Here is a 72,089-nt window from a genome sequence, read left to right on the forward strand (position 1 = left end):
TCGTCACCTAAAAAGACAAGGCATATAGAAATAAAAATCCCTGGCTTTGAAAAGAATTAAAACTGCCTCAACTAAAGAAGGACAAGGCATATGGAAATCTTACCTTGACAACCGCAGTATTCTTCGTCTGAAGATCAGCATCGGAACTCTCTTCGTCATCTCCATCAACAACATCGAGGGCATATTGGAAATTCATACCCTCAAAATTCAAATGCCAATGACGGAAATTCCCATAACGAGTATGAGGAGCCTCACGTATCTGGATATCTGCGGTAGGACGCCATCCTTGCGGACCTGGAACCACCCCCAAGCCCAGGGACCAACAACCTCAATAATAGTCGCGTGCCACTCATAGTCATGATCACGCTTGATCCGCTCACGAGTAGGAAACACCAATTTTTTAGTAGAATTCTCTGTACCCGGGACGTACTTCACCTTAGCACCACTTACTTCACTCAGAAGACGGATTTCACCACGCGGAGCGGCAATATTACGAAGACTCACACTCCACGGTTTATGATTCTTACTGTTAACATAGTCACCAAAAGACTTGTTAAAATTCTCAGGCGTATACCACTCCCTTTCTTCAGGTTTGGGAACATAAAGGGTCATCATTGTCTCTCCTTTGCTCCGAAGATAACATTCCCTCAGTGCACGAAGATAATTCCCATGAAGTTGGGAAATAGAGCAACAGTGAGTGTTCTTCGAAGAGCCCTCTCGACCAGCCAGCACATCATAATAAAATGAATCCCCAGACTTGTACAAAGGCAATATAAGACCCGCTTCAAAGGCCCCCACCGTGGTCAGCAGATGAAATTCATCAAACTTATACGTCGATATCATCTTATAAGTAATATCATCATCAGCAGCGTAAAAACGAACATCGAATAGCTGAAGACCATGCTTTTCCTTAAAAACCTCCAGATCAATATGTTTGAAGGTCACTTTCTTCTCCCCAACATCGACGCTGCGTATTTCCTGAGAAATATCTTCCTTCTCCACGGGATCAGGCGCAGAATCCTTCGAAGGATTTCTATCGGAAGATTTTCTCTTAGGAGGAACCTTAGATGCCTCAGTCTTCGAAACCACTTATTTCGAATACCTCTCCTTGGGTTGAGACACTGGAGGGGGAGGTAGAGGATGTTGCTGAGACGCGGAAGGAGGCGCCACTAACCGAAGAGGCGGGACATCCCGCGTTTTCTTGGGATCATCACGCGGATTAACAAAGGGACGAGAAATAGCATACCGGGAACCAGGAGCCTCTTTTGGGCGGTCCCCTTTCTGCGTGTTCCCTCTCTGCGACTCGCCCTTCTTAGAAGATGAGTACCTCTGACCAGAAGAAGACGAAACCCTATGAACCCGGGCATCACCTTGGGAAGACTTAGACGAACCTCCACCAGGCGGAGAAACATCAGGATCTCTACTCGGAGGAGATCTACGTGGACTCGGCGGTGGGGTATGATAAGAAACCCGCGGACGATCAGCCATGTCTGCGAAATACATAAACAAGTTTCAGATTTCCGCGGAGACAAAACGAAAATAAAAAAACTCCAGTTCTTCATAATCATGAATCAGATGGAAAATAAGAACAAACCCTAAATAAAAAGGGGAAATAACAAATAGGGGCAAGCATACACGAAGGAAGATATCATTACTGTTTATAATGACGAACAGGAGCAATCATACACACATCTATATATATGTTCTTCATCACAAACACATATAGAAACAACAGAAAACGAATATATTTTTCATCAAAAGATAATCAAACACAGTAGAACCACTTACCTATAAATGAAAAATCAGGGTCATGAAGAAAGCCTCGACGAACAACAGCAGCAGCAGAAAACTTCGAGGAACAACAACAGAAGCAGCAGAAAGCTTTGAGGAACCAGCAGCAGAAAGCTTTGAGGAACAACAACAGCAGCAACAACAAAGACAAAAACAACAGTAGCAGCAGCAACAACAATTAATAACAAGGAAACAAAAGCAGAGAACAAAAAATAAAAGTTCTGAGGAAAGAGAAGGAATGAAATTTATGACTAGAGAATTTTCACATTCCTTCTCATATATATATACAAAGAGAAATAAAACCGCCCCACTACCCAAGAAGAAGTTATTGCAAATAGTGGGGAACGTGCCCCAAAATCTAGGAAAATAATAAAGAGAAGATGAAGAGAGTAACACATTTTTTCTTCCCACTACGACTAACCGCCCAGTAGGATGAAAAGGGGAAAATTTTAGGTACACATTTCATCTTCCGCCACGTGTCCACAAAGACAAACGTGGAGGACATGCGGCTGAGAGAATCAAGATATGATATCACACGTGGACAGCCAAGAAACGCGCCTTGTCAAGATAGCGTCGCCACCCACCAGATCCAACGGTAGAGGATCGAGGAGACAAAAAAACTAGAACACTGCGAAGCACTGGAGGATAACCCAAGAGTCACTTTATCTTATCCCCAGAAAGATCTAAGATCTACGGCTGGGGATAGTCTAACTGACGCAGACAAGACAGGGGCAGAGGACAACTGTCTACCGCGGACAGACATCTCAACTACCCGCATTAAATACCCTCAAACAGCATATGTGTCAGTCAGCCTGTGGAGGAAAAGCAGATAACACTGCATATTCAAACGGAATACGTAGAGAGAACCGAGAACACGAAGACTCTGCGTAAGCGGCACAAGACACAAGAGGATAAGGTTATAACGGGCTTCAGAAGTGGACCCCACGTAACCACCCTATAAATATCCCTCTCTTCCAAGTGAAGAGGGAGATCAGAGAGGAATGAGAGGAGAATAGGAGAGAGACAAAGAGAGATAGAGAAAGTGTAAGTGAAACCCTCCTGCTACGCAGGCCTACGTTGATCTCAAAGTCATTCGACTATTTCTGTAACCATCGTACACATAATGAAAAACCCAAACCTGCAGACAGAGATCTGAGTGCTGAATCATATAAGTTAATCGTTTCATCTATATTCATGCGTTTTGCATATTCGATTCGATACTTATGGTACATCATGTTCGTACGTTTTATACTTCATCCATTATTTATCTTATTATGCGAGTTAAGAAAAATGATTGTAGTTGATGAGACGAGGAAGAATTTTAGGACTCTGAGTCAAGGATTCAACATAACCGATTCATCCCCCTCAAACACAGCCTATTTACTATATTGTCATGAATCTGCGCGCATTATTTGTGAACACACCGATGACAATGATTTTTGTGTTCACATTACCACCAGTATGAACCCACATACATTGAATCATATAAGTATTTCCATTCAATTTTTTACAGTTCAAACCACATTTGAGCTAACAAGTTTTATTTAGGAACGACCAAGTTGAGCCGGTGGTTTGAGTTATCATAAGATAGGTTCACGGGTGCCTCCAGAGAGAAAACATGCTGCATTTTCTATGGAAAGATATATTTCTAAGGCAGGAAACTAAAGATAGCACAAAGAGTGGGATGCAGTGAAAAAAGATGCTACAAAAGATGCACCGATGGTGAATGCGGTTGAAAATGAATCTAGGAGAGTCCAAAATTACGATGGAGGTTGTTCACAAAGTGGAGAATTAGAAAAAACAAAATCAGTAAAACAGAAATGCCAGTGAAGAGTTGGATATTAAAATGATGAATAATCTAACCGCAATGTTAACCGAGCATAATTTAATTATATTCACTGATTACTTTTAACATTATCATTTTTAGTAATTGTGTACTTCTTTTCAGTTTCATGCTTCAAATTTTGAATCCACAAACATGCTTTTCTCTACAAAATATTTAGGCCCGTGCAATGCACGGGCGCAACACCTAGTTTTTATAAATATGTAAGGATGGCAGAGATTTTTCTAAGTTTGTTAAGAATTTAGTGGCCACGTGAGGAATGGATTACGGAAGGTTTGATTTGTTACCACTTACACTTTTTCTTAAGCTAACACGTATTGGGTCGTGGCTTATTAAGTTAAACATGGGATTAAAAATATACAGAGTTATTAAGTAAGGATAATCTATAGTGATAAGACTAATCATAAAGTATTTTTTACTTTACATGGGATGATCACTCATTGTGTCCTAATTTTAAATACTTTAATCCTATGTGCGCTCAAAGTTCAATTTGTGCATCCAATATAGTCGAACCTCGATAAATAAATGTTCTCGGGATCAAAAAAAAATATTCGTTTAACGGAGTTATTTATTTATCGATAAATGAATATTTATTCATTTAGACAATATTTTCTTAATTAAGAAGTTAAATTATATAGGAGAAAATGTACAAGTATACCAGAAAATGGTCAATTAGAAGAATAAATTCAAGGATCAACTGGTGTCATTTCTAATTCACGTTATATAAATGTGATGGACGTCGAACATCTTTTGAACTATCCTAACGAGAATGATGCAGTTATGGAGTCTCTAACAGACAAAGAAATTATTGAGTCAGTAATGAATAATGAGAATGATCCTGAACCAGATGATAATAGTGTCGTACCAAATGTGTCATCTAGAGATGTTTTTCAAGCGATGGTCACTTTGAAAAATTAATTTCTATAACACGAGCAAAATTTTCCAGAAATTGTGCTAACATTGCATAAAATTAAGGATACGGTGCATTTTGGTTGGGTGGAAGAAAAAGATAATCAGATAAATTTTTTTGAGTTCATTCCTACATATATTTTTATGTAAAAATTTATGATTATGTATTGTGGTTTATTTTTATATATTTTTTTATACATAATTCAGTGATTATTCGTTTATATTTCTACACGGCCTTTAAGGATTCAATTTTCTATTATTCATTAATGCATTAAGCGAGGTTATTCATTTATCACCTTGGCCCAAAAAGGGACTGAAGAAAACTATTCATTTGGCGAGGTTATTCATTTATCGAACATTCGTTTATCGAGGTTCGACTGTAATAAGTTTCTTTAAAGGAAAAATAGACATGGTGGGTTCATCAAAGCTTGGACCGGTACCTATAAACCTATGCTGAAGGAGGAATGGTATTAAATACCCTCACCAATTTATATAATGCTCCTATCTAAGCTGGCTAATAGACTTATAACTGAACAAGACTAATTATGGGTTCAACTATTGAAAGCTATATTTTCCAAATACTTACCCTTAGGATTCCTACGGAACTTCCAATTTATCGTGGATTTGGACAAGTATCCAAAAAGGTTTAGAGCTGATTAAGGAAAATTTTGTCTGGCAAATTAAAAATGGAGCATCTGCAAAAATTTGAGAGGACCGATGAATTCCTAATCTTGACACAGTCTCAAAAAAAAACCAATCTTTAAGAACCGACACCACAAACGATATAAGAGCTTATAACGAAATAAAATACATTGGATCAGGAAAAACTGAACAAATTTTTCCATCCAGAGGTTAAGGGAAAAATTCTAGCAATAACCCCAAGGAGACAAGAAGAAGATAAAATTAAATGGAAGCAATCATTCATGAATTTTCTCTGCTAAAAATATTTACAACCTCCTAATATAATAAGATCAAGATAATGATAACTTATTGGATTTTCCTCGGAAAAAAGTCTGGAAAAATACAAGAAATATGGAAACTATTGGAAAAGCCCTACCAACTTCTTTTAGGTATCGACCCTCATTCTCAGACGTGTAATTCTCATGAACAAGAAACATAACAATTCCTTTATAGACACTGTCCTTTTGCCAAAGCTGTTTGGTTCGGTTTTTCTTTAGAATTTATTAACTCGAGGAGTAATACGGACACAACTATTTTTGGGTTAAAGGTTGGCTATCAGATCCAGATTTGACACAACTCGTGGAGAAAATAACCACAACCCTATGGTTCATCTAGAAATGTAAGTGTTTGGTGGTTTTCGAAAAAAAAAAACCCAGACCTGGTAATGCTAATTGACAAGATTAATAGACACCTACAATCTATCCCCCTATAATACGTCAAAAGGGAATTAATCCTCAGAAAGATTGGATAATCTTTCTAGATGATTCTTTTAAGAAAGAAGATCTTTCTATGAGTTTTGCTTTTATTCTTTACGCAGTGGATCATGAGACGTTCATGCACACATCAGCAGGGTCAGATTGAACGTCTTCGACTTTCCATGTGGAAACAAAAGATTTGTTAAAGGCAATTACATGGTTAAATGAAAACATTCTGTCAAGCGTCTCATTCATCACTAATTGCAAAGTCATGGCGGACAATATGAACAAGGTAAACACATAGAGTCCATGGACAACAAAAAAAACAAATTGCAAGAAGTCAAGACTATTTTGGGATATTTACCTCAAGCTCAGGTAAAGTATATTAATAGAAAATATAATAAAGCAGCATACATCATTGCAAAAGAAACAATGATAAAAGGTCTTCATTATATGTCCGCGCAATTACAAAAGAGGATTCAAAAATCTACATTTATCCCAATATTCCTGATAAAGATGAAATTGTAAATTTATTACAATAATTTGCTAGTTAATAGTATAATCTATTATTTCGATCGAAATAAAATTATAGGTTTCTTCCAAGACCCATACGACTTATACAATGGTCCATGGGTGTTTCCAAAAGAAAAAACAGAGGGTACATTATTTATATGTCCCTATTTTTGACACCCAATAAATATATCCTTATATAACAATAAATATGTCCCTACTTTTTAATAACCTCATCCATTAAAAATTAGATTACCTTAATACCCTCACCCATATAATATATTTTTTTATTTCAAAATGAAACAAATTTTTTCCTCTACCACTTCACCACCGCCATTAGCACCGCCACCGCCACCACCAACATACAACTACCATTCCACCACCACCGTTCAACGACCACTACCTACCAACCGCCACCACCACTAATATTCCACCACCGCTCCTTAACCACCACCAGTCCTCCACCACCGGTAGTCCGTCGCCGCCACCATCACTAGTTTGCCGCCGCCACCACCACAGCCGTCGCCGCCGCCACCACTGGTTCAGATATTTTTGTATCAACAATAATAGTTGATCCAGATAAAAATAGAACCAACAGTAGAAGTTGATCTAATTTAGGGGATCAACAATGGTAGTTGATCCAAAAAAAAGGGATCAACAATGACGGTTGATCCATGTAAATGGAGTGAACTTGGCGTGATTCGAACACGCATCATCTGACATGGAGTCAGTCATGCTACCATCACACCACAATTTCAACATTTGAAGAAATTTGCATGTTTTAAACTACAAGCATGATTTAAACTACAAGCATGCTTAAACTAATCCAAGGAAATATTGTCAAAAGTAGGAGTTGAAAGGATCAACAACAATAGTTGATCCCATAAAAAATTGGGTCAACAACAGGAGTTGATCCATAAAATGGATCAACAACAATAGTTGATCCCATAAAAAATTGGGTCAACAACAATAGTTGACCCGTAAAAACATATAAACAAACAACAATTTACATGTAGCTTCAGTCATGCTACCATTGCACCACACCATCAACAAATGCAACCAAAATCATACCCAATCTCCACCACAATCACACTCAAACTCAATCACCAACATCACCACAAACATCCAGAACCACCAATATTTATTAAAAAATACCACCAACCCAAAAAACATCACCAAAACAAACAGATATTGAACTCGATCTCGAATATAGATTCAAACCCCCATTAAAACAGCACCAACAGTTCCCATCACCAACTGTGACCCAAAATCAAATAGAATAATGAATATCCATTAATCATCGATAACAGAATAACTTTTGCAACAGGAGTTCATCCCATAAAGGGATCAACAACCGTAGTTGATCCATAAAAAATTGGGTCAACAACCGTAGTTGATCCCATAAATTGGATCAACAGCAACAATTGATCCCACCTGTAGCTTCACCACCGTTATGTCTCTCTGAAAAGTTCCCAAACCTAGACAAGCACCACCACCGTCTCAAAGGCAACAAAATCACACTTAATCTTCACCGTCACCGCCACCACCACCACCAAAAACAATCAGAACCACCACTATCTCCATCGCCAATTTTATCATCAACACAATCAATCGAAACAATAAAATTTCGTTTCCAGATTGTTCAGATCTAAAATCGATCAATTTATTTTTTGCTTGAATTGATTTACAAGGATAATGATATACTTATCTGCCCAATCGTTTTTGATGATGCTAAAATCAGATCTCGCCATCTCTGAATTTGATTTTGAAAATTAATCTTTAATAGAAGAAGAAAGTTTCATCTTATGTTGATACTTGTGGATCGAATCGCGAACCAGTCAACGACGACGAAGCTCGTGGTAGTTGCAGAGCTAGAGACGATGAAGATGGTGGTGGAGAGTTTGGTTTGATTTTCAATCTCAAATCTCAAATCTATTCTACCTCAAATCTACTCTCTTTCACTTTGAAATTGTGGTGGTGGCGGCGGTGATGGCGTTCCCGGTTGTGGTAGCGGCTATAAAAATGGAGGTGGCAGTGGGAGAGATGAAAATGGTGTTGGAGTTCGACTGATGCTGTATTGGAAGAAGATGAAATAAGAACGAAAAGTTAAATAAAAAAATTTGGTGAAAAAGAATTCTAATGAAAATTTCAATAATGCCACTAGGGATATTTATAAAAAAGATTAGAGATATTTGTGAAGACCCATCAAAAGGAGGGACAATAATTCAATTTCCACAACAAAAAAAGACTAATACAATGGCCCGGGTCGGACCGGAGGATTGTGCGACAAATGCTCGCCCATAGATAGACGTGCCTAGTTACACCTTTTGAGCGTGCAGCTGTTGAAAAATCGTATCCCGTATTTACCCCCTTTCAGTATGTGAGACAGAGAGTGGGAGAGTGTCTGTTAGTCATGGCGATCTGTTAATGGAGCAGAAAACGAGAAACCAGACCAGACCGACCTAGATTCCGTTGCTGCTATCAAAGAATCATATATCTGCCTTCGAACGAACTCAAGGTTAATCCTCTCTCTCGCTCTGTCAAATTAACGCCATCAACTTTCTGTGTAAAGTAGAAATTAAAATTAACGCCATCAACTTTAAAATATCCCATTAAGAAGTTAATATAGGGTTTAAATTCTATTTGCTGATAGCTCCTCCTTATTTATGAATTCCCTGCGACTTCAGTATAGATTTTTCTCGAATATAATCTTTCGTTTCGTTGTTCTTGGGATAGTATCTGAACTAGGTTTTAATTTGAACTCTCCATGTACATATGTTGGTAGATATACGGAACTCTTGCTTGCTTAATTCCAAAGGATTGCTCATTAAGGTGTTTTAATTTTGTTAGTTGATGTATGATAAAGGGCAATGAGCATGTTGATTAACAAAAAGGGGGGCAAAGAGCACTACCCAGATGCCGGAATTGATTGAGTAATTAACCGCCTAATGACTTAGATTATATCTCAATTGTCTTTGTGAATCTACTACTCGATTAAGATGCTGTCTACCACAATTCACAAATGTTAAGGTTGTTATTATAAGTTGATATTTTGTAAATTTGCCAACTGATCTGAATTTCTTTTTGTTCCTTAAAAGAGATAGTACCTGTATTAAACATTTTAGGAATTTTACTTTTGACGGGCACATTATCGATCTGCTTTTTCATTAGAGTTCTTCTGTAAAGAGTTCTTTCGAAGAGGGGCTTGAACACTCTCCAAGTAAAGAGGAACCAATGAAGTTGGAGAAGCAAATTAAACCATAATGCTCAAGTTTCCAAGGCGATTGCTGCCGCTAAGGTCAGCACCTTTTCCTATTATTTGTAACCTTCGCAGTTTCTGTGTTGTTCAACTCTAGGCAGTAGGTACAATAAGACATCTTGTGAAAGAGTGAACTAAAAAAATACCCCATCATTCAGAAATGCCCCTAATGTTAATTCGGCACATCTGTTGATCTGGAAAGGTGTGAATTGAACGATTTTTTGCGCTTTGTTAGTCTATTCAGAACTGTTATAGTGCTAGATGAGAAATCGTAGAACCAACTTCAATATACTGTGTCATTTGTGGTTTCAGAAATAATCAGGTTTGCCTACAAAAATACCCATATATTCCCCTCGGTTTACCTAAAAAAAAAGAAGAAGACTTTCAGAAGTAATCGTTTTCTAGATTATTACGTCTAATATCATTTCTCTACCGACTCTGCATAATATTGTGTCTGCAGTTGATGAGAGAAGGTTGAAGATTGGGAAGTCCGTATCAAGAACTTATGGAATATGAAGCCAACATTGGATAAACAAGATATTCTTCACTGGTCCGTTCTTTTGCTTTATGCAGAAGTTGTTTAGTGGTTTTATTGAAGACGCATAAGTTGTCTAGTGGTTTTATTGAAGATTCTGTGAGATTAACAGGTTCTCGTATCACCTTGAATGATATGATATCCTTTCTTAAGCTGCGTACTTTTTTTCCCCTTTCAAGCAATTAAATGTCATAATTGGTAGTAGTAGGCTAGTAGCATCTAAGTAATTTATGATGTCCTTAGCTTCAATTATGTCTACAGAAAGTTCTCCATTGTTACTGTGGGATAGAGAACATGCTTACACCCGTGAAGCTATTGACTTGATGGATCGTTGAATATTGATTGTTGAACCAATATTCCTTGGTTTGAGCAAATATTTATCATCTGAGAAAGTGTTGCTCATGTGATGAATTGTTGAATATTTGATCGTCTGAGCAAGTGTTGCTCATCTGATGGATTATTGGCAGCGTGACCAAAATATTAATTAAAGTACTGGTTGTTGAACCGAGCATAATTAATAAGATTAATGACCATGAGGTCGTCGTAAAATTATTAAGGTTTTATTGAAGACGCATAAGTTGTCTAGTGGTTTTATTGAAGATTCTGTGAGATTAACACGTTCTCGTATCACCTTGAATGATATGATATCCTTTCTTAAGCTGCGTACTTTTTTTCCCCTTTCAAGCAATTAAATGTCATAATTGGTAGTAGTAGGCTAGTAGCATCTAAGTAATTTATGATGTCCTTAGCTTCAATTATGTCTACAGAAAGTTCTCCATTGTTACTGTGGGATAGAGAACATGCTTACACCCGTGAAGCTATTGACTTGTATCATGAGGTAGGCCAATTCTGAATGCATTTCTTTTGGTGTAGTGTGTAAAGTTAAGATCCACCATTACTTCATGAATGTGTTGGATGTATTTTCAATGGGCATTTTGCATTCCAAATGTTTGTTAACCATTGAATCATCAGGTTGATTTTGGATTTCCCTTACCAAAGATGGAATATCTTCGGCATCTCTAGAAGGCAGTGCCGTTCTCTTGCCGAAAGCATCATTGAAGACGAGAAAGATGCAAGTGCGAGTTTAACTGATAGCGCTTCAGCAGGTATTGTACATCTTGTCTTTTGTCTGCTGTCTGTGGGAAGACGACATATTCATACTTTTCCTAAACATTCTTCTAGGAGGAATGGAGGAAAATAAAGTTGAATTCTTAGACGGCTACACCTCTATGTTGAAAGTTCCACTGAGCTATGTAGGACGGATAGCCAATATTCCTCTCACATATTTCACATAATTATTACATTATGTTTATAGAAGCGAAATTTATGTCTATGGACTCTGGGTGATAATTATAAAGTACGAAAAATATTTCTTAGTTTGGGTGATGGTTATTGTTGGTCCATTATGGTCCATCAGGATGATCATGAACTTATTTATGTCCTCTTACCCTTAAAAGTAAGTTTATCATGAAACATGATGCCAAAGTAATCTATGGACGTGCTATAGTTTCCAATATCCGGGTTCGTTGTCGCATCATATAGCAAACTTTTGCAAAATATATTCTCGCACTTGCAGCTAATCTAGGTCACTTGCAGAAAGCTAACTTCACTATTTTTATTTCCTGGGTAAATGAAAAGAAAAAGAAAACGCTTCATGATGTTCTGAGGCAGCCGGACTTTGTCGTTCCTGAAATCCCTGGTGGGCTTTCTCTCCTAGAAATTCATCTGCCAGTTAACTTCAGTACAAATCTTCATTTTCCCCGCTTCTATTAACTTCTCTTTCCTTTTTGTTTCCGCCTGAAGTTTCTATGTTGTGTCTAAATGCTCCAGCTTCTATGAAAAGTTCAAAGACGGCAAATGGGCTCCACCATAATAAATTTTCATTACAATGAGAAGAAATATATCATAAATATGTTTTAGTTATGATCAGGTTTAATCACTGCTAGCTCCATAAGTATTCGAGTAATTAATATTGTTGTATATGGGACGTGGATGTTTGTTGATTACTGGGTATGCTGAAGTCTGCTGATTACATTTGCCTCTTTGAAGTACCAAGAGATTTGCATATCCAATAATTCAAGCTTTGTCAATAACCAGAACATGCTAAATTCTAAATATATAGCGTAAACATGAATTATTTATTTTTGCAGGAATACTATTTGACATTTCAGTGATTATTCTGACCTTTTGATCAGTGACGTTTATGGACTCGGTAGTTTGTCAGTTTTTTATGGAGAAGAACAGTTTGATATTATTGGATATGTGCTCTCAATCATTGAGGCTTTAGATGAGTACTAATCTTTATTTTTTTAATTCTATTATTATGATATAGTTCATTTCAGATCCAACTGCAGGAGGCTCTCAAAGTTGTTGTCACCATTAAAGGAGACCAATATCTTAATATCAGGTATGGTTTTTCTTCTTCTGATTTCTTCAGTGATTCGCATTTTTGTCTCTCCATAATATGCTGATGTAATTGAATTGGACAAAACAAAAGGAAGAAGACAGATTGATTGATTGTCATGATTTGTTGTTCTATCAGATGACCATTGTTTAGCAAGTTGAATATCTATGTTCTTTAGAAAGTGAACTGACCTTAGAAGAGTTTATGCGGCCAATAGTCACTTTCTTACTTTACCCTAGCTAGAATATGAAATAAATTAAGATTAGGAAAAAGATATAAATGGTTTATCATGAAAGTAGTTTGTTTTTAAATGGGCATTAATATTTTAATTGTTCTTCTGTCAATTCACATATGTAATACGCGTGCGAGTAGCCTCATCTATGAGTATGAACCATCTGTAATACAGTAATACTCAATTGTTAGTGCGCGCATGATTTTGCTTATAGATAACTGTGTCACTTGCTTAATTGATTTAGATATGAAGTTACAAAGAACAACTTTGATTATGTCATCACTTTGCCCAGTATAATTTTGTGTGTAAATGCATTTTCATAGGTAAGAAATGCCTAACGATAAGCACAAAGTTGATCCGCGGCCTCCTTAGTTTTCTTTTCTTCTTTTAATAACCGGATAACCTCTGCCTTAAGCCACTGGCTACTGTTTAACTGTTAATCAGATTCAGATCGTGTTTTTTTTTAAATGCATTTTCCTTAAGCCACTGGTCAAATATGTAGAAAAATGAACTATCTATGTTATGTCAACAATTAGCTAGGAAACTTCATTACAGAACTTCTATTGACTTTGATGGTTTGTCTTCGTTTTGCCAATATTTTCAAATGGGAGTTAAAAGAATATAATCCTGGACAGGAAAATATTAAGAACTATTTTTTGGGTTTTTTTTTTCTTTCATTCTTTTAGAAACTTCTATTAATTTGCTTGTGATCTTATTGTCGATTCAAACTGTGCTTTCCCCTGGAAACAGGTTTTGAGAATTTGCCGAATTTTCCATTCCAGGTTGCATTGAAAATTTAACTATCTATGCCACAGCTATTACAGCGCGTGCCAGGTGTTCTAGTTAGGCATAATTGTCAACTATTGTTTCTGAACTTGTAAATAAGTTATTGAAGTAATCAAGCTGGAACCAATTTTAATAATTTTTTAGGTATTCAACTACGCGGCCAAACTGCAGCCTTAGAAAGCTTGTGTGAGTCGTTTGATTCTAGTGGTAAATAGTTACCAATCAAACTCATGCCATAACGTGGTCCTTCCGTTTCAATGTTCATGACTAGATTCCCGAATCCTCCTTGATCAGTACGTTTGCATGTAAGTAATCAGTGGCCTCATATGTAAGGCAAGAAGATGCCTAGTCAGCATAATCTTGTAGCCGGAGGAGTTGATCGCCTTGCAAGGTCCCAATCGATCGTCACCCGTTTAGGCATTATTTATCAGCCTGTCATTTGGCATTGGTTACCATATTAAATTTTGATAGTGAGCTGCTATATTCGTCACGATTCACTCCTCCAGAATCTGGAACTACTCGACTCTGACTCCGAAAACGTGGATTGATTCCTGAAACAACAAAATTTTCGAAATTTTAGAGACGGGAAGACAAATTACCAGATCCTCAACGATTCTTCCCACGGGAGTAGTACTACCTACTCTACTTTTGATTTCGAAAATGTGCCAACGGTAACTTTTACTACAATATTTAATTTCGAAACGTGTTTACACTTTCCTTGTTTCCAAGGATTTTTCATAAATTCCTTTTACGGAAAAAAACAGAAAATATCTCGGATTACCAAATACCTCCACATGTATGCCAAAACGGTGAATTTTTTAATTTCGTAAACGTGTTTACAGTCTACTTTTCCTTGTTTTCAAGGGTTGATTCTTCGTAGCATCTCCAATAGAAGGTCAAAGATATTTTACATGGAGTTCATTTTTAGACTTCTGTTTGATGGAGTTTCAATATATACGTCTAGATAAGGGGTTTTTTTTTTTTTAATTCCAGAAACCCATCTCCAACACTGATTTAGAAATCTAAGGATTTAGATAAATAATATATCAGATCCTAAAAGTACAAAAAAATAATTCCTTTTAACATGATTTTGCATTAAATATTAATTTCTTTAAATCAAAAAGATGGCTTGAGATTAGGTAGGATTGTTTGAAAGATGTAGCTAAGACATTTTTTAACACCTTCATATTTAGTATTTTGTCTCACCTAATTTATAGAACTTAACAATTCGAGATACATTTATAAAATGTCATTCAGAAGAAAAAAAAAAAAAAAATCCATCCTTTATCGGAGATCATTAACTCATTTGGACGGAAAAAGCAGAAAGTATCTCGGATTACCCAATACCTCCGATCCGAATTCAGTATCAAAATCAAAATTTTATATTTCCCATTACATCATCCCATAACAAACAACCAACATCCAACGGCCACAAGTCCAGATTTTTTAGGATTCCGTATCCATCCCGAGTCCAGATTCTCTAAAAAGTCAAATACATTATTTATCCTATAAAAAAGGAGATCGAAATGAAATTTCCTCACCCAAAATTCTCAGAGAAAATCTGTCTCTGCTCCTTTCTTCTTGTTCTCTGCAACCTCTTCACAGGAAGTAACCATGGAGTTATGTTCAGCAACAGATTTAGCACCACTATTAGGTGGGCTAACGAACTCAACAGCAGCAGCAGAATATCTCTGTGGTTCATTCGGTACAGTAACAAACAAATTCACAGACGTAGGATTCGCAATCGACACAACATATCTATTATTCTCAGCCTACTTAGTCTTCGCTATGCAATTAGGATTTGCTATGTTGTGTGCAGGTTCGGTAAGAGCTAAAAACACCATGAACATAATGCTTACAAACGTCTTAGATGCAGCTGCCGGTGGTTTGTTTTATTATCTTTTCGGTTTTGCTTTTGCTTTTGGTACACCTTCTAATGGATTCATCGGGAAACATTTTTTTGGTCTTAAAGAGATTCCTGCTGCTGGTGGTTTTGATTACGGGTATTTTCTTTATCAATGGGCTTTTGCTATTGCTGCTGCTGGGATTACCAGCGGTTCGATTGCGGAACGAACTCAGTTCGTCGCCTATTTGATTTACTCAGCTTTCCTCACTGGTTTCGTGTACCCAGTTGTTTCCCATTGGTTTTGGTCTGTGGATGGCTGGGCTAGTCCGTCCAGAACTGATGGGAATTTGTTGTTCGGTTCTGGAGTTATCGATTTCGCTGGTTCCGGTGTTGTTCATATGGTCGGAGGTATTGCTGGTTTATGGGGTGCGTTAATCGAAGGACCCAGAATCTGCCGATTCGATCATACAGGGAGGGCCGTCGCCCTTAAAGGTCATAGCGCTTCGTTAGTTGTTTTGGGTACTTTCTTGTTGTGGTTTGGATGGTACGGGTTTAACCCTGGTTCTTTCGTTACCATCTTGAAGACGTATGGCGAAAGTGGAAGTTATTATGGGCAATGGAGTGCTATTGGCAGAACTGCTGTTACTACTACTTTAGCTGGTTGTACAGCCGCGCTGACGACTTTGTTCGGGAAAAGATTATTAGTCGGGCACTGGAATGTTACTGATGTTTGTAATGGTTTGTTGGGTGGTTTCGCTGCAATTACCGCCGGTTGTTCTGTCGTCGAACCGTGGGCAGCTATTATCTGCGGATTTGTTGCGTCCGGGGTGTTGATTGGATGTAATAAACTGGCAGAGAAATTCAAGTACGATGATCCATTAGAAGCAGCTCAATTGCACGGTGGTTGTGGTACTTGGGGTATAATTTTTACAGCTTTATTTGCCAAGAAAGAGTATGTTGCTCAGATATATAACGGCGGAGTTCTTGGTAGACCTTATGGTTTGTTTATGGGTGGTGGCGGAAAATTGTTAGCGGCACATATCGTTCAGATTTTGGTTATTGCTGGCTGGGTTAGTGCAACAATGGGTCCATTGTTTTTGATACTAAACAAGTTGAAGCTATTGAGGATTTCATCTGAAGATGAAATGCAAGGAATGGATGTCACTAGACATGGTGGTTTTGCATATGTTTATCATGATGACGATGATTCGTTACCCAAACATTTCCAGTCGAGGAAAGTTGAACCTAGCGGCACTCCAAATTCTAATTCTGCTACACCAGTCGTTTAATTTAATTTTATTTTGGTTATGAAATGAAAATCAAAATGTGGTTTGATTTGATTGTGATTTTTCTGTTGGTGGTTGTAGCTAGCCAAATGGAAGTGATTTGGTCTTTACTCTGCTTATCTGTATATTTTGTCTTGTTTCTCTTATTATATGGTTATATCTCTGCAAATATATTTATTGTTGTCCAAGAATTTTTACTTGTCAAGAGTTTTGTTTTTTTTGTGGGTGTGAATTCTAGTACTTTATGAGGTTCACATGATCATGTGAATTGCAAACTTGTGATGCTTATTTGATTCGACGAATGTAGAAAATGCAGAGATGGTGAAAGATTGGGCAACCATTTTTTTCTTCTTGAAAAACCTTATCTTCATATTCGGGTATTCAATTCCTAAAGAACCCAAATCTTACTTGTCAACTGTTATAAAAAAGCTCAACTTGGTAGGAGGAATACATTCCATACCGTACTGAAGTGCCACGAAAATAGCATCTCCAACGGTGGGTGTTTCTAATTCTATGTGGAGTTTTTATTTAAATCCTTATTCGAGGGGTTATATACATGTAGCAAAAAGAGTAATGTTTTTTTCATGAACCATCTACAATAATGTGGGGTGTTAGTTTTAGAATTTGGTTTTTGGATAAACATAAAAATGATTTCTTTTTTTCCTAATTGATTTAAAAAGAATTAGTTAATAATCATAATTATAAAAATAGTCAAAAAGATGACATGGAGGTCATTCCCAAGGTCTAAATAAGATTTTCTATAAGACCTTCATATTTATTTTAACACCCTTCCAACTTTATAGGACTTACTGAGACTCTCATCCTTTGTTGGAGATGCTCTAACAAACTTCTGGTTAAATGAGTGTCCAAATTTTGCCAAATTTTCCATACCAAGTTAGCACCCCTTAATCTTAATACCCGCCTAGAAAAACTTAGGCCAAACAAGACCTAAGGCCGGTGCAAATCGTTGGCATTGTTTCTGCGGCTAGTCCTGCCAACATTGTTGTTACAATACATCGCAATATTAAGAGTATCTAGATTTTGAAGTCTATTAAAAATTTTAAGACTAGTTAAAACAAAAGCAACTGGATTAATTCTGGTGACATTGTCTTCTTCTTCACTGTCTAAAGTTTCATGATAGCTCAGGTTGAATCTTCCCTTGACACCTTTGTGATAAAGTAGCTTAAAACGGACCAGGATTTCCATATATTCAGCTTGTATCTCTATATTGGTGTGTTGCATATCCTTTACCCATTCAAAAGTTAAATCTGCTCTTCCTGTTACTCTCCACGCTCCAGAGCGGCCTGGGTGTCCTCTGATATCAATAGGATTTCCCGCAAAATCCATAATAGTTAAGTGCAGAAAAATATATCAAGCTTTCATGATCTTGTAACGTGCAAATCTTTATGATTAATCCATAATCCATTACAGTTAGTGCAGAAAAAAAAAATCTTAGTACCCGACTTCGAACAATCATGAAAAATCCTAGTGGAGTTTGCTGCTGTTCATCGAGGGACAATCAAATCGCATAAAGGAATACCGGATAAACTTTTTTTAGTAAGTGGTAATTTTAATGCATAAGATTGGATCAATTTACTTTGTTTACGATTTAAAATTCAAGGATTAATCATGCACACAGTACATACTCTGCCACCAGAAACAAATTTCAAGAACCCCATTATTGACTAGTCCAAGTCAATAATGTACACTGAAAAGCATGAATAAAGTTGGTGTTGGTGAGCATTTATTTTCCGAAAAGGTTTAGCTTTTGGGTTCTCAACAGCATTCAAAGTCCCAGAGGTAGCTACAGCAAGTCTCTTAATGACCAAATTGAAAGTCTGAAAGCGAGTGGCACCAACTTTTTAAGTTTTCAGGAAAGTCAATGCTACGGATCTGCGGAGGGTCAGTCATCTGCTTTCAAGGAGCTTGGCATTGACTTTCGAAATTCAGAAAGTATCGTTGTATTATCCTCGTTCAGGCTCCAACTCTAAAATTATGATGACAGGGGCTGGTCCGGATTTAGGACAATACGTGACACAATCTAAATGATGGATAAGAGAATGATTCTAGCATTGGGATTGATAGTGAGATAGAGAGGAAGTGATTAATGATCTGGATTGATTGTCGCAATTTTGGTCATGGTAGTCGTCCTAGCTTTAGAGTTTTCTTTTTTATAGTCAGGGTGTTAGTAAATCTGCCGGCACCACATAGACACAACCAGAAAAAGAGTCCACTCTTAGATGTATTCATCAACAGTAAAAGCACCTTATAATTATTTCTTAAAGGATACGATTAAACGAAAAACCTCGCGCATTTCATATGATATTGCAAAAACAAAAAGTTGATAAATTTTTATTTTTTTGATCAGTAAAAAGAATTATATTGCCACGAGAAAAAAGAAGTACAAAGAGCAGGTTAGAGAGACAAAGCTCCCCCACCCCCACAAACAGATAACAACTTACACTGTAAGCCCCAAACTAGAAAAACAGACCCTAAAAAAAACAACTCAAGCAACATACAAGAGTCCCAAACAGAAAGAAAAAAAAAAACCCTAATGAGGTTCAAAGAAAATGTTCTCCCAATTAACAACAACATCTTGAGGATGGATACTCTCGAAACCAGGTTTCGAAGAAGCCCAATAGAAAGATTGAATTTGATATCAAAAATAAGAGAAGACCACTGCCGAGCTTTGCCGTTAAACGTCTTGTTATTCCTTTCGAGCCAAAGGAATGCTCTCGAAAAGTTGATAATGCCTGCACACAACACTGTGTCATTTTGGTGGAAAGCTCTTTTTATTAATCCTTAAACTACAAAAATATAGGGTGTAGACACGGTTTGGCTTTGAGACGGTAGAGCCCTTAGTGAGATTTAGTATTTATTTAGCCATACCCTAAGTGGTTAAGAAAAATTTAGGTTTTTGGCCTTTCCCCCGAAGACTTTATCGTGTTATAAAGAAAATTTTTAACCTAAGAAAACAAGAAGGAAAAGGGGAGGCAACATGATATCAAACCATTAATTAGATTTGCGAGAGAAAATAAAAATGATTTATCAAGTAATAGTTCGAAGAGGTAAGGGTTAAACTGTTTGAACTGTTCGATTGAGTACGTAATCCAGTTCCAGCTATTAATAAGATTTGTTCCTTTGTTTTTATTTCCTATAGGGTAGGATCAGAGAAAGCAACATTTGTGTGCAAGTGGAGAAAACTTGAGTGCTACTGGTTTGAGGCAAGTTTTCTAGATCTCTTAGTCCCGGATATGTAAGAGTAGGAACTAAATATCTTGTGAACTGAATTTATGCTTAAGTTTCGTATCTCATTGTTTTTCTTATTCTTAATCAAACCGTTTTAGTTTTGCTAGTTGTTTGTGAAGTGAGCTTTTAGCTATTGGATGTAGGAGATGGTGAACATGGCATGATAGCTAAATAGTCAAACTAATGGTATTATATGTAAATTCGTTTTATGCTTAGTGATTTGTGTGTTGTGTTTAAAATATAGTTGAAGCTTTATGATATATTTGGCTATGTTTCACGTCTTTATGGGTAGTCATTGGATTAGTCATTTAAAACTCGTGATAAGGTTACTAGCCAGATTTATAGTCAATAGTAAATTGATTTCTTGAGAGAATTATTTGTTCGGAAATGCTATTCACAGCTCCACTTATAGCTCTATTCACAGTTCAAACGCTAGGTGTTGCAAGAGTATTGGTTCATGACTTTCATCCAGGACCCACCGCTGGATAAAAAGGTTCACCATTTTAGAGATGTGGGGTTTAGATGTCCTGAACTGTGAGTAGTGTGGTGTTTTTGTGCTGTGAATAGCACCACCGTTATTTGTTTCTTAGGATATATTGGAAGTGGCGTTAATGGTAGCACTATTGGCAGTAGGGGATTTAGTACAGTGCCTTTGTGCATATTGTTAGGTAATGACTGAATCCTATGTATTTTGATGTTAACACTAAATTTCAAACAAAGTTTCGGGGAGTACTATGTATTGTCAGGATAGTATGTAGAAATTTAAATTGTATTGAGGAAGGATTACTATTACTTAATTGTAGAGATAGATTATAATGAATTTAACCTATTAGCTACAGTAATAGCGGGATATTAATGTTTTTGGCGTACTAGGTGCAACTCTATGAGGTCTTACTGCAAGGGAGAGCACTAGTTTTGATTGTTAGGCTGTTAGCTAGTGGATATTTGGTACTGACGATATATAAGGACTTTGTATAATGTGTTCACTTTCGTCACCATTTTGCTGGTATCCTGAAATGTTGATGGGATTATAAGTGGGGATTGCAATTGTGTAGTTTTTAGAGTATTGCTCGGTCGAACTCGCATGCGTTACTATCTCAAGCATGTTTGTTAATGTTAGTGATCAAAACTATAAGTCTTGATTTCTATCATATATAGCTAAAGGTCTCGGACTAGGATAGAAAATGTAGTTGAGATCAAGACTCCATGGCAATCATCATACAAGTCAAAGGGCTACTCAAGGAACTGGTGTATCTTCATCGACTAAAAGGTATGTGGAGACTTGAACTTATCTGTCACTTAAAAGTCTATCTACTCTATCTCCTATTATATTGAGACAAAAGTCGTTTTGATATATAGACTTTCATTATACACATTTGCTATTTCGAGCCGAGTGTAACTCGCCTATCTATTTCTCGAAATATGTGTTGGTAAGATTTCGCTTTATCCAAATTCATCTTTACCTAGTGACGAATGTCATGTTATGTTTCAATCACTTTGGAAATTTCTCTGACGAAAAATGGTCTGTGAATAACGGATATATAACGTCCTATGAGAATGTTTCAATGATTGAAATGAGAGTTTAGATTACATAACCATTGGTAGGATATAAGCATTGTTGTGGAAACACATATATGTATAAGTCCTTATTCCTTGAACCAAAGTTTGCGAATTTTGTTGATCAAGAGAAACGGAATGTGGCGTGAGCCAAGTCCGCAAAATGGCGGAAGTTCTCGACCCGAGAATTTCTGCTGGAGTTTGTGAACTCCTTCCGTGAGCTTAAGTCCGCGAACTTGATCAGGTTATATCTAAAATTGGTTGTTCTTGAACTCATGTTTATATAAACTAAGGAATGCTTTTGCAAACCGTGGCTATAAAGTTCATGAACCAATTCGAGTGAATCAAACCGTTTTTGCTTTGATTGTGTCTTGTGCAGTTACATAAGATCTAAGCAATTGAACAACTCTCTAACTAGTTCATTTTGAGTCATTTGAACTAGTTATGGTGAAGAAGAATATGGTGGATATGAAAGTAATCATATGGCTAACCATTTGGTTAACTATTGTTGAACCAACAAATGTTAATGTTTGGGAACGACTACATAAACCCAAAATTGTGTAACAAGCTAAGTTTTCGATCCAACGGTTGAGAAATATTAGATTGAATCTAATCAGGTTTTCATGTAACGGTGAATATTGAATTCTTTGTTACCAAGCTAACATTGATTGCAAATCCTGATTTGAAAGACTATATAAAGGAGAACTCTAGCAACTTGGAAACCTAATCCCCACACCTTACGGGTGATACTAGTTGCATATCTAGAATCGATTCTCCTTTAACCTTTGGTTTCTTCTTGTAAAACTAGGCTAACGACTTAAAGACTTCATTGGGATTGTGAATCCATACCGATATTACTTTTCTTCTAGTTGTGTGATCTGATCTTGCATCTTCTATCGTTACGAGTACAATTGTAATAATCGGCTCGAGATTTATATCTCCGATAGGCAAGATAGAAACGTAATCACAAACACTTCGTCTCATCATTTGTGATTCCACAATATCTTTTTTCACTGCGTCGATTAGGATTATTGTGAGGTAATTTATAATACTAGGTTGTTCTTCGGGAAAATAAGTCTGGTTTATCAATTGGTTCCTGTTCACCTTGATTTATCAAAATACGGAACAAAACTCGTAGGTATATTCATGGGAGACGGATTTATCTATTACCGTAGACTTTTCTGTGTGATACAAATTTGTTTATTAAAGTCTTCGACTTTGGGTCGTAGCAACTCTTAATTGTGGGTGAGATCAGCTAAGGGAATCAAGTACGTAGCATTTTGCTGGGATCAGGGACGTAGGAGCATAACTGTACCTTGGATCAGTGTGAGATTGATTGGGGTTCAACTACAGTCCAGACCGAAGTTAGTTTGGAGTAGGATAATGTATGTAGAGGCTTCATACAGTGTGTGTTCAATCTAGACTAGGTCCCGGGGTTTTTCTGCATTTGCGGTTTCCTCGTTAACAAAATTCTGGTGTCTGTGTTATTTCTTTTCCGCATTATATTTTGTTATATAATTGAAATATCACAGGTTATGCGTTGTTCAATCAATTAGAATATCCGACCTTTTGGTTGTTGATTTAAATTGATTGACACTTGGATATTGATCTTTGGTACCATCCAAGTTATCTCTCTAGTATTTGATAAAGACTCGCAGATTTTTATTTGCTTGAGTATATATAAAATCGAGAGATTGAGATATAAACTCTTTGATATACTTTTCATCTAGATTGAGTCTGACTGTCTAGTTGATTCTCTGGAAAGTATATTGGAGTTTGTCTATACAGATTGCTAAGCGAAATATTGGGTGTGGTTGTTGTATCCCCACTTTTTCAATTGGTATCAGAGCAGGCAAACACGCTTAAAAGACCTTCCAAGTCTGTGTTTGTGGCAATCAGAGTCTGAGGACAGAATCTCTGACGCTTACGCATACCAAGATGTCTTTTAAAGCTTTTAACTATGCCAAATGTCTTGGGAATACCTCAAAGGATTACTCCTTAGATGATTCTTCCGAATCCTGAGGTAAGAAGATTGTCCCATCTTGTGATGACATATCTCTCTCTGATGAGACATTGGGCACTATGGCAAAAGCTGAAATGAAGTTCACCAGAATCTCAAAAAATTCTACTGAGATCATTGATTTTTAGGATCATGATCATCTTATTGATGAATTTGAAAAGTCTCTTGATCGAGAACATGAAATCTACAGCATCATTGAGTCATTCTCTAAGAATATTGAAAAACTTCTCCAAGAAACTACTCAACAACGTGAAAAGATTAGTGTTCTTGAGAATATTTTTAAGGAAGACTCAGTTAGAGAGAAAAGTTTGATCAAGACGCATTCATCAGAGCTTAACAGGCTTCGTGTAGAAACATAGAAACTAGAAGCATCCCTTACTCTAGCCGGTGAACAGTGCAGATCCTTGGAAAAGGAAAACTCTGTCTTCAAGAGAAACTCTTCTGGATTGCAGTACATGAAGGATCTTCCAGAAGAAGGTTGTGTAAAGAAAGGTTTACATAACTTGCAATCTTCTCATATGGCTATGAAGTTGAAACAGGTGTCGTTTATTGCTTCTCCTCCACGAAGCTGCACTTTCTATGGGAAAAAAATCATATACTATCCATTGTTTTTCCAGGAGGAAACAAATTTCTAAACTTCATAATTTTCTTCTTTCCACTGTCAATGGAATAAATAGTCCGTCGACTACTCCAGTGAATCTCATATTCACAGAAAACCAGAAACCTTATAAATATGATCTCTTTCCTAGAAATCATCACAGGATTCAAATGCATTCTAGTGGTATAAATTCTTGTGCTACCAAAAAAAGCATTCCCTGTGTTTATAAGACTGTTTCTGGTAAATCTAAGTCTAGAAAATGGATTCCTATCTATTCTGATCCTCTTGAACCAGTTGCAAGAGGTCCTATATTTAGTCCTCAGAGAAAGCCTTCTGACGGATATGATAAAAACACCGTGTCTTACTCTTCTGGAATGAAATACAACCGAAGAAAGGCGAAGAACACGAAGTTTAAACTGTCAGATGATATATACAACTCCTTTCTCGATGATCACAGTGGGATTAATTTCCACTCTACCACCTGACTCCAGGTATTCTTTTCCTTGTTTTTAACTTGAGAGTGCAAGGAAATTTATTGACAAACACTCAAGTGTGTTGTATATTATTGAGTTTTTTTTTTTTTTTTTTTGTGCTAACGGTCAATGTCCGCGTCTTCCCCTTGAGAGTTCTTAGGGTTTCCAAAAACAAGAGTTTCCTGCTCCGTTTTCATACACATATATATTACTCTATATTGTGTGTCTCCATCTCTAACAAAATTTATATGGAGAACTCTGCAAAATCTCAAGAGATAGTGCATCTTGATATGGAAGAAGACGCTCAAGGACGTGAGTTAATTCAAGGGCTGGTTCTAAAGAAGATTCTTGAAAGAAAGGATCACAACTCCTGGATTGATGATTTTGTCAAGGATTTGATTCGTGTTCAAAACGATTCAAAGGTCGAGTTTGCAAATCTTCAACTGCAAATAAATCAACTCTTGGATGGTCAGGCCAGAATCCTTGCTAATCAGAATATTCTGATACGGATTCAAAAGAAGCTCATCATGGACTGCACCAAGGTTAGACAACTTGCTCGAGTTGTTGATCACAAAGTTAGTGTTCTAACTCATGAACATGGTGTGTCTACAGTCAAGATAATAAAGGAAATCAGTGATACCTTCTTTGATGGATTCATTGAAAGATACGAGGTTCTTAACGAACTTTGATTTTCTTTTATTTTCCTAGTAAATATTTTATTTTATTGTTTTTATTAGAAGAATAACTAGAGTTTGGAATAGTCATTTTTGTGATTACACATAGCTATGTCCAACGTTTTCATCTTCATGTTTTTAGATTTATTGGTTTAAATTCTAAATTTGTTTGGAAGATGATTTTTGCAGTATTAATCTTTATGGTTTTATATATTGCAATATTGTTATGGGATATGTGTGTTTGCGTCCGTGAACTATGACTATCCCATACCGTGTAAAAAGTAAAGTTTTTCGTATGTCGATATGCATGTATTGATAAAAGAATGAATAGACTTTTGAAAAATACAAAAGTTAAGCCTATTATGTCAGTTATTGATGAAAGATAGGTTAAAATCTTTTGTTTGCAAGGATTATGTCTATTAAATATCGTTATGCGAATAGTGATGGAAAATAGAATGAATACTTGTGTATTCCGCAGTAATTGATCTTCCCTAATCCATATTTTATGTATTACTGTGAGGCTCCGTAAAGTGTCTTATATTGAGCGTTGAACGACCAAGTTAATTATTTTCATGATTAGCTATGTTGTTGTTCCGTAAGGTACTTTATGTCGAGCATGTTCAACTGAATTAATCATCTTGTTTGGTTATTTAGTTGTTGCTCCGTAAGTTTTCTTATGTCGAGAACGACCAATTAAATTGATTACTTTTGTGATTAATTTGATTATGTATTTCGATTAGATTAATTATGGGTTCTCTTGTGATTAATCTAATTGTATATTTTGAGTCTCCATAAGTTCACTTATGTTGAGTATTTGCCGATTAAATTAATCATGGGTTGTCTTGTGGTTAATTTAATTGAATATTTTGGATTCAAATTCATACTTGTATGTAATTTGTTATGTCCAAAGAAATCATTCTTTTCCTTCGAAATTAAGGTCGCTCTTGTTGTTCTCTCGGGAATGACATTAAATGGGGGAGAGTTCTTTTGAACTTGCGCTTAATTGCCAAATCTTTATGGGGAGTGCGGCTGTGGAATATTATAGGGGTTATCTTGTATCTTTACAAACTCCTTGATGAATGCATTTAACTTTGGATTTATTATTGCATCTAAATAAGATGATATACTTTTGCTTTCTTTTGGTCAAGAAATGTCTTTTCGGAAATTTCATTAGGATCCCGTTCTTGTACCTTTGCCAATTTTATTGACAAAAAGGGGGAGAATTAATATGTAGTTCACACTACAAATACATATGGTTTTCGGATCATTATGTAAGGGGGAGTGGTTTCCATGTGAGATGGAGTATTGATTAAGGGGGAGTGATACATATCACCATAGTATTGTTGTTGAAGTTGTGATACAATTGGACTTTGATGTTGTGTAATGATACTATGACACTGTATAACAATGATTGAGGACTATTGTTTTCTTGTTGTTATAGCTACGGATTTTCAACAACGATGATACTAAACTTACAACCTTTGGGATCATTGAAGTACTTGGAAGTGACGAAGATTTCGAGTAATGTTGAAGATTAGGCATGTGGAATAGGAGCTACAAAAGTTCATTTATTTATATTTTGCATTCCATATGTATTAATAGTTTTGTCACTAAAATTGACAAAGGGGGAGATTGTTAGAGCATTGCTCGGTCGAACTCGCATGCGTTGCTATCTCAAGCATGTTTGTCAATGTTAGTGATCAAAACTATAAGTCTTGATTTCTAGCCTATATAGCTGAAGGTCTCGGACTAGGATAAAAAGTGTAGTTGAGATCAAGACTCCTTGGAAATCATCATACAAGACGAAGGACTACTCAAGGAACTGGTGGATCTTCATCGACTAAAAGGTATGTGGAGACTTGAACTTATCTGTCACTCAAAAGTCTACCTACTCTATCTCATATTCTTGAGATAAAAGTCATTTTGATATATAGACTTTCATTATACACATTTGCTATTTCGACCGAGTGTAACTCGCCTATCTATTTCTCGAAATATGTGTTGGTAAGCTTTCGCTTTAGCCAAATTCATCTTTACCTAGTGACGAATGTCATGTTATGTTTCAATCACTTTGGAAATTGCTCTGACGAAAAATAGTCTGTGAATAACGGCTATATAACGTCCTCTGAGAATGTTTCAATGATTGAAATGAGAGTTTAGATTACATAACCATTGGTAGGATATAAGCATTGTTGTGGAAACACATATATGTATAAGTCCTTATTCCTTGAACCAAAGTCAGAGAACTTTGTTAATCAAGAGAAACGGAATGTGGCGTGAGCCAAGTCCGCGAACTGGCGGAAGTTCTCGACCCGAGAATTTCTGCTGGAGTTTGTGAACTCCTTCCGTGAGCTTAAGTCCGCGAAACCAGTCCGCGAACTTGAGCAGGTTATATCTGAAATCTGTTGTTCTTGAAATCATGTTTATATAAACTAAGGAATGCTTTTGCAAACAGTAGCTATAAAGTTCATGAATCGATTCGAGTGAATCAAACCGTTTTTGTTTCGATTGTGTCTTGTGTAGTTACATAAGATCTAAGCAATTGAACAACTCTCTAACTAGTTCATTTGAGTCATTTGAACTAGTTATGGTGAAGAAGAATATGGTGGATATGAAAGTAATCATATGGATAACCATTTGGTTAACTATTGTTGAACCAACAAATGTTAATGTTTGGGAACGGCTACATAAACCCAAAATTGGATATTTCATTTGTGTGTAACAAGCTAAGTTTTCGATCCAATGGTTGAGAAATATTAGCTTGAATCTAAACAGGTTTTCATCTAACGGTGAATATTGAATGCTTTGTTACCAAGCTAACATTGATTGCAAACCCTGATTTTAAAGACTATATAAAGGAGAACTCTAGCAACTGGAAAACCTAATCCCCATACCTTACGTGTGATACTAGTTGCATAGCTAGAGTCGATTCTCCTTTAAACTTTGGTTTCTTCTTCTAAAACCAGGTTAAAGACTTAAAGACTTCATTGGGATTGTGAATCCATACCGATACTACTTTTCTTGTAGTTGTGTGATATGATCTTGCATCTTATATCGTTACGAGTGCAATTGTAATAATTGGCTCGAGATTTATATCTCTGATAGGCAAGATAGAAAAGTAATCACAAACACTTCGTCTCATCGTTTGTGATTCAACAATATCTTTTTTCGCTGCGTCGATTAGGATTATTGTAAGGTGATTGATAATACTAGGCTGTTCTTCGGGAATATAAGTCTGGTTTATCAATTGGTTACTGTTCACCTTGATTTATCAAAAGACGGAACAAAACTCATAGGTATATTCGTGGGAGACGGATTTATCTATTACCGTAGACTTTTCTGTGTGATACAGATTTGTTTATTAATGTCTTCGACTTTGGGTCGTAGCAACTCTTAGTTGTGGGTGAGATCATCTAAGGGAATCAAGTACGTAGCGTCCTGCTGGGATCAAAGACGTAGGAGCATAACTGTACCTTGGATCAGTGTGAGATTGATTGGGGTTCAACTACAGTCCAGACCGAAGTTAGTTTGGAGTAGGCTAGTGTCTGTAGCGGCTTAATACAATGTGTTTTCAATCTGGACTAGGTCCCGGGGTTTTTCTGCATTTTCCTCGTTAACAACGTTCTGGTGTATGTGTTATTTATTTTCCGCATTATATTTTTTTATATAATTGAAATATCACAGGTTGTGCGTTGTTCAATCAATTAGAATATCCGACCTTTTGGTTGTTGATTTTAATTGATTGACACTTGGACATTGGTCTTTGGTACCATCCAAGTTATCTCTCTAGTATTTGAGAAAGACTTGCAGATTTCTATTTGCTTGAGTATATATAAAATCGAGAGATTAAGATATAAACTCTTTGATATAATTTTCATCTAGATTGAGTCTGACTGTCTAGTTGATTCTCTAGAAAGTATATTGGAGTTTGTCCATACAGATTGCTAAGCGAAATATTGGGTGTGGTTATTGTACCCCCACTTTTTCAGTAGTGAGACCGTTAGCTAGGTGGTTTTGAGTAGGCCACTAAAGGTAGTGAGAAAGATCTTATTCCAAAAAGAGGAGATGGGGTATGGATACGTTCCTAGTACATTTATATATGTATTAAGGGTATAGACGTATATTATGCGTGTTAGTCGTTGCGGATAAGTCCCGAACGAGCTATAAATGTTTGTTAGTCGTTGCGGATAAGCCCTGGACGAGCTATAAAATGTGTGTTAGACGTTGCGGATGTGTCCCAGACGCATATAATGTGATTGCGGATAGGTTCCGGTATCGCGTGGAGGTTTAGGTGTTACTAGAAATGAGTTCTTTTCGTATTATACTATTAAGGTTTGTTAAACGGGAAAGCTTAGAATCTTTTCGCAGTGACTGCTGTAATTATAATTATATTTTCTTGTGACATTCAGGTTGGCGATATATTTGTATACTGTTTTTATATGTCTCTGTGACTCGGTGATCGAGTGAACTTGCTTGGAGTTTAACTCCCGTTGATTATATTTTTCAGGCGTTGTTAGGTATTCGTAAAGGAGTTTGATTGATTCCAGTATCGGTGGATATTCAGAATATATCTAACTGAGGGTGGACATCTACACTTCTTCTTTTATTTTAATTTTCCGTTATGTAGTTGTGAGGCAGTGAGGATACTTACTTTGGGTAGACTTCACTAGTATTTTCTTTTGTTAGTTCGTACTTAAAGGTGGATTATATAATTGAAATCTAGTACACCGTTTCAATTCTTTAGACATCTTCATTATTTTGTTAAGAAATAAAGATTCCTTCAACATATGCAATTGTAACGGAACTGTGTTTCTAGTTTTCTGTGGTTATGTACCTTGTTGCAGAAAATTAACGACATACTTTCTATTTAATCATCCGCCGGGGTTATGTAGAAAGTAGGGTTGTTACAGTTAGTGTCAGAGCTTAGGTTAGAGTAACCCTAGGACTTGGGGGAGTGAGCCTAGGACGTTTCGTTATGTATATCCATGGTTTGGATATGCTTTATAAATATTAGTATATTTGTATTCTTTTCTAAAATTATCATTGACTTATATAGGGATGTCAAAGCGTATTACTAAGAGACGTAAGGGTACTGGAAGAGGTGGTACCGGAAATGGTGGTCCTATTGATGGAGATGAACCACAATTAGGAAATCAGACTGTGAATGTGAATATGGCGCAGCTGACCCAGTTAATAGCCCAAGCAGTCACTGCTGCTATGAATCAAAATGTTGGACAAGTCAACAATCATCAGAACCAAGGACTGCTTGTTGAAACTGATGAAGATATGTATATAAAGGTTTAGTTTTAGTTCAAGAAGTTGAACCCGAAAGAGTTTTCTGGAAAGTCTGATAACTCAATGATAGCCCATGAGTGGAAGGATGAGATGGTCAAGATTTTTAAGGACATAGGACCTTCTTGCGCAGAAGTCTTTAAGCAGAGATTAGCTACCTTTCAGTTCACTGGAGATGCTTATACTTGGTGGACTTCAGCTTCACGTGGCTTGGATCATGCCACCATGACATGGACAGACTTCATTCATATGTTTGATGACAAATATTTCCCTCAGAGTATTCGAAATGCTAAGGAGAGAGAGTTTCTTTCATTTAAGCAGGGTAATTTATCTGTTACAGAGTACGAGATTGAATACTCAAGATTTTCGATGTTTGTACCTCACCTGGTAGATACTGAAGAGAAAAATAGACGTAGGTGTGAGTGGGGAAAAACGATTGCTGGTTTTTACGGAATTGAAGAGTCGACCGTGTGGAGACTCCTTGAACCGAGCGAAATGTTGAACCTCACACAGATGCACTGCAAGAAGGGAGTTCTTTAAGGTCGAGAGATCAATCCGAAAGACCCCGGATTAAACCAAGAACAATGGCCGTTCCAGAGTCAATTCGGTCACAAGAGAGGATGGGTTGATCTGTAGGAGGGAATCTGAGAAATGCGTGAGATCAATGGTGATCTGAGATTGTAGGTGTGTTGTGAATTCAGCGTGAAAATGCTCTGAATGATTGAATTTTTCTCAATTGAGAGTAATTTCTGTGAGTTCGTGTAGACGAAAGATTGTCTGTATGAACTTTGATGAGAAATTGCTCGTTTTGGCGAATGTTGTTCGATTGTTCGAAAAAACTCCGTCTTTTCAATCAGGATTCAGGGACATTTTATAATGCCGGAGTTGAAAACACCATGATCCCATGAAGTGTGACAGTTGCTGGAATCAGAGAGTGGGAAATGGAGAAATCGTGTTAAAACCAATTACTCATCGTGCGGAGACTTGGTTAACTTTCCACCCACTACTTTGCTGACTCTTCCAACTGATTGCACGACTTGCTCACATTCTCGTCGTGGGTGAACACACGTGCCGTAGACCACCAGACCAAAACCCTAGTTAATATCCCCCTATGTGACACGATTTAAATCTCGTGATTGTGGAGTCAGTTGCTGACTTTATGGGACGATGAGTCCATGTAGCGCTGAGTTGCACATGATTAGCAAATGTTTCGAAACTCATGAATTTAATGTGTCTGCTGAGACAAGGTATCATTATAACCTAAGACGAGCAAAACTGTGTTGCTAAATTGTTGAATATTGATAGTTGAACCAATATTCTTTGAGTTGAGCAAATATTGCTAATTGAGTAAATATTGCCGGTTCGAGCCAATATTGCTAGTTCGAGCAAATATTGCTAGTTTGAACAAATATTGTTCTTTTGATGAATTGTTGGTAGATGGACCAAGTAAAATATTAATTTAAGTTACTGACTGCTGGTTCGAGCAAAATAAATATGAATGTTAATCATGGAATCAACATAAAATTATCAGAGTGTTCGAATCTGCTCAGAATTACGTTTCTGCAGAGCTCTGGATTCAAAACCCTAATTTTACTGAAATGATGATTTATTGCAAATCAACACGGGACCGGCTACATGGGATGACGGGTTCACCATATAACGCCCAGATGCTCGAATGAGCAAAAAATACCAAAGTCTCTTGAGGACCAGTTGGTGAAAGAATGATTAAATGCTGGTTTAATCATTCACTGAAATAATGCTCGTGTGAGCAACAAATCATAAAATATGATGTAGAAAATATGAGGGGCAAACCAAGAGGTCATGAGACCGTCTCTTGATGGTCGTGGGACCAGTAGATGGTCGTTTGAGCAAACTTCCAATTATTTGGAAAGAGTTCGAACCTATATGAACAACTGAGCAAATTAGGTTAAAATCATTAAAATATGCGGGACCAGCTGTTCAGGGTCATCCTTGGTCGGTCAAGGGGATGTGCCCGTGTCACCATAGTTTCCGTGCTTCAGTCCTGAGAATTTTGATATTTTCTGATGCACGTTTGAGCAACATTTGGAGAAAATATGCAAAATCAACGGTTTTACTGAAACCAAACATCAAATAATAATAAAATAATGGCCGTGTGGGACCGACTAGGGCATGGCTGGCCGGCAAGAGCCCGGTCCCACAAGTTTTCCTAATTTTTTAATATTTTCCATGATTTTAGAGGAAATACATGAAATTTCATAAAATTAAGGATTTTTCATAATTTGAGAAGGAATAATAAAATAATGGGACGTGAGGTGTGGGACCGGCCACAGCCAAGGCATGACCGTACGGCCGTCGGTCCCTCGACACCTTTCCCTAATTTTATTATTTTTTGATAAAATCATGTGATTTAGATAAAAATACATGAAATTAGGTAATTTTCATGATTTTAGGGAAAATTCATAAAATCAAGGAATTTTCATAATTTGAGAGAAATAATAAAATAATGGAGACGTGAGGTGTGGGACCGGCCACGGCCAAGACATGGCCGGATGGTGTTCGGTCCCGCGACACCTTTCCCTAATTTTATTATTTTTTGATAAAATCATGTGATTTAGATAATTTCTTTGAAATAAAGGAAATTTGCTCGAACGAGAGGATTTTCATGAGATCGTGAAAATAGTAAAAATATGGTAAAATATAAAATTGGGCGCAGGACTAGTCACGGCATGACTGGCCGGCTGGTGAGCCTAGTCCCCTGACGCTTTTGTTTAATATTTTATTGTTATTATTTTCCCTTCCTATTTTGCATAGGTTCCTCGTTCGTTCGTATTTTTAAAATGCTTGTTCTTGCATTCAGAATGTTGGTCTGTGTATTATCTGCTAATTACACTTGCACCATTTTGTCAGGGCTTATTTGATGCCCAGATGCCTGTTTCGTTGAATATTTATTACTAACCTGTGGAATTCTGCTGGGAAGAACCACAGATTGAAGTAACGAAATATAACGAGGAATCGTAGAATATTGTTGGATATTCAGGAAATTGATTGACGACTCGTAGAATATTGTTGGATATTCAGGCGATGGCTCGTAGAATATTGCTGGATATTCAGACGATTTAAGATAATTAATTGCTGGCTCTATACTAGAAGGGCTTCCTGTCTAGGAGCATTAATTATCTGAGGGTTGAGAAATATGAACTTGTTGGAGTGTCATATTCCTCTTGCATAGTCGGGGAAAACTTGGTTACATCCCGAAGACGTTGTCGCTCTATACTAGCAGACATGCTGTCTAGGAGCCGCCCAATCTTTTGATTCTATACAGCATGAGATGTGTCGTCGCCTCAGCTGAGATACTACACATCTACATCTTCTCTGAGAGACTTTCTCCATCAGAGGTGGCATGAGCTTTCATGCACAGAGACATGAGTCTCGATACTCATCCGATTGCCGGATCCGGAGTAATTACTGAAATTTCTCAGTATTCATGAGATGTGCCGTGGCCTCAGCTGAGAGACTAAACATCTACACGTACTCTGAGAGTCAGCCTTCTCAGTCATAGATTTATGACATGAGCTTTCATGCTTTAATGAGAGACATGAGTCTCAATACTCATCCGGTTGCCGAATCTGGAGTATAGTTTTACAATTCTACCCTTTGTCGAAAATCCACCATCTACATTAAGTCCCCTTCTTAGTGAGGAACAGTTATGTTCCTCAGTCAACATTTAATGGTGAATTTCCAGGTATAAGTAAAAATAAGTAATTGAACTTAGTCATAAGATAAGATATTACCGGATTTCGACTGAATGAGCAAACCATGGTTTGATCGGAAATCTCTGTGGCATAATAGAGCGTCATCCAGTGAACATAAAACCGTGTAGAACCGCTGGTTCGATGGTGGAACCTTGGTTGGTTTAGGATTCACGGGTCGGGCCCAAAAGGGAAATCCTTATGTAATAAACCTTCCCACGACCACCATCCTCTTCATCACCTTCACGTCCGAGATTGACAGGAGCAGGAAGGATTTTCGCCGGAGCGTCACCGTCCGTCCGACCGGAGCTAGCACCGTCCGGCCGGAGCTAGCACCGTCCGGCCGGCGCCGACCAGGTGCGTCCAATTTTTTTTTTTTAGATGTTTGATGATTCCATGAGTGTTTCATGCTTTCACCATATCAAAATCCTATACATGTGTATATGTTGATGTGGGTTTTGTAGAAAACCCTTGTTTTATCAAACGTATGTTCGTGATCGTTAGTTTTGAAAACTAATAAAAATCCCTGATTTATGAGAGATTTCTTTATATATGTGGACTTAGGTCCAGTGATAAAACTTAGTGTATGAGCTTTCATGTGAACCAAGATTTTACCTTAATAGATGTGAGCTTTCATAAAACCGAAATAAACTCTGTTTTAAACGATAATGTTTATTCGAGGAAAATATACATATATATTTTTATGTATGTAAACTTATATCCAGTGATAAAACTTTATTTATGAGCTTTCATGAGAGTTAGTATTTTATCACAATATGTGTGAGCTTTCACAATTGTAAAATGGACGTCTGTCCAATTTTTGAAAAACCAGTGAATGTTAAAATTCACGTGGGTGGTTCACGGTTTGATGAAAATCAAGTCATGATTTTGAATAATAAATTTTGCTCGAATTTGCAGTTTGAAGGAACGAGCAAATTTTCGAAATTTTGACATTATAATCACTACAGCTAGTGAAATTGTAAATATGTAAGAGTTGGATTGTTACCATTTCAGCGCGTGCTTGTTGTTGGTATATCCATGACTCCATGTATTTCGCCTCAGATAGTGGTGACTTCTGGTTACAACCACCCTTCTGGATCTTCCGGCGAACACTCCAAAAATATCAAGTCAAACATGAAGACGTTTGCAGATGTTCATCCTGGGATGAATCAACCTTTCGGAGACGCTGGAAAGCTGGTACTTTGTATGTCTCTAGATCATCTGTGAGTCTTCCCTTATCAGCATAAGCACCGCCGACTTCAGCAAATGAGACTATCGGATGAAGATGAAGTTCGGCTTTGTGTTGATGGTATAGCTCCTGATTCAGATGTGGATGAACGAAGAATTTCGCCATAATTCGTCATCAGAAAATTCAGAAATTAGGTCTTCATTGAAATTGTTGTAGAATCTTCATTCGATGTTGGATTTTCGCGGTCTACCCATGTATCCTCATGCCCAGGAAATTTCAAAACTTTAGCAAAGAAGCTTTTTGGGTTCCGAGCATGTTTAGGATCCGAAATCGACGAAACAGTAAATTTCCAGGAGACATTCAGAAAATTTTCAGCTGGCATGTGGTCCAATGTTTTGGCCACAACTCTTCGCTCGTTTCTTCAATTGCTGTGAATTTTGGATATGTTGAAGAGGACATCCATACGAACAAAATGGTGTACGACCCATCCACAAATTAGTCACCAATTGCTCCCAGATCGTCGGTTTGTACAGGGCAGTGTAAAATCATCTCAGACGAGCTTGTTGTAAAACATTCATGTTGTGTATTTAGACCATTCGCTTGTGTCTTGAACGGTTGGTGAAGGATTTTAATGTCATTGATTCCTTTGAGATCAGGACCCTTTGATTGATACATGATCATGGTGCTTGCAGCGCCATCTTGCTTCCGTCAGTCGTAGAACATCACTTCTGAAACCCTGGTCACGAGACTGTAGCTGAGGTTGCTCTCGAGACGGGATGATGTAATGACCATGGTTTCATGTCCCGGTGGTAGCATTGCTTTTATGATGAATGATTAGCACATGAGAGTATGGTGTCACGAGTCTTGGACTGTAAAACTGATCGCCATGATCAGTGGATCGTCAGTCCCCAGTATTTTGTTAAATCTCTCCTTTTCGTTTCCTCTTCTTCTGGCAAGACTTGGATAGAGGACCCAAGTAGAAAAATTGATGTAAAGACCCAGGTGTTCGAAGTTGGAGGTACCTTGATGAAGGACTTAGCGAAAAGACCTGGTGGACACCGATCGACTGTGGAAGTTATGAATCCCGTCTAAGAATTGCTGCTTGCATGTTGTACGCTCTGGAAGATGTAGGAACCTCATACGACGTCGAAATTTGATGCTTGACCCCAACTTTTGAAGATAAGAGACTGATTTGTCTAATGAGACAATAATCACTCAATTTGGAGTTGTAGAGGTCATCCAACAAAGCGTGCACATTTGTAATTTGTAATCCAGTACAAAGTTTTTCAGATTTCGTAGACCTGACGGTAAAAGCCATATCTTTCAGCTCGTATATCCGATTGATGCTCCCTTTTGGTATGTTTTAGAAGAGACATAGACGAACATCTTTCGTTGAGGAAGCATTGTCCCATTCCTCACCCATTAGTACGTTTTTGCAAACCCATGGACTGAAGTGTGTTGTATCTCATTTGTAGAGGTGATGAGAACATCTTGTAGAAGACTCTGGATTATGCCCACCAATCGTGCCAGCTTTGGGAATACTTTCATGTGAGCATGTTATTAGGTCTACACATCTTGATATGAATTATTGGTTCTTAGAGAAGTCCGCTTCATATGTAACACTTCAGAGAATGATTAGTTGATGAAGCCCTGAGGATATTGCTCCTGAGACCGTTGTTGGTGCTGAAACCATGAATGATTACACTCCAGAGATCTTTGTCGATGCTGAGATCATGTATTGTGTTCTTATAGAGATTATTGTTGATGATGATACCATGGTTGAAGTTGCTCCAAAGACCGAAAAGGCTAGAATCATAATTATAGATATAATCTTTGCTCCTTCATCCAATGAGCCTTTTACATTCACGAACTAGTTGACGAGTTGAGCGTCCGTAAGATGAAGGTGTACTGAGAGTTCAACCTGAATGCCCCTGAAAGCATAACTTTACCATGAACTGGTTTGTCAGTGAGTCGACATTGTTGCGGTATACAGCATCAGCAGTTTTCATACTGGATGTGATTGGTGAAGAGAGAAAGTTCCTCATTCATGCAGGGGATTGTGATGTAGAGAAATCCCGTTGATGAAGTTTCACGAAATCACCTCAGGTTGCCCAGTGTATATTGAAGGAGTTAGTGCCATCCATGCATGAATGATGTTGCATATGCTTCAGAAGTCTTATCATGGGATAATGAAGACTTATAGATTGTAGTTTAGTTACACTTTGATCGTGCTGGTGTTGAATCAATGTGTCACCGTCGAGATATTTGTGCTGAAGTTGTACTCTTTGATTGGGAGTACAATTTGATGGCCTTTAGATGCTTGAGCGTTGAAGCGTATATTCCTTAAGCATCGAATGTCTCAGGGGTTTGATCATCTCGGCCCTGGAGTATCTTCTGTTGATTCAGCATCCCTTTCATTGTAGTAGTGGGATTCGACACTTGTGCAGACATCAGAGCTTTCTGATTTTATGGAACACATGGACTTGCAAGAGAAACGCCCAAAGTGTTCTTTGCCATGCTTGGACGTCAGTAATGGATGTTTCAATGCTTGATTCGGAGAAACGTCAGATTCAACCACTTGATAAAATACTAATGCGGTGAAGCTACCATTCATAACGTCTTGTAGAGTTGATAGCATAATTAAGTCCCCATGCTAGGATAATATGTGGGGAAATAAATGACGTCGACATAGAATGAGACTTGCCTGAGTGCGGAACCTCTTGATGAATGTCTATGCATCTTTTGCAGGTTCTTGCTTCAATCCCGCCAAAGTTCGAAATTCCTCCAAGTGCTCCGATGATGGAATGTACGTCAAATCTTCTGGATCTTTGGAGAGATGTGAAACCAAAGGCGCTTTGTCAATACATGTCATATCCTGGATCTTCGTGAAACTTGGTTTCTGTGCAACCAAAGGCGCTTTGTAAGCATCCATCTTTTCAGCGTGGATCCACGCTCGTCTGAAGGACATGTCATTTCCTGATTATGTGAAACTTGATTTCTGTCCAGGTTGAACTTATGTTTACTTTGAGAATGATGTATCCATAAGTATTTCTGAGTGCTCCTTCAAGGTCTCTGATCAAGATGGAGCATGAGTATCTTCTTGTCGAGCATGTGGATTCGATGGTTTTCAGTGGAATGTTGTTGATGACGGTGTCAACATCGATCAACGTTCTTCCAAATTTGTTTCTTCTGAGATTGACTGTGGTAAGCAGTCCCCAGTCGTATATCTCTTGGTTTGTGGCTGGAGGCTCAAGAAGTATTTTCAGAATGGACTTCTTGACATGATGTGGTTCATTACTGTGAACATGTCTCTCCTTTGTGCCTTCGACAGATAAAACAATTCAAGTTCGACCAAGGATTGAACTGCCTCTTTGATAAGTTGTTCAGAGAATGTAAAGAATCTGACTGGGAGAAGATTCTTGTGTACTCCTTCAGTCCCCAGTTGAAGCTATTGTGGATCAACCTTCTCTTTGAAAATGTGCTTCAAAACTCCGCAGTCGCTTGTGGGACGATTGACGAACCTGTGGAAGTCACCTCTTTTAATGGAAAAAGGAAAGTCAGGTGCTTCTTGATCAGGAACTCTTATGCGTTGGTCAGAGGCTTGTGCATCTTTATTATCCTTCCTTTGTGCTTTTGAAGGAGCTGAGGTATGTTTGCGCCGCGGTTTGGCTTTCCGTTTTCTCCATTCTGCAACAGTGTTTGTGGAAGGATGGAGGTTTTACTGCTTCTTGATCAGGCGTCTGCTTCCTCGAGTGTCTCGTGATTCTTCAGTCTTTGTAGATTTTGCTCTTTCCAATAGAGCAGGTGCAGTGGTTGCCGATCTCTTCGCGGCTTCGTGAATCTCTGAGAAAGTATGGAATCGAAGATTCTCCAGTAGATCTCTGTAAAATGGGAGCATGTCGTTGATACACAAATCTACCAGCTGCTGCTCTGTGACATTTGGGTCATGACAGTCCAGGGCCTGGACTCTGAATCTTTTCACGTAATCATTGGGATTATCACTGACCCTCTGGAACATTCTTCCAAGATCAGAGAAAGTGACTTTCTCTGACACGAAAAAGTACTTCCTGTAGAAGGCGTTGATCATTTCTCCCCAATTGTTGATAGTCATCGGTGCGATGTTGTTGTACCAGGTGTATACTCTGCCATTAAAGGATTTTGAAAACTCCTTGAGACGAACAATATGGTTATGTTCATGCTCTCCCAAGGCTTCGAGAAAACGAGAGACGTGTTCTCGAGCATTGCCAGTTCCATCATACAGAGTGAAAGTTGGAGAAATGTAACCGTTTGGAAGGGGAATCCTCTGCGTAGCGGCAGGATAAGGAGGTTGGTGACGATGGACATGTGATGTCTTGTCTTTTCCACGGTTCTCCAGAAGACTCTCCACGTCTTCCCGAGTAATGAAATTTGATGGTTCCTTTGCTGATGAATCTGCAGCTTTGCCAGTTTCATCATCATCCACTGTATGGATTGGGATTACTTCAGGATTAGCAACATCTGAGGATTTCTCATTCTCTTTCCCCTTTTCTTGAGTCTTCTCTGTCATCTTATCAGTAAGAGTTTTGAGATAATTACACAGCTCCTTATGTGTAGCAGCCATGTCCGTCTGATTCTTTGCGAGAGTCTCCTGCACTTTGATAAGATCAGCAATGGTAGGTGGTGGATTTCCTCTGACTTCTTCAGGGTGTCGACCGAACAGGGGATGACCTTCAGTGTGAGGAGGAGTAATGTCACCACCGTCAGTGTTGGAGGCCGGAATCGTTTCCGGGATATTCTGATTGTCGTGGTTGTTGTTGCTAGTACTAGCGTCGTTTGTGTTGGAACCTGTAACTAACCCAGACCTAAGATCAGCCATCTTGTGAAATCGTGAGATTGCAACTGAGAGATTAATCTCCCACTGTGGTTGCCAATCTGTGAGTGGGGAAAAACGATTTGCTGGTTTTTACGGAATTGAAGAGTCGACCGTGTGGAGACTCCTTGAACCGAGCGAAATGTTGAACCTCACACAGATGCATTGCAAGAAGGGAGTGCTTTAAGTTCGAGAGATCAATCTGTAAGACCCCGGCCTAAACCAAGAAAAATGTCCGTTCCAGAGTCAATTCGGTCACAAGAGAGGATGGGTTGATCTGTAGGAGGGAAGCTGAGAAATGCATGACATCAATGGTGATCTGAGATTGTAGGTGTGTTGTGAATTCAACGTGAAAATGCTCTGAATGATTGAATTTTTCTCAATTAAGAGTAATTTCTGTGAGTTCGTGTAGACGAAAGATTGTCTGTATGAACTTTGATGAGAAATTGCTCGTTTTGGCGAATGTTGTTCGATTGTTCGAAAAAACTCCGTCTTTTCAATCAGGATTCAGGGACATTTTATAATGCCGGAGTTGAAAACACCATGATCCCATGAAGTGTGACAGTTGATGGAATCAGAGAGTGGTAAATGGGGAAATCGTGTTAAAACCAATTAATCATCGTGCAGAGACTTGGTTAACTTTCCACCCACTACTTTGCTGACTCTTCCAACTGATTGCACGACTTGCTCACATTCTCGTTGTGGGTGAACACACGTGCCGTAGACCACCAGACCAAAACCCTAGTTAATATCCCCCTATGTGACACGATTTAAATCTCGTGATTGTGGAGTCAGTTGCTGACTTTATGGGACGATGAGTCCATGTAGCGCTGAGTTGCACATGATTAGCAAATGTTTCGAAACTCATGAATTTAATGTGTCTGCTGAGACAAGGTATCATTATAACCTAAGACGAGCAAAACTGTGTTGCTAAATTGTTGAATATTGATAGTTGAACCAATATTCTTTGATTTGAGCAAATATTCCTAATTGAGTAAATATTGCCGGTTCGAGCGAATATTGCTAGTTCGAGCAAATATTGCTAGTTTGAAAAAATATTGTTCTTTTGATGAATTGTTGGTAGCTGGACCGAATAAAATATTAATTTAAGTTACTGACTGCTGGGTCGAGCAAAATAAATATGAATGTTAATCATGGAATCAACATAAAATTATCAGAGTGTTCGAACCTGCTCAAAATTACGTTTCTGCAGAGCTCTGGATTCAAAACCCTAAATTTACCAAAATGATGATTTATTGCAAATCAACACGGGACCGGCTACATGGGATGACGGGTTCACCATATAACTCCCAGATGCTCGAATGAGCAAAAAATACCAAAGTCTCTTGAGGACCAGTTGGTGAAAGAATGATTGAATGCTGGTTTAATCATTTACTGAAATAATGCTCGTGTGAGCAACAAATCATAAAACCTGATATAGAAAATATGAGGGGCCGACCAAGAGGTCATGAGACCGGCTCTTGATGGTCGTGGGACCAGTAGATGGTCGTTTGAGCGAACTTCCAATTGTTTGGAAAGAGTTCGAACCTAATATGAGCAACTGAGCAAATTAGGTTAAAATCATTAAAACATGCGGGACCAGCTGTTTGCAAGCCTCAGGGTCACCCTTGGTCGGTCAAGGGGATGTTCCCGTGTCACTATAGCGTCCGTGCTTCAGTCCTGAGAATTTTGATATTTTTTGATGCACGTTTGAGCAACATTTGGAGAAAATATGCAAAATCAACGGTTTTAATGAAACCGGCAAAAATACATGAGATGATGAAAATAATAAATAAACAAGGAATCACAAGGTGTGGGACCTGCCACGGCTAGGGCATGGCCGGCCGACTGACACGCGGTCCCACATGCTTTTCCCAGTTTTATGTGATTTTATGTATTTTTCTATGATTTAAGGGAAATTCCATGAAACTGGAGAGTTTGGCGAAATTAGGGAACTTCCATGAGATGAGAGACATAAATTAAAATATAAAATAAGGAATGGGAGTGTGGGACCGGCAATGGCCGTGGCATGGCCGGCCGGCCAATGGGCGCGACCCCCAAGGCAATCTTCCAAATTTTATGTAATTTTGATGATTTTAGATAATTTTTCATAAAATCAAAGGGATTTGTTGAAAACCAAGATATTTTGTTGAAATCAGGGAGTTTTCATGAACTCAGGAAACCAAACATCAAATAATAATAAAATAATAGGCGTGTGGGACCGGCTAGGGCATGGCTAGCCGGCAAGAGCCCGGTCCCACAAGTTTTCCTAATTTTTTAATATTTTCCATGATTTTAGAGAAAATACATGAAATTAGGTAATTTTAGGGAAAATTCATAAAATCAAGGAATTTTCATAATTTGAGAAGGAATAATAAAATAATGGGACGTGAGGTTTGGGACCGGCCACAACCAAGGCATGACCGGCCTGCCGGCGGTCCCGCGACACCTTTCCCTAATTTTATTATTTTTTGATAAAATCATGTGATTTAGATAAAAATACATGAAATTAGGTAATTTTCATGATTTTAGGGAAAATTCATAAAATCAAGGAATTTTCATAATTTGAGAGAAATAATAAAATAATGGAGATGTGAGATGTGGGACCGGCCAGGCCAAGACATGGCCGGCTGGTGCTCGGTCCCGCGATACCTTTCCCTAATTTTATTATTTTTTTGATAAAATCATGTGATTTAGATAATTTCTTTGAAATAAAGGAAATTTGCTCGAACGAGAGGATTTTCATGAGATCGTGAAAATAGTAAAAATATGGTAAAATATAAAATTGGGCGCGGGACTAGTCACGATATGACTGGCCGGCTGGTGAGCCTACTCCCCTGGCGCTTTTGTTTAATATTTTATTATTATTATTTTCCCTTCCTATTTTGCATAGGTTCCTCGTTCGTTCGTATTTTTAAAATGCTCGTTCGTGCATTCAGAATGCTGGTCTGTGTATTATCTGCTAATTACACTTGCACCATTTTGTCAGGGCTTATTCGATGCCCAGATGCCTGTTTCGTTGAATATTTATTACTAACCTGTGGAATTCTGCTGGGAAGAATCACAGATTGAAGTAACGAAATATAACGAGGAATCGTAGAATATTGATGGATATTCAGGCGATTGATTGACGACTCGTAGAATATTGTTGGATATTCAGGCGATGGCTCGTAGAATATTGCTGGATATTCAGACGATTTAAGATAATTAATTGCTGGCTTTATACTAGAAGGGCTTCATGTCTAGGAGCATTAATTATCTGAGGGTTGAGAAATATGAACTTGTTGGAGTGTCATATTCCTCTTGCATAGTCGGGGAAAACTTGGTTACATCCCGAAGACGTTGTCGCTCTATACTAGCAGACATGTTGTCTAGGAGCCGCCCAATCTTTCGATTCTATACAGTATGAGATATGCCGTGGCCTCAGCTGAGAGACTACACATCTACATCTTCTCTGAGAGACTTTCTCCATCAGAGGTGGCATGAGCTTTCATGCACAGAGACATGAGTCTCGATACTCATCCGATTGCCGGATCCAGAGTAATTACTGAAGTTGCTCAGTATTCATGAGATGTGCCGTGGCCTCCGCTGAGAGACTACACATCTACACGTACTTTGAGAGACAGCCTTCTCAGTGAGAGATTTATGACATGAACTTTCATGCTTTAATGAGAGACATGAGTCTCAATACTCATCTGGTTGCCGAATCTGGAGTATAGTTTTACAATTCTACCCTTTGTTGAAAATCCACCATCTACAGTAGGTTAGTTCATGGTATGAACGTTGTGTATCGAAGGCATATTGTTGGAAATCATATGATTGACACATATGTTAGGGATCTTGAGTGTGCTAGAGAGCTTGAGCAAGACTATTTGGCTCATAAGAGGGATGATAAATACTTGAAGAAGGAGAGTAAGATTGATCATGCATCAAAGTCTTCATCGAGTCAACATGGAAGTGGTAAGAACCAGCAAACCCAGAATGTCACTCAACAAGGTGATTAGCCAGGGAAGAAAAGGAAGGGGTATTGGAATCAAGGGAACCGTGATCAGAAAACTGGTGCCAATGAACTGGTTGCAGTGCCAGCTGAGGGCGAGGCCCTTGCTGCCAAACCAATTAACTTCTATGGGTTTTGCTATAACTGTCGTGAAAGGGGGCATAAGGCATCATAATGTACCAAAGAGAAAATTCAGACATCAGATAGACATGAGTAACCAAACACTGGGGTTGCAAACCGTAATGTGCAGCCTCGTGGCCAGAGTCAACTCTTTGTTGTGCAACCTCCTGAGACAGAGAATGCTACTTTGGGAGGTACTTTCTTTATTTTAGGAGAGCATGTTAGTATTTTGTCTGATACCGGAGCTACTCATTTTTTCATTTCTGCTAAGTTAGTTCACATGGTAAATCTTTCTATGAAAGTGTGTGATTTTCCTTTATGTGTTGCTACTCCTACGAGTAGTATGGTAGAGTTGAGTAACAAGGTTGATGCTTGTCTTATTTTGATTGGAGATGTTGAGCATTTGGAGGATCTTTATGTGTTAGAGATGGTTCCTTACGATGTAATATTAAGAATGGACTGGTTATCTTTGGATTGTGCTGACAAGACAATCACTTTTGCAAAGCGGGTCAATCTAAGGTAGTGGTGCAAACTACATATCGAAGTCTGTTTGTAGAAGCTTTCCTTAACCATATTGAGGGTGAAGTAGTAGATAATGAGTCTTTACAGATTGCGAGTATATTAGTTGTGTCTGATTTTGCAGATTTGTTCCGAAAGGTTCCTGGATTATCTCCAAATAAGCAAGTGGAGTTCTGCATCGAACTTCAACCAGGTACGACACCAATTGCTCCTGCTCCTTACAGAATGGCTCCAAAGGAAATGCAGGAGTTAAAGTCTCAGATTGACCAGCTTTTGAGTCAAGGATTTATTCGACGTAGTTCTTCACCATGGGGTGCTCCTGTTTTATTTGTGAAAAAGAAAGATGGTTCGTTACGATTGTGTGTTGATCACCGTGAACTAAACAAGGTCACGATAAGGAACAAGTATCCTTTATGTAGGATTAATGATCTATTTGACCAGTTGAAAGGGGCTATATGGTTTTCGAAGATCGACTTGAAATCAAGCTATCATCAGCTTCTTGTAAGAGAGCAAGATATTTCCAAAACTGCATTCCTTACTCGTTATGGTTCTTATGAGTTTTTGGTGATGCCTTTTGGGCTTATGAATGCACCAGCTGTGTTTATGGAGTTGATGAATCGAGTATTTAGAGATTTTCTAGATCGGTTTGTTATTGTTTTTATTGATGATATTATTGTCTACTCTAAGAATCGGTAAGAACACAAGGAACACTTAAGCTTAGTATTGCAGACTTTGAAAGAGCATCAATTGTTTGCAAAGTTTTCAAAGTGTGAATTTTGGCAACAATCTAGTTAAGTTTTTGGGGCATGCGATATCTGAATCCGGAGTTTCGGTAGACTATTCCAAGATTGAAGCAGTGTTGAGTTGGAAACAACCTACAACGGTTTCAGAGATTCGAAGTTTTCTTCGTTTAGCTGGATATTACCGTCGTTTTATTAAGGATTTTTATCGTATTGCTGGACCACTTACTAAGCTAACTAAGAAGGGAGAACCGTTTGTTTGGGATTTTAAGTGTGAGTACGTTTTTCAGGAGCTTAAGACTAAGCTTACTTCGGCACCAGTTTTGACCTTACCTGTGGAAGGAAAGGAGCTAGTGGTTTACATAGATGTTTCACTTCTGGTATTGGGATGTGTTTTGATGTAGGAAGGTAAGGTTATTTCTTATGCATCTAGGCAATTGCGTGTCCATGAGAAGAATTATCCAACCCATGACTTGGCAGCGGTAGTTTTTGCTCAAAAATTATGGCGCCATTACTTGTATGGCGAGAAATTTGAGCTTTTTATTGATCATAAGAGTCTCAAGTATCTCTTTCCCAAAAGGATTTGAATATGAGACAACGTCGATGGATGGAGCTCATCAAGGATTATATTTTTGACTTACAATATCACCCTGGTAAGGCGAATGTTGTAGTTGATGCCTTGAGTAGAATACCAATGGGTTTGTTAGCTTCCATGATGGTGGAAGAGTGGAAGATGTTAGAGACAGTTGCTGAGTTTGACTTGGACATCACGAATTCCTCTAATTCCCAGGCATTTTTAGGTAATCTTGTGGTACAACCTGCACTTATTAGTCGTATTATTCAGGCTCAATCCAAGGATGATTGGTGTGCGAAATTACTTGGAGCTGGGGGATTTAAGTGAATATTTTGTTGTAGGCATGGACGGTGGGCTTCGACTTCGAGGTCGGTTATGTGTACCCATGGATGCCCAGTTAAGACGTGAGGTGTTAGATGGAGCTCATCGTAGTCGCTACCCTATCCATCCGGGAGCTACAAAAATGTATAAGGATTGGCGTAGACAGTTTTGGTGGAAAAGTATGAAGCGAGAGATTGCAGAATATGTTTCTAAATGCCGAACTTGTCACCAAGTTAAGATTAAACACCAAAAGCCAGCTGGAGAATTAGAACCACTCCCAATACCGGATCGAAAATGGGAAAATGTTTCCATGGATTTTATAGTTGGACTACCAAGATCAAAGAAAGGATATGTCTCTATTTGGGTAATAGTATATCGATTGACTAAGTCAGCACACTTCTTACCAGTGCATACTACTTACAGTGTGGATAGATTATGCAAGTTATGTGTAGAGAAGATTGTGGTATTGCATGGGGATCCAGTCTCGATTCTTTCTGATAGGGGTGCTCAATTCACCTCAAAATTTTGGAAAGGATTTCAACAAGCCATGGGTTCAGAGTTGGATCTTAGTACTTCAATTCATCCTCAGACTGATGGTCAGACAGACATAGTTAATCAATTATTGGAGGATATGCTTCGTGCGTGTGAGCTAGATTTCCAAGGAAATTGGGATGAATATTTACAGTTATCATTCGAGTATTGGTATGGCTCCTTTTGAAGCTCTTTATGGAAGACCTTGTTATTCACTGTTATGTTGGGTAGAAGTAGGAAAAAATATCTTTTTGAAACCTGATTTAGTTCATCTAACTACGAAGAAAATCCTAGTGGTTAAAGATTGCCTTCGTAAAGCCCAGAGTAGACAGAAAAGTTATGCATATAGGAAACGACGACCATTACCGCTAGAAGTTGGAGATAAAGTGTTACTTAAGGTGTCTCCTATGAAGGGAGTGATGAGATTTTGGAAGAAAGGGAAATTGGCTCCCAGGTTTATAGGAACTTTCCCTATAACTAAGAAGATCGAAAATGTGGCATACCAGTTGAAGCTACCACCGCAATTATCTGGAGTGCACAACTTATTTCATGTTTCAGTGCTACGTAGTCACTCAAGAGATGAGGAGCGAACTCAACAAGCAGACGTTAGTGAGTTAGTTGTGAAACCGGATGCCATCTATAAAGATAAAGATATTCGTATTGTTGAACGATAAGTTAGGCAACTACGGTCTCGAGAAATTCCATTTGTCAAAGTGCAATGGAATCAAATAAATGAACGAGAGGCTTCTTGGGAACGTGAGGATGTCGTTTGTCGTTCTCATCCACATCTCTTCCATAACAAGGTAACTTTGATTCCGGGGACGGAATCCTTTTCTAGTGGGGTAAACTGTAATATTCTTATTATTAATCCTTAAACTATAAAAATATAGGGTGTAGACACGGTTTGGCTTTGGGAAAGTAGAGACCTTAGTGAGATTTAGTATTTATTTAACTATACCCCAAGTGGTTAAGAAAAATTTAGGTTTTTGACCTTTTCCCCGAAGACTTAATCGTGTTATAAATAAAAATTTTAACCTAAGAAAACAAGAAGGAAAAGGGGAGGCAACATGATATCAAACCATTAATTAGATTGCGAGAGAAAATAAAACTGATTTATCAAGTAATGGTTCGAAGAGGTAAGGGTTAAACTGTTTGAGCTGTTCGATTGAGTATGTAATCCAGTTCCAGCAATTAATAAGATTTGTTCCTTTGTTTTTATTTGTTATAGGGTAGGATCAGAGAAAGCAACATTTATGCGCAAGTGGAGAAAACTTGAGTGTTACTGATTTGAGGCAAGTTTTCTAGATCTCTTGGTCCCGGATACGTAAAAGTAGGAACTAAATATCTCGTAAACTGAATTTATGCTTGAGTTTCGTATCTCATTGTTTTTATTATTCTTAATTAAACCGTTTTAGGTTTGCTAGTTGTCTGTGAAGTGAGCTTTTAGCTATTGGATGTAGGAGATGGTGAACATGGTGGCATGATATATAAATAGTCAAACTAATGGTATTAGATGTAAATTCGTTTGCTGCTTAGTGATTTGTGTGTTGTGTTTAAAATATAGTTGAATCTTTATGATACATTTGGCTCTTTATGGGTAATCATTGGATTAGTCATTTAAAACTCGTGATAAGGTTACTAGTCGGATTTCTAGTCATTAGTAAATTGATTTCTTGAGAGAATTATTTGTTTCTTAGGATGTATTGGAAGTGGCGTTAATGGTAGCATTGTTGGAACTAGGGATTTAGTACTATGTTTTCGTGCATATTGTTAGGTAATGCCTAAATCCTATGTATTTTGATGTTAACACTAAATTTCAAACAAAGTTTTGGGGAGTACTAAATATTGTTAGTATAGTCTGTGGAAATTTAAAATGTATTGAGGAAGGATTACTATTACTTAATTGTAGAGATAAATTATAAAAATGTAACATATTAGCTACAGTAATAGTGGGATATTAATGTTTTTGGCGTACTGGTGTTGATGGTGGATTTTAGTTCAGTGCTAAAGTTGTAAAACCAAAAATAATATGTTGATATCCTGCAAGGATAAAGCCATTTGATAAGCGATGAGCGCAGAAAATCTCTCGCTTTATTTACTTGAAGCAATTCAATAAATACATAAAATTCACCCAGAATGGTGCATGTAGCAACCATCCCAAATATTCTGTGAATTTATAGCATTATCAATTAATGCATGAGTTTCCTTGTATTTCCTGTGTTGTTCTCAGCAGAACTCTCATTATTGGCGCGGCATGACGACTGAGTGTTTACTCTCAGCAAAGTAACACGAATCTCCAAGTGTCAATAATGAGGCATGCACGAAATACCCATACAGTCCCTACCATTCTCTGACAAAGAGAATCTCGTATCAACATGATTATATTAGCCTGATCGACCATGTTTAATCCCTTAGAGGAAATCTGGACTGTCCCTGTCAGTCTCAGAAATGATCACGGCCACGCAAGTTGGCCACATAATTTAACTATCCTAGACGAACCCTAGCAGGAGTAGGAGACCACTGTAATGACCACCAACGGGCCCGTTTATACCCTGGCCGGTCGAACGCATGCTACACTCCCAAACATGCACGATCGTCGGCCTTGAAGTGGGATGGTTGAGCTGGTTTGCGTTGTATGGAGTAGCTAGGAAAGGCTCGTGCGAGAAAGGCTGTCAAAGACAGTCTCAAAAGAAATCATGACCGTCCAACTTCGCCGGCCTAGTTGGACGGCTTGGATTGTCCCGCGATCGATCAGTGAAGTGCTGGCATGCAAATTGGCGGGTCCACCTCTCACCTACCTGACCGACTCTCTACAGCCTAGCCATAGAGAAAGAAACGTTTGCTCGAATAGAGGCTGGCGTGATGTTTAAAGGTCGCGGAAATTCCACTAGCGTCTTAAAACAATCACAACCATCCAACTTCGCAAGCATACTTGGATAGCTTAGATCGCGCCTAGGACCGTCAGGGAGGTGCACATATGTTCACCGCCAGCCCAATGTGGCCCCCACACGGTCGGTCTCCCCAAAGGAGGAGCATAGCCTGCCAAACCGTTTGGCCAAAGTCATGCACGCGTGACTGCTTCAAAACCCTAATTAGGGTTTGCGGCGCTGCATAACTGCCGTAGTTTGATCACGACCATCCATATTCACAATCCTGGATGGAGGATGTAGATATAGACTTAAGAGGTCCCGAGAGTATCAAAGAAATCACCGTGGGCCCACCTATGCGCATCCAAGATCGGCCTAGGCCAACCATGGCTAAACGCCTCCAAATGCGCGCCCATATGAACCATGTCGACACGGCTTCCAAATCCTTCACGACAATGGATTTATGTCGCAAACCGATCACGACCACTCATCTTTTCCAGACAAATTGAGTGGCCTAGATCGCACCTCCACAAGACGAAGTGGCATGGACTTGTACATCGACAAGCCGTCTACACGTATACCCGGTCGGTCCCACCAAAAGAGGTGTTCATGATTGATTTCGATCAAGCCAAAAAGTGATGCTTGCGCACCTATTTAAAATCCATCAACGGTCGCAAACTCGTGTCGCGGATCATCTCGTCCGTCCAACTTTTCCAGCTTGGTCGGACAACCTAGATTAAAGGTTAAATGGCCAACGAGGCATCTTGGTGATCACCGTCCGTCACTCTACCATAAGGAGTGGTCGGCCGAAGCAAGTCTTGCCTATGAAACCTCCAAATAATCACTCGAAGATGATTGGACGTGATGCTATTTTAAGACGCTTGATCCGCGACTTATTCGGTCAAGCTTTAAAACGTCGATGTTTCATACATGTTTATTGTTTCCGATGCATAACATGCGTCAAACATACACGATATTTCATGAATATTGATTTCTTAAATAACTTAGTTATTTAACTTAGCATTGTATGCTACTCTCTGTGGGTCCCACGATCCACTCATTCGAGACATCAAGCATTGATTTGGCGGTTTATAGCGTGCAGCATGCAATGCGCCATTACAAGAACGTGTCAGGAGGCATGGACGGTTAGCGGTGATGGAAGAAATGGGCAAAGACGTGATCGTGTAACAATCACCACTTCTACACGACCCCACTACTCCATCACTCCACTTCCTACGAGATGAGGATTGCACTCAATGACTTGTATAAATAGGTCCTTCACCTATTTTCCAAACAACACGAAAAAGGGACAAGCACAGAAAACCAAGTGTTGTCATTCGTATCCAGAAAACACCAGAACTGATAGCTTACATTTTGCAAGACAGTTCATCTTTCTGATACAAGTCATAAACAACCAACACCTTCACAACCTCAACACCTTCTTCGCTTCCCTCCCTAAGATCAACCCCATCTCCTTCACTTTGTGACCGAAGCAAGTCTGGAACGTCCATTTCTTGGTTTAGGCCAGAATTGTATAGATTGATCTCTCGAATCAAAAGCACTCCCGTGCAGTGCATTAGTTTAGGGTTTAGATTCGTTTCTCATCAACACACCCCAAATTACCAAAAACAGCAGAATCAGTTTTCACCCATAAACAACTGGCGACCACAGTGGGAGATTAATCTCTCTGTTGCAATCTCAAGATTTTCAAAAAGATGGTTGTCCTCAGGGATGATTCTACCGCGACGGATCTCAACCATAATCCCTCAAATGGTAATGTCTCTCACCCTCCTTTGAAAAATTCCGTTTATAACGAATTTTCATATTTCAGTACCCCCATTATCTCTGGCGCTTCAACCGATGGAGAAATCCCAACTCTGGCTGAACTAGCATGGAGGCAAGAAATTCTGGCAAGAAATGTGGACCGGATAAAAGGAGCGATTGACAACTTGTTCACCTGCTTGGTGCACGTGACGAGAATTTAGGAGCAGAAATGGTGTAACGCCCGGCGGATGATCCTCCTCAGGTCAATAGTTTCACTATGAACCAGAGACCGGTGGACCAGGAAGCAGCTTCTCTAGTGGAAAGTTTATGCGAACTTTTATACCTCTCGAAGAATCAACGGGCGGAGACGTTTGCTGCAATCAACCAAATAACCCTAGACGTACATTTAGCCCCTTTGCGTCCAGAAATCTCGAAAACACCAGAGATGTCTGTGAATAATGTCACATTCACAGAAGACGACATGATGGCGGAGGAAGGTCACAACCGGGCCCTACATGTTATTGCATGCATCACAGATTCATAGTTCAAGAGGGACCTCATCTACACGGGAGCGTCTTCGAATGTGATTACTCTCAAGACTCTCAGGACGTCCAAGGTTCTCCCAGACAAGATCGTACGACAGCCTACTACGATTACAGACTTTGAAGGAAACCAAACCAACACGTACGGGTATGTCAATCTGAATTTATCTGTAGGGCCCGTCCAGTCGAAGGTGAAATTCGAAGTCATAGAAAAGGAACCGGAGTACCATATGATACTGAGGATACCGTGGCTTCATGACAATAGGATTGTCCCTTCGACGTATCATCATTGCCTGAGGACTATGCTGAATAAAGAAGTCGTTCGTATTCCTACATCGTTGTCTCCTTACACACCGATATGTGGAGTGGAATTGTTTGAACCAAGGGAAGCTCTGCGGGGAGAATCAGACAAAGTTCATTGCATCCCACTCCCAACGTGGTCGTCAATCCAGGAGGAGGACCGACTTGCATCATTGAGGGCTAAGCCCCACGATGCATCTTTGATGACAAGGCGTTCTTCTTCATCCGGTGAAGCCGCGACCCACGTTCACACTAAGAAGGAGCGAACTTTTGTGGAAAGCCGTAACCAGAAAGGGAAAACCGTGTATCGACACTGCTGTTATCAATTAGCAGGGGAGAATGTTACCCAGTATCTCCGCCCGACAAAATGCTGCAACAACGACGAGCCACAAGAAAAAGTACTATATGCTCCACGACAGCTGCAAGATGGCACCAACTCCACAGCTGATGAGCTCGAAATCATTAACATCAGGAATGAGGAATCTCTTAGGCCTATCTCTACCAGCTCAACCTTGTGTACGGATGAAAACACATGAAGCTCGTGGAACTTCTCAAAGAGTACCAGGACATATTCGCTTGGACGTATGAAGAAATTCCCGGTTTAGATGAAAAATTGGTCACCCATCATCTACACGTCGTACCTGGATCCAAGCCGGCCAAATAATCTCTGAGAAAATTCCGGCACGAGGTAGAAGAGCAAATCAAGACTGAGATTCAGAAGTTGCTAGCTGCTGGCTTTATCAAACCCCTTTATCATCCAACCTGGTTGGCCAATGTGGTTCCGGTAAAAAAAGAAAAATGGACAGATACATGGATTTCAGAGACTTGAACATATGCTGCCCCAAAGATGATTTCCCTCTACCTAACATTGACATGTTAGTAGATGCCACCAGCGGACACGACATGTTTTCCTTCATGGACGGATATAGCGGGTACAATCAGATAAGGATGTACGAGCATGACGCAATTGAAGACTACGTGGATGATGTAGTAGTCAAATCGAAAGCTCGGTGGATCACACAGGAGTCCTACAACAAGTGTTTGAAAGGTAACTGCTGAAGGTATCAAGATGGACCCATCCAAGACCCAATCTATCCTCACGATGTCGCCGCCGCGAACTGTGAAGGAGCTCCAAAGCTTCATGGGCAAGGTGAACTACATTCGACCGTTTTATACTTGGTTTAGCCCAGCTCGTTGCTTCATTCACCCCCTTGCTGAAGAAAGGAGCGAGTTTCGTCTGGACTGTACTACAACAAAAAGCGTTTCAGAAGATTCAGCGAACATTGTCATCTCCAAATCATCACAAAGGGTTCGCCTGTTATGTCAGCCCGGACAAGAGCGAGCCTGGGAAATCTTCAGATCTACTGGAGCCGACAACTCAAGGGAACAACCTCAAGAAGATAGCGACTTAGTATCATCATGTCGAGGAAGAATCCGCAGCTTGGGTGAATCACTCTGTCATACTTAAGAGGAATGCTTCAGCGAAACAACGAACGTACAAATGATTATGTCAAGAGGTCCCGAATTCAGGCACCGGAGGATCCCGATCCAAATGTGACTTAACAAAAAGTGGTGCAATTGTGCATCAATAGGATGGTACCTGTCTATCGTGCTTTGCCGAAGAACCTGTGCTTTCAGACATCCTCTGAACTCCGTGAAGCTGCTAAACGCTTAGTTGCGACAGCACCTGCCCTGCTAGAAGAACAAGCCTGCCAGTAACGAAGAGCCTCATGATGTTCGCGGAAGCATACATCTCACCAACAGGAAATACAACCTTCAACCTTCTGTAAGCAGTTCCGCTGAAGCAGCAAGAGGAAAACCACCGAGATACAACATCCTGCGCGTCCAAGATCTTCAACTCCAACTCTAGTACCACATGCATGACTGCCACAATGATGAAACAACGTCTGATACGGGACGTATATTTGGGATTCACGTGCATTTCAAGATATGACAAATATCTTGGATATATCTTTGGTTTAATGTTTCGTATCTTAGGATCTGCTTTGAATTTGTTAGTTGGTTAGTTCCCTAGTCAAATAAGATATGGAACTTTAAAGATAAATATCTTTAGGAGTCAAAGTTGTTAGGATAAACTTCACACGTATGTGAAGTTCTGGTATGTCGATGGTCATAAGTAGTCTTTTCTTTCTGTTTGTCAAGTAGCTTGCGAATTCGTCTATTGAATTATTATTAACCAGTTGGTTGTTATTTGGGTTAAACTCCATTGTTACTTTCTTGTATTGGAGTCTTTGCTCCTGTATTGGAGTCTTTTATCATCACCATTAAGGAGTGGATTCTCCTTGTTTTCAAATCGCTTCCGTGTGCCATATCAGGTGGTATCAGAGCTACCGTTCGTTCATGTCGTATCTAGAATAATAGGTCGAGGATTCCCGAGCAATCTAGATATTTTATCATAAGAAAAAAAAAAAAATCTTTGATCGTGTTTGAAAAGTTAACAGTAGTTGAGGATTTGGGTTCTTATCATCATCTCTTAGTAAGTATCCCCTGTTCTCGTTCATCATTTGCCGGCATCACCCATCTGGTTGTCATATTCTCTATTTTCGGCCATATTTAATACTAGTGAAACTCTAGTTTCAATTTTTATTACTCAATGAAATTGTGATCGAGTTGTGAAAAAGATATATTGCATGATTTGTGTCAACTGTCAAAACAAAAACGGTACGGTTTAGAAACCCCAGCCGTTACATATATTCCATCTTTTGTTTCAATATCAAGTTTTGACTAAGCCCACTCGTCTGTAAGTTTTATGAAACTTAAACCCTTGTCCATCAGTACTCATTTGAAGTTTTGAAAACTTTTAAGCCGTTATATATCAGTATTCATTTGTAAGTTTGACCTAAATGATTATATCTCTTAGTACTGCACGGAGTTCTAATTGATTATGTAAAATGGGTGAATATCCTAATACTAAGGAGTAGAGAGAGCATTGGTTCCGCGAAAATGTTGATGGGAGTACTACCTGCCATTTAATAATCGATGGTGATTGTGTGGAAAATTTGGTATCCATGAGATTGGTGGAATCACTTGGTCTCGAAATGGATTGGTACCCTCATCCAGATCAGATTGACAGTGTCCAGAATGGAGTAACTATTTGTGTTGGAGTTTGGAGGCTACCATTTTCCTTCGGAAAATATTATTCTGACACTATTATTTGCGAAGTAGCTGACATAGTTGTTTGTGATATCGTCTTAGGAAGGCCGTGGTTATCCGATGTTGGTGCAGTTCGTAGAGGCTGGGATAACTCGTACGAATTTAGATGGGGAAGGACAAAGGTAATATTAACTCCATTTCCTAGACCTGGAGTTGTCAAGGAGCAGTTGCAAGATGTAGTTGAAGATGACCTTACTACTGATGGTGCTTGTCACAAGAACGTAACTGTTACTTCCTTGATTTCAAGTGAGATGACCAGTTCCGAAGTACAGTCTCACCTCTGCCCATGTAAAGATCCTTTTAGTAGCTTCTGTACACCAACCTTTTGGGGATATTGCCATGACCGTGCCTAGAAAGTTTCTTGGGAGTTCTTACATTGTAAGGATGGTAGCAAACATCACTTCTCGACTAGTTGGTACGTGAATGTAACGCAGACTGTGAAGCTGAATTCCTTTTCGGATTGGCTAGTGATACCAATGCACAATTCAAAATCAAGTTGCGTCACTAGTGGCAGTTCCAAGTTCCTCTCGTCAATTTGTCATTTTTTATGTAAACTCGAGGCGAGTTTCGTCGCAGTGGGGGAGCCTGATACGGGACGCATATTTGGGATTCACGTGCATTTCAAGATATGACAAATATCTTGGATATATCTTTGGTTTAATGTTTCGTGTCTTAGGATCTGCTTTGAATTTGTTAGTTGGTTAGTTCCCTAGTCAAATAAGATATGAAACTTTAAAGATAAATATCTTTAGGAGTCAAAGTTGTTAGGATAAACTTCACACGTATGTGAAGTTCTGGTCAGTCGATGGTTATAAGTAGTCTTTTCTTCATGTTTGTCAAGTAGCTTGCGAGCTCGTCTATTGAATTATTATTAACCAGTCGGTTGTTATTTGGGTTAAACTCCATTGTTACATTCTTGTACTTTTGGATTAGAGTCTTTGCTCCTGGATTGGAGTCTTTTATCATCACCATTAAGGAGTGGATTCTCATTTTTTTCAAATCGCTTCCTTGTGCCATATCAACGTCCAAGATATTCCATGTCTGGCTTGACGGCGTCAACATCAATAAGAGACGCTTTCAGAATTTCATCTACCGTAGAAGAAGTAGTTGCGTTACCAAAGGAGATTGCTCCTGGGACTTAAGAGGTACATACAAATTCTCCATGTCAAGAGCTTCATCATATTTTCAAAACCTATTAGTTAAGTCATTCGCATGAAAGAACTTCCCTACTCCTCAAAGACACGATCCAAAGATGATAATGGAAAAGGAGTATGACTGGGGACTGCTTAACACTGCCCATCTCAAAGATGGTGAATTTAGAGAGATGCAAGCATGCTATCATTCCAAGATGTCCAAAGACGAGGATATAATCAAGAGAGCAGACGTATTGTCAAAGGCCAGTGATATTCCTGGACGTCTATGAAACACAACGCAGACGTAAAGACGGCTTCATGAACCTAGCGTGACAACATCTATCAGTCGAAGGCTCAGTTAATACTCGTGGGAAGGGTACTGTGTCCCTTTTATCCATTCCATGAGACAACATCGAGGAAGCTATCGGTTCCATCATTAGCTTCTCCCTCTAGTGACGAGACAAGTTCTACCACTATATGAAGACTGCCAATCCCGAGCTTCACCATAACCACTACGGACAGAGTCAATGACTTCTTCAACACAAGAGAGGTGGTCAATCAAGAAGCATGTAATTTGCAAGGGGAAGTCAAACTGAAGCAGAAGCAGCTTCAACGCTCTCTCCAGCAGAAGCAGCTTCAACGCTCTCTCCAGCAGAAGCTGCTTCAACGCTCCAGAAGAAGCCTCTTCAACACTCACTCTAGGAGAAGCCGTTTCAACGCTCTATCCTGAAGAAGCTTGCTTCAATACTCGCTCTAGGAGAAGCCGCTTCAACGCTCTCTCCTGAAGAAGCTTGCTTCAACGCTCTCTCCTGAAGAAGCCTCTTCAACACTTGCTCTAGGAGAAACCGCTTCAACACTCTCTCCTGAAGAGGCTTGCTTCAACACTCTCTTCAGGAGCCGCCTCGACGTTCGCTTCAGAAGCTTCTTCAACACGCTTTCCGGAAGCTACTTCAACGTTCTCTTTGGGAGCTTCTTCAACATCTTTTTTCAGAAATTGCTTCAGCAGCATATTACTCATGATAGGGATCGTCCTTATCAGAGTCGAGGATTACGACATTGTCATGAATAGTTTGAGAATCCAACCAACCATATGTCTAATCTACCTGGGGAAAACCGACATCATGCTAGAGGAACGCTTGCCTGGACGCCTCTTGAACGTGACATGCTCCAAAAACAGGACGACCGGTCTCTCCTGGTAACATCTAACTTTGTCTCATAATTTTTATCTTTATTTGTCACCATCCAATGCCTACCCCGCAATAGTGCAACTATTACGTGCTAGGTAGGGGACTTAATGTTGATGGTGGATTTTAGTTCAGGGCTAAAATTGTAAAACCAAAAATAATATGCTGACATCCTGCAAAGGATAACGCCATTTGATAAGCGATGAGCGCAGAAAACCTCTCGCTTTATTTACTTGAAGTAATTCAATAAATACATAAAATTCACCCGGAATGGTGCATGTAGCAACCATCCCAAATATTCTGTGAATTTATAGCATTATCAATTAATGCATGGGTTGCCTTGTATTTCATGTGTTGTTCTCAACAGAACTCTCATTATTGGCGCGGCATGACGACTGAGTGTTTACTCTCAGCAGAGTAACACGAATCTCCAAGTGTCAATAATGAGGCATGCACGAAATACCCGTACATGCCCTACCATTCTCTGACAAAGAGAATCTCGTATCAGCATGCTTATATTAGCCTGATCGAGCATGTTTAATCCCTTAAAGGAAATCTATACTGTCCGTGTCAGTCTCAGAAACGATCACGGCCACGCAAGTTGGCCACGTAATTTAACTAGCCTAGACGAACCCTATCAGGAGCAGGCGACCACTTTAATAAACCGCCAACGGGCCCGTTTATACCCTGGCCGGTCGAACGCATGCTACACTCCCAAACACGCACCGATCGCCGACCTTGAAGTGGGATGGTTGAGCTGGTTTGCGTTGTATGGAGTAGCTAGGAATAGATCGTGCGAGCAAGGCTGTCAAAGACAGTCTCAAAAGAAATCACGACCGTCCAACTTCGCCGGCCTAGTTGGACGTCTTGGATCGTCCCGCGATCGATCAGTGAAGTGCTGACATGCAAATTGGAGGGCCCACTTCTCACCTACCTGACCGACTCTTTCACAGCCTAGCCATAGAGCAAGAAACGTTTGCTCGAAGGGAGGTTGGCGTGATGCTTAAAGGGTCGCGGAAATTCCACTAGCGTCTTAAAACAATCACAACCATCCAACTTCGCAAGCATACTTGGATGGCTTAGATCGTGCCTAAGACCGTCAGGGAGGTGCACATATGTCCACCGCCAACCCAATGTGGCCCCACACGGTCGGTCTCCCCAAAGAAGGAGAAGTCATGCACGCGTGACTACTTCAAAACCCTAATTAGGGTTTGCGGCGCTGCATAACTGTCGTAGTTTGATCACGACCACCCATCTTCACAAGCCTGGATGGAGGATGTAGATATAGACTTAAGAGGTCCCGAGAGTATCAACGAAATCACCGCGGGCTCATCTTTGCGCACGCAAGATCGTCCTAGGCCAACCATGGCTAAACGCCTCGAAACGCGTGCCCATAGGAGCCATGTCGACACGGCTTCCAAATCCTTCACGGCAATGGATTTATGTCGCAAATCGATCACGACCACTCATCTTTGCCAGACAAATTGAGTGTCCGAGATCGCACCTCCACAAGACGAAGTGGCATGGTCTTGTACATCGACAAGCCGTCTACACGCATACCCGGTCGGTCCCACCAAAAGAGATGTCCATGCTTGATTTCGGTCAAGCCAAAAAGTGATGCTTGCGCACCTCTTTAAAATCCTAAAATCCATCAACAGTCGCAAACGCGTGTCGCAGATCATCTCGTCCGTCCAACTTTGCCAGCTTGGTCGGACAGCCTAGATTAAAGGTTAAACGTCCAATAAGGCGTCTTGGTGATCACCGTCCGTCACTCTACCACAAGGAGTGATCGGCCGAAGCAGGCCGAAGCAAGCCTTGCCTATGCAGCCTCCAAACAATCACTCGAAGATGATTGGACGTGATGCTATTTTAAGACGCTTGATCCGCGACTTATTCGGCCAAGCTTTAAAACATCGTTGTTTCATACATGTTGATTGTTTGTGATGCATAACATGCATCAAACATACACGATATTTCATGAATATTGATTTCTTAAATAACTTAGTTATTTAACTTAGCACTGTATGCTACTCTTTGTGGGTCCCACGATCCACTCATTCAAGACATCAAGCATGTCACAAACTTGGGGATACTTACTGGGGTATTCGTCTGACAGTTTATAGCGTACAGCGTGCAACGCGCCATTACAAGAACGTGTCAGGAGGCATGGATGATTAGCGGTGATGGAAGAAATGAGCAAATACGTGATCGTGTAACAATCACCACTTCTACACGACCCCACTACTCCATCACTCCACTTCCTCAACTTCCTACGAGATGAGGGTTGCTCTCAATGACTTGTATAAATATGTCCTTCACCTATTTTCCAAACAACACAAAAAATGGACAAGCACAGAAAACCAAGTGTTGTCATTCGTATCCAGAAAACACCAGAACTGATAGCTTACATTTTGCAAGCCAAATCATCTTTCTGATACATGTGATAAACAACCAACACCTTCACAACCTCAACACCTTCCTCGCTTCCCTCCCTAAGATCAACCCCATCTCCTTCACTTTGTGACCGAAGCAAGTCTGGAATGGCCATTTCTTGGTTTATGCCAGAATTTTATAGATTGATCTCTCGATTCAAAAGCACTCCCGTGCAGTGCATTTGTTTAGGGTTTAGATTCGTTTCTCATCAACACACCCCAAATTACCAAAAACAGCAGAAACAGTTTTCACCCATAAACAACTGGGTGCAACTCTACGAAGTCTTACTGCAAGGGAGAGCACTAGTTTTGATTGTTAGGCTGTTAGCTAGTGGATACTTGGTACTGACGATACATAAGGATTTTGTATAATGTGTTCACTTTCGTCACAATTTTGCTGGTATTCTGAAATGTTGATGGGCTCATAAGTGGGGATCGTAATTGTGTAGTGAGACCTTAGCTAGGTGGTTTTGAGTAAGCCACTAAAGGTAGTGAGAAAGATCTCATTCCCAAAAGAGGATATGGGGTATGGATACGTTCCTAGTACATTTATATATGTATTAAGGGTATAGATGTATATTATGCGTGTTAGTCGTTGCGGATAAGTCCCGAACGAGCTATAAATGTTTGTTAGTCGTTGCGGATAAGTCTCGGACGAGCTATAAAATGTGTGTTAGACGTTGCGGATGTGTCCCAGACGCATATAATGTGATTGCGGATAAGTTCCATTATCGCGTGGAGGTTTAGGTTTTACTAGAAATGAGTTCTTTTCGTATTATACTGTTAAGGTTTGTTAAACGTGAAGGCTTAGAATCTTTTCGCAGTGACTGCTGTAATTATAATTATTTTTTTCTTATGACATTCAGGTTGGTGATATATTTGTATACTATTTGTATATGTCTCTGTGACTCGGTGACCGAGGGAACTTGTTTGGAGTTTAACTCCCGTTGATTATATTTTTCAGGTGTTGTTAGGGATTCGTAAAGGAGTTTGATTGATTCCAGTATCGGTGGATATTCAGAAGATATCTAACTGAGGGTGGACATCTATACTTCTTCTTTTATTTTAATTTTCCGTTATGTAGTTGTGAGGCAGTGTTGATATTTACTTTGGGTAGACTTCATTATTATTTTTTTTTGTTAGTTCGTATTTAAAGGTGGATTTTATCATTGAAATCTAGTACACTATTTCAATTCTTTAGACATCTTCATTATTTTGTTAAGAAATAAAGATTCCTTCTACATGTACAATTATAACGGAGCTGTGTTTCTAGTTTTCTATGGTTATGTACCTTGTTGCAGAAAATTAACGACATACTTTCTATTTAATCATCGGTCGGGCATGAAAAAAATGTTAGCTTAAGAAACAAAGTGAGTGCCCATGTTATTATGTGCACGGTCAAAGTACGACAGCATGGAACCAAAACATAAAGCCATTTACGTGCGCAATTAATAGAGAGTCATGTCAGATTCTTATAAGTTTTGTATGAAGCCGTTGTACTTCCCGCACTCCCTCCCACCATTACATGGCGCCATCTAGACCCTTAATTTCATTAACTTTGATCACATGAAGAAACAAGGGGTCCCATCAACCAATACCTACTCGACACGTAGGCGGGGGAAGATAATGGTGGAAGGGAGTAGGGGTCTTCTAGCATTTTTGGGTTCCGTATTATATTGGAAAAAAATACTTATCGGCTTGTTGGCTTTGTTAACATGAAGTTAAACACAAGAACCACTTCAACTGTAATTACTAACCTATGTCTATGACTATCAGTATTTTTAGGCTTTGTTAACATGAAGCTTGGCATTGACTTTCGAAATTTAAGAAATATTAATGGATTGTCCTTATTTAGGCTCCAACTCTAAAAAAATGATGGGTTTCTTGATACAACCGGGATAACAAGGGATGGTCCAAGTTTAGGACAATACGTGGCATAATATAAATGATGGATAAGGAAATAATTCTAGCATTTGGATTTGTGGTGGGGTAGAAAAGAGAGTGATCAATGGTCTGGATTGATTGTCCCAATTTGGCCATGTTAGTCGTCCTAGCTTTAGAGTTTTCCTTTTTACAGTCAGGATCTTAGTAAATCTGCATGACACCACTTAGACGCAACCAGAAAAAGAGTCGACTCTTAGATGTATTCATCAACAGTAAAAGCATCTTATAATTGTTTCTTGAAGAATACGATTAAACAAAAAATCTCGGGCATTTCATACATAATGCAAAAACAAAAAGTTGATAATGCCTACATGCAACATTGTGTCATTTTGGTGGAAAGCTGTGGAGGCATTACAGGCACGAAAAAAAAATGTTAGTTTAAGCTACAAAGTGAGTGCCCGTGATACTATGTGCACGGTCAAAGTACAGCAGCATGCAACCAAAACATAGAGCCAGCTACGTGCGCAATACAGAGCCATGTCAGATTCTTATAGGTTTTTTATTATCTTGGAAGAAAATACTTACTTCCTTGTTGGCTTTGTTAACATGAAGTTAAACACAAGAACCACTTCAATTGTAATTACTAACCTATGTCAATGACTATCAAACACCCTTTTAGGGCTGATATATAGTAAGCATGTGGGACACATGGGTCACAAAGAGTGTTTAGAAAAGCGAAAATGTAAAACCGATACTAATGAATTTATACGGAACATCCGAATACAAATCAGCAATCATATTATGCATCCACCTTTTTTATTTCCTGATCTTTTTCTTGCTGTACAATACTGTACTCTACAAGCATAGAAAGAAGTCGAATATGCACATCAGATACATTTTTTACATCAGCAACATATCAACTTTTGAAGAAATGCTTTTGGTCCTCATTGGTGTTTCAAAACTAAAGAATGGGAGATTCAATATCAGTTTTTACGAAAGTACGAAGTGATTAGCTAATATTGCACATGAAACTACAAAGTGTTAGGCTTATTTTGCACATTGAACATCAAATACACATGTAAAACAATAATGTAAGTGTATGTAACATTTCTCTTTTTGTCCTTTTTTTTTAACCCTGAAATGATAAACGAGGATCTCCGACTCTCCGAGTTCCTATTTCCCATCTTCCTTTGCAGCATTGTAAGGCACCGATGGAGGAGGCATAAATAATCATTCCTTATCAAGAGATGAAATAAGATGTTAAGGCCTTTGATTCTCTCTCTAAAAGTACGCCAAAACCTAGACTTACTAGTTATTAGCCATGTCCCATAACAAAGTATTACCACTATATGCTGATGTTAACATCTCAGGGGGCTCACTCACTCTGAAGCTGCTCTTAGAAAGCAGAGCTCATTTATAGGGTCGGCGTAAGGTAAGTACTAGAGAAAATTGAAAATATAAAAAAGGGATAAAAACAAACGTCTTTTTGATGATCACAGAAGGCAGACTATGACCACGAATCTAATAAGTACTATGCTTGAAATGGACTTGTCTTGTCATCTAGAGAGTAGAGACCCTAGTATACTATAGACTAGGGGGAGGAAACATCAATTTATGGGTCCAAATCCTTACCGTGTCATGATGGATTTCTCATACCACATTGATTGTTCTGGTTGTACATGATGTATCTTAAAATTATCCCAAAATCATGTAATGTAACCAAAGCAAGAATTTATGTTGACGAAACCCATAATTTATGGAAATTATAACTTAAATTGGCACCAAGAGAAACGACTTAACTCTTAAGAAATCCCTGTATCAAAAAGACGTTGTATAGTTTATAATTTATCTGTACGAGCAAATTGGCACATGCTTATGATAAATAACGGGAAACTACATTTCTAAGGTGTGCCCAAATTAATGTATAAGCAAAATCACCCATGACGATAAAGAATTATTTTTTCTCTAAATAGAGGTGAAAACACCAAACCGGTTTGCTACACCAGAAGTGAGGTTGTTTCAGATTCTATGTACAGTAACCCGGTTCCAAGTCTGGTGGCGAAATAAAGGTGCAAACCCAATGTTTTACTCAACACACATGCGAGAAAATAAATCTCCACTCCAAATGTTTTACTAGTGTGTCCATTACAAGGGTTGCACCTCTTCTGAAATCTATACATAGAAGGAGAAATAACTTGAGAGCATGGATTGAATTCGAAACTAGATAGTAAAAGGGAGGGAAAATTAAACGTTTTTAATTCATATAGTTTATTAGTTCTGGTAATGTAGCATGGTCTAGAATGAGACTCAAGATTAGATAGTAGTAAAAAGAGGGAAATAAATCTAAATGGACCCTCAACGCTTCTGGTCTTTCTAGAATGACTATTGAATAACGTAGAAAATAAATAAATATCCCGGAATTTACACCGTTGGTCACAAAGACTCGGTCCTACTTTTACACTTTTACCATCCAAATGCAGAAAGGTTTTCCCTTATCCCTTCCATTCCCTCTCGGGAATAATCACGGGATAAACCCTGGTAGGTGTCGAATCATTCGAAAAGAAAACCTCCCCTGACAAAATAAAAACATTTATCAACAGTACTGTAGTCTTTTTAAAAGAAATCTTTAATAACAAGAACATTTATCATCAAAAGAATAATATTTATCAACAATTATATTATTTCTAGACAGACTCTTCAATAACTGAGATAAGAAAACCCCCTCCCACAAAGGTGTGAAGGAAATAAAAACGGAGAAAATGATACCATATGTTGTGGTATGGCTGTTAAGAAAAGAGGATGTTTCCAGCATTTCACTACACTTACTAAGATCAGAATGAATTTTACTAAAGTGTGGTATTTGTTGTGTGAGTAGAATTTAATAACTTTCTTTCAAAAGATGATCAAAACAAGCTTTCGTTGGTATTTATGGTGCTTAGGTCAACCTCAACATTATAAGACATGTGTGTGTATATATATACTTTACGAGTAAAATAGGAAAAACATGTCCAGCTTGTATTTTGGTACTTTTAAAGTCCCCAAAATATTTATGGCACTGCGCATGACAAGGGTAATTTGGTCATTTTTGAAGTACTTAGAACATTTGCTGCACAACTCCGATAAGGGAAATTTGGTAATTTTTCGTAATCAAAATATAGTTTTTGCACTACATACTCTCTTATTTGTGTACTGGGTTGATCGCTAAATCCACTGACAAACCAGAAAATCTTATATTTTATATCTTCAGTTCATCAGAATGAGAACTTTGTGTATATCTATAATAATCACAAACCGAACGATGGTTGTTTAGGTTCAACCTACTCAGTATTGACCGCTGGAAAACATTCTGATCTACCATATATGAGATAACGCATATACTTTAGTAGATTGCTAGATTTAGAGTCTCGAGATGGAGAAAACTCGGTGTTGATACTGCTCGGTGTTGACCTCAGTCATACATTCCTATCTAAACTCGGATTTTTTTGTACATTGTTATATTTAGAGTCCCGAGATATATATTATGAGTAATCATTGACCAAACTGTTAGGCATATATTTAGGTTCACATTGCTCGGTATTGACCTCCGACATACATTCCGACATACCAAATATAGGATAAAAATATTTTTTAGTACATTGCTATATTTAACATCTCGAGGTAGAGATTATGAGTAATTAATCATAGACACGACGATGTTGTTTAGGTTAACGTTGCTCGGTATTCACATCAGTCATATATTCCGATCAACTGGATATGGAGAACGCAAATTTGGTGGTACATTACTAGATTTAGAGTCTAATCATAGACGCGACAAAGCATGCATGGTTAGAATGCTCGGTATTGACATCATCCATACATTCTGATCTACTAGAATTAGACAATGCAAATCTTTTGGTACATTTCTAGATTTAGATTCTCGACACAGATATTACGAGTAATCGTAGACCAAACTAGGCATGTTTAGGTTCACAATGCTCGGTATTGACATCCGCCATACATTTCGATCTACCAGATATGGAGCAAAGCATATCTTTTGGTACATTGCTAGATTTAGAGTCTCAAGATATATATATATATATATATATATATTATGAGTAAACCTAGACCAAACGATGCATGCTTAGGTTCACAATTCTCGGTATTAAAATTCGGCATACATTGCGATCGGCCCGATATGTGACAAATCATATCTTTCAGTACATTAGTAGGTTTAACTTCTCGAGGTAGATATTATGAGTAACCATAGACGCGATGATGCTGTTTAGGTTCACGCTCAGTGACATTTGACCTCCGTCATACATTCCTATCTATCTGATAGGGATAAAGCATATCTTTTGGTACATTGCTAGACTTAGAGTCCCGAGATAGATATTGTGAGTAATCATAGACCATACTATGCATGTTTAGGTTCACACTGCTCGGTTTTTGAAAAAACAAGGGTACCCAAATATACCACAATCTTTTTGTTTCAACCTATAAGTCCTCTACCGAATGTGATCGTTTATGGACAGAGTCGAGAAAATACGACAATTCGGTTCACAATTCGTGTGATTGTCTATGGATACGAGATCGAGACAATACAACAACAAGATAACTTGTGTGATTAACTATGGATACAATATCGAGACAATACGACAAAAAGTGTGTTACTTAATAATAGGTTCGGTAATAACCAAACTTTTAATTTACTCAGCGCAATTGATTCCCTTAGTTGACGTCTTTTACAGCCTTAGAGTTGCTTCAACTCAATTAGAAATTGAATACTTTAAACCAGTCTGCCTCCCAAATATAAGCATATATGTGATTTCCGTTCTGATCAAAGATCAAGGTAAGGTAGGAAATCGATTGCAATAGACAAAGTCTAGCGAACCTCAAAATCCGGTCTTACGACTCCTGAAGAGCAGCCTAAATTATTATTCACCTCACAAGTAGATACTTGCGGAATCCCAAAGTCTGAGACGAATAAAATTTGTGATTTCTATATATCTTATTTGATGGAGCTAAATGCCCAACAATCAAAACAAGATCAAGATACACAAATTATCAAGATAAAGATAGTTGGACCTGCCTTCACGAATCCCTAGGTAAAGTCTTTTTATACGCTAAACCTAAAAAGGTTTAAAGGAGAGGAATTCTAGTTTACAACTAGGACACACAAGAATAGTGTCATGGATTCAAAGATTCCAGTTGGTTGAGGTTCTCTTTATATAGACTTTCTAGATCAAGGTTGTTTTAGATTTAAGTTAAGGTAGCTTTGGAATTAAGCAATCAATATTCACCGTTAGATGAAAACTTGACTTAAGATTAACATAATAAAATATATACTCCGGTTAGGATAAATCGTGACCGAACCGTGTACAATGACTTATTTATGAAAGGTTAGCCCAAACTAGCCAATCGAACGATAAGCTTAACCATTTTCATATAACACTTTAATACTTTAATCTTGAGTCACACATGTGATCAAAGATGTCTAGATAGTGTTTTTAGATAGTTGTTCAAATACCGGTTATCTCATAGAAATAATTATGATGCATCTGAAAATATTCGACAAGATAAGTACGTGTGCCTAGTAGGTGTACTGTATTCCTATTTGTGACTATTTTTGTCATGATATGTGTACCAGGTTTGTATACCTTTAAGACAAAAATGAGTTTAAGAGTCCACAGATCTTTTCGGGTTGGAAACCAACAGATCTTTTTCGGTTTGCATACTAGGTATGCATACCATCGTGGTTCACGAGTCAACAGACTTTTTATGGTATGGGTACCGAGTATGCGTACCAAAAAAGTGGTTTACGAACTATAGCTAGGACAGTACATGTACTGCGGATATGGACTTACAACAGTTGTCCTGGTATGTGAAATGGTATGAGTACTGTCTTGTATCTAGATTAACAATAGTTTTATATCTCTTTAATAATAAATTTGAAACATTCCCGAATAATATTAATGGCACATATCACTGCCCCAGGATATTTTCAAATAATTAAATCCTGAATCATAATTTAGGTCATAAACAATAAATTATTCTTAACCAAATTCATCAAGTATGAATAAACGTTCTTAAGCTTAGCATATTTCGAGAATGATTAATCAAGATAAACTTGACTCTAAATTTTTGTTATGCATGTAATGTCTAATTTATTCATGCGACAATGTATCATTGATATAAAGGTGAAAACTAAAATAATAGATGGTTCAGTCTTCACCTTTCCTTTTGATGAAGAAGTTCTCCAAAAGCTTCGGTTAATCTTCACCTTCAAACGGTAGGACGCAGTGATGTTTGGTACTCAACTACAGACTTGTATCCAAATCTGAGACTTGACTATATGTAGACTAGAAATCAAGATATAGTTTTGATCAACAAATTTGACAACAAACTTGAGATAGCAACACTGGTAAGTTCGACCGACCAATTCTCTAACACCATCCTTGAACGATATGAAAGACAATGTTGTGTTGAGAAAGAGATTGTTGCAACTTATCAAGAATCACGGGTACATGAGTAGTGCATAAAGCTTGTTGCAACTGATCAAGAATCACAGATATGTGAGTAGTGCATATATACACATTGATGACCTCTAGTTTGAAGCTCATGACGAGATATATCCACATACACAATGTTATAGATCATGAAACTCAGTTCAAGCCAAGATCAATCATCCATATTCCTTCAGAAGAAAAAATCTAGTTGATTATCCTTATTAGCGGCCTATTGATCAGTTTGAACTGATTAGCTCGACATGTTTCAATTTTGTAGAAGATAAAAAGAAGTTTACTCATGTATATTGGTATCGACATTTTTATGTTAATAGAAATTTTGACAAAAAGTAAAATAGGAAAAACAAGAATGAAATACAAAAACAATGTGTCCTTAACATGTGAAAAACTCACGTCAGCTTATATTGGTATAAAAAGCGGGAAATAGTTTAAATTAGTAAACATCTGTGATTGTATTCGATCAGGAGGATTTCCACAATAATCCAAGTTTAAATCTCTTTTAATCTTCAGTCCAGTGTATCTCGTAACTAAATTTAGTTTTAATTTTTTTTCATGCCTCTCTTCTCTGTGATTTAGGGTTGTTTTTGGTTTGGAAATCTCTTATTTGTGCAAACAAATGAAGAACAAAGATCAAAGGAAACCACATATCTCAGCTCTTTTTCTCAACCATATATCAGAAACACCATCGGCATCTGTGAGATTTTCTACTACCTTTAATAGCTTTGAATGTCTTTTTTTAATCCTTTTCAAGGGTGTTATTTTGTTCTAGTTTATCTTAGATCTTGGTTTCTCTCGTCTGGAGGTACTAGTTTTATGTTTTCCTACTAAGTTGAGTGGCCGAGACGATTTGCAGCAGTTAATGACTGTTGTTGAAGCAGCGCGAAGGGCCATCTTTGGGCGATCGTTTGGGATCGCACGGGTGAGCTATATCTCGGCCGATCACTCCTTACAGGAGGGGGGTGGCCGGTGATCATAGCGACACCCCGTCGATCATCTAGTATCCGATCTAAGACGTCCGACCAAGCTAGCGAAGTTGGACGGACGAGATAGTTTTGCAGCAGCTGCTTGCTGTCGTTGATTTAGGGTTTGGAAGCCGTGCGGCCAACCCTAGTTTGGCTAATCGAATCAAAGCGCTGGGCGCTGATTTGAACAGTCCGATCGGCCACGTGCAAAGACGGGCCGCTTGGGAGCACGCCGACATCTCTTGGGCCATCTAAAATTAAATCTAAGCCACTCGATTCGGTTGGCGAAGATGGGTGGTCATGATCGATTCGCGACAGTAGCATAGTGTCGCAAATATAAATTAGGATTTTAAAATGGCCGCGTCCACCCTAGTTAGATCGAACGGTTTGATGCGTCATTGACTTCCCATGAGCAAGTCGATCGACCGAGAACGAAATTGGGTCGATGGTGAACGCATTGGCATCTCTTTGATCGTCCGGGACACGATCTAAGCCGTCCAACTTGGCTGTCTAAGTTGGATGGATGTGATGATTTGCGATAGTTGTATGTAGTCGCAACCCAAATTAGGGCTTTGGAATAGCGCGTTCGACCTAGTTTGGGCAAACTATTTGACGCCCTCTGGACTTGCCGCGACCAAGGGAGAAGTTGGGACGCCAATGGGTATGCTGGCGCCTCTTTGATCATTCCAAGGAAGATCTCAGCCGTCCAACTAGGCTGGTTAAGTTGGACGGTCATGATGTATTTGAGACCGTTTTTGCCGGTCTTAGCTCGTTTGAGCTTACTTTCCAAATAGCGCGAACACCCATATTAGGGTTAACGTCTGAAGTGCTTGCGGGTGTACTAGATGGAATTCGTTCGGTCGGGATGTTAGTGGGCCCGCCGGTGGTCATCATGATGATCACTCGGTTCCGCTATGAGTAGGCTAGGTCTGTTGAATTGTGTGGCCAAATCATGTGGTCGTGATCGTTTTTAAGACTGATATGGACAATCCAGATTTTCCTTAAGGAATTTAAACGCGTTCGATCGCGCTAACTTTTAATTAAAAAGTGTGTAAACACGCTGATCTCTTTATAGAGAGTGGTGTGGCCTACGTGAGTGTTTTCATGCAAGTCTCAATACTGACACTTCGGGAGATTCATGCTACTCTGCTGTGAGTGAACATTAATCGTCATGTCATGCCAATATTGAGAGTTCGGCTGGGAACATTGCATAGGAAAATACTAGGCAGGCAATGCATTAGTGAATGATGCCGGTAGAAGATAAAATTCACAGAATATTTGGGATTGTTGTTGCACGCACCATTCTGAGTAAATTTCATATATATACAAATATATTGAATTGCTCAATACATATGTGAGTGAAGAGGCTTAAGCACTCATTGCTTTTAAATGGCTTATGTTCCTTTGCAGGATGACAACGCATTAAATACATGGTTTTCGATTTTAGCCCTTGAACTAAAAACCACCATCAACATTAAATCCCATGCTTAGTACGTAACAGTGACATTGTTGCGGGGTAAGCACTAGATGGTGACAATTAAAGATAAAACTTATGAGACAAAGTTAGATGTTACCAGGAGAGATGGGTCGCCCTGTCCTTGGAATATGTCACGTTCAAGAGGCATCTAGGTGAGCGTTCCCCTAGCACGATGTCGGTTGGCCCAGGCAGATTAGGCATACGGTTGTTTGGGATCTCAAACTATTCATGACGACATCATAATCCTCAACTCTGATGTGGACGAGCGCTATCATGAGGAATATCCTTAAAAGGCTGCTGAAGAAATTTCTGAAAAAGATGTTGAAGCGGCTCGCAAAGAGAACGTTGATGTAGCTTCCGAAAACGGTGTTGAAGCGGCTCGAGAGGATGTTGAAGCGGCTTCCGGAGAGGATGTTGAATCGGCTCGAGAGGATGTTGAAGCGACTCGAGAGGATGTTGAAGCGGCTTCCGGAGAGGATGTTGAAGCATCTCCTGGAGAGGAATCTAGTGAAGGCGCCCTCAGCCTTGGCGTTGATGACACTTCTTTGATGTTTAGTAGTCTTTGTTTCATGCGGCTGGAGCTAGGGCTTGATCGAATAATAATCCCTCATTCATGCTTCTTTTATGATTTTATGTTTCCAGTTGGATGAATGAAT

General features: G+C 38.8%; 3 protein-coding genes across 17 annotated transcripts; all 3 read left to right on the plus strand.

Annotated features, from left to right (window-relative positions):
- The first annotated feature begins 8,779 nt into the window (after window positions 1–8,779).
- LOC113282710 lies at window positions 8,780–14,611 on the plus strand. 15 transcript variants are annotated; one of them, XR_003327118.1, is made up of 7 exons: window positions 8,780–8,947; window positions 9,601–9,727; window positions 10,149–10,238; window positions 10,991–11,061; window positions 11,196–11,329; window positions 11,406–12,630; window positions 13,642–14,611. XR_003327118.1 is itself a non-coding variant. In XM_026531765.1 (6 exons), the coding sequence occupies exons 3-6, from the start codon at window positions 10,201–10,203 to the stop codon at window positions 13,858–13,860; spliced, it is 318 nt and encodes a 105-aa protein (XP_026387550.1). In that variant the 5' UTR covers window positions 8,780–8,947; window positions 9,601–9,727; window positions 10,149–10,200; the 3' UTR covers window positions 13,861–14,611. The 15 variants fall into 15 exon arrangements, 3 of the variants coding, with proteins under 3 accessions (XP_026387550.1, XP_026387552.1, XP_026387551.1); XR_003327121.1 differs by having other exon boundaries at window positions 12,374–12,630; XR_003327124.1 differs by having other exon boundaries at window positions 12,556–12,630; window positions 13,610–14,611.
- A 554-nt stretch (window positions 14,612–15,165) lies between these two features.
- On the plus strand, window positions 15,166–16,974 carry LOC113282711 (ammonium transporter 1 member 1-like). The gene has a single exon (XM_026531769.1). The coding sequence runs from the start codon at window positions 15,260–15,262 to the stop codon at window positions 16,778–16,780; it is 1,521 nt and encodes a 506-aa protein (XP_026387554.1). The 5' UTR covers window positions 15,166–15,259; the 3' UTR covers window positions 16,781–16,974.
- Window positions 16,975–30,706: 13,732 nt separating this feature from the next.
- On the plus strand, window positions 30,707–46,686 carry LOC113279599. Its single transcript, XM_026528280.1, has 8 exons — window positions 30,707–31,056; window positions 44,206–44,405; window positions 44,490–44,572; window positions 44,657–45,034; window positions 45,136–45,666; window positions 46,076–46,141; window positions 46,190–46,267; window positions 46,366–46,686. Exons 1-8 carry the CDS (start codon window positions 30,707–30,709, stop codon window positions 46,684–46,686), a joined length of 2,007 nt encoding a protein of 668 aa, XP_026384065.1.
- The last annotated feature ends 25,403 nt before the right edge of the window (window positions 46,687–72,089 follow it).

This window comes from Papaver somniferum, chromosome 5, assembly GCF_003573695.1.
Source record: "Papaver somniferum cultivar HN1 chromosome 5, ASM357369v1, whole genome shotgun sequence".
NCBI lineage: Eukaryota > Viridiplantae > Streptophyta > Magnoliopsida > Ranunculales > Papaveraceae > Papaver > Papaver somniferum.

Bases quoted from the DNA above. Each gene is read 5' to 3' on its own strand.
- LOC113282710 (XM_026531765.1), top strand. From the start codon at position 10,201: ATGAAGCCAACATTGGATAAACAAGATATTCTTCACTG. The intron at 11,330-12,555 runs GTATTGTACATC...ATTATGATATAG, and splicing joins AACTGATAGCGCTTCAGCAG to TTCATTTCAGATCCAACTGC. The intron at 12,631-13,789 runs GTATGGTTTTTC...ATAATTTTTTAG, and splicing joins GACCAATATCTTAATATCAG to GTATTCAACTACGCGGCCAA.
- LOC113282711 (XM_026531769.1), top strand. From the start codon at position 15,260: ATGGAGTTATGTTCAGCAACAGATTTAGCACCACTATTAGGTGGGCTA.
- LOC113279599 (XM_026528280.1), top strand. From the start codon at position 30,707: ATGATAGCCCATGAGTGGAAGGATGAGATGGTCAAGATTTTTAAGGAC. The intron at 31,057-44,205 runs GTGTGAGTGGGG...TGTGTATCGAAG, and splicing joins GAAGAGAAAAATAGACGTAG to GCATATTGTTGGAAATCATA. The intron at 46,268-46,365 runs GTAGTTTTTGCT...CTTTCCCAAAAG, and splicing joins CAACCCATGACTTGGCAGCG to GATTTGAATATGAGACAACG.